General features: G+C 31.8%; 1 protein-coding gene across 1 annotated transcript; it reads right to left on the bottom strand.

Annotated features, from left to right (window-relative positions):
- Positions 1 to 26,391: 26,391 nt before the first annotated feature.
- Positions 26,392 to 68,582, bottom strand: MMP14 (Matrix metalloproteinase-14; the record flags this gene model as incomplete). The annotated part of the gene is made up of 10 exons (XM_051218985.1): positions 26,392 to 26,507; positions 29,245 to 29,538; positions 31,666 to 31,831; positions 39,194 to 39,306; positions 44,357 to 44,419; positions 46,098 to 46,259; positions 47,512 to 47,619; positions 48,942 to 49,132; positions 54,778 to 55,241; positions 68,421 to 68,582. 10 exons carry the CDS (start codon positions 68,580 to 68,582, stop codon positions 26,392 to 26,394), a joined length of 1,839 nt encoding a protein of 612 aa, XP_051069187.1.
- Between the last annotated feature and the right edge of the window lie 3,507 nt (positions 68,583 to 72,089).

The raw sequence follows: 72,089 nt of genomic DNA, 5'->3' as shown, positions 1-72,089 counted from the left end.
CATAAAGCAAATAGAAAAGTGTGAGATAACACTTGGTTAAATGTAAAATTTTTTACTGTTATCTAACAACGGTAACAATAACATTGGTGGCGGAAATTTAAGAAGGAATAAAGTTGGAAACAAAAATATAATTAGAGAACAATAAAGCATATGTGTGAAGTTTCAAATTAAATTCAGGTATCATAGTCACAATGTCATTGTTATCTAAAAAATTTCCAATAACATCTTACAATCCAAATGATCTGTGTTTTCGACAAGTGTTGAAAATGTTATGAACTAAAGTTTGAAGAAAATGAAGTCTAAAGATCCACCCTTTAATCATTACTATTAATAATAGTAATAATAACGTAATTTGAACAAATTAATATGTATTTCTCTTCTTGATATTATTTCTCTGTCTACTCTGAATGATGTGAATTGAATTTCGGGTCAAGGTCTTACTGTCTCAATGTATAGCATAGTCTGTTTACTATTATTATTACTATGTGTTCAAATATTGACTTTTAAGTTTATAAAACATAATAGAAAATTTTATTCTAGACAATAAGATAATCATTAGGATGTAACATAAAGTAATAAGCTATAGAATAAAAAAATCATAACAAAGAAAACTTTATTTGGTGGATAGTTGTTGATGAGTCTGTAACTCGATTTCTGTATCAATAAATTACATAAGGCACAGTATGTATGTGTGTGTGTGCTTATAGTCTTATATATTCCATGTTTTTATAATTGCTAATAAAAATGTCAGTTTATTAACTAAATGGATGCGTATAAAGGTAAAGATTTAATTGAATATGAAACAGACTAAACAAAATTAGAATTGTTTTTGAAGTGTAATTCTAAAGTATTTGATATAGTATTTATGATGTATATGAGTGATTAATTGAAAGTCACTTAAATAAATCAAAATTTTAGTAGAGGAAATCACAAGTGAACAGATGAACTAAGAAAATAGTTACTGATAATTAAATATAGATTTGCATAGTACCGTACAAATACTGTACATCATAGAATCTGAATTAATTTCCTTATGCAAGTGAGATTTTATTAGGAATAAACGTAGTAAGGTTAGTAAATCCTCTCATAGGTTATCATGTATGAGTATAAAAGTTCAGACATCTCTTATCTATATCTATAAAAGGCATTGATTCGGTTAATTTCGTGCATATATAGTATTAAAATATATAAGTATATGTTTATAAGGGTTTGCGTTTCTTCATCATCAATGTTCAGAACTAACTTCTACTCATTCTCTTTTAGGATACTTGCACAGTAAGAATATGCTTTCTAACTACAGGTAAATTCAACTCTGAATACTGACACTTCAAAGCACAGATATTCACGAACAATTAAGTTATTTTTCGGATAAATAAGTTATTGTCCATTTAAATTCCATAACTTGGTGGACACTATGTTGCTATTTTAAGTGTTGTGCACTCTATTTGATTTGGAAATAAACTTTGAGATGCAGGTGTATCCAGAAGAAAATTCCTGAATAGGAGTAAACGAGTGTAATGTCTCTCAATACTAGCTATGATCCAAAAAACAATATGTTAGAATGTATCCAAAAAATAGATTTTAATTTTAAGTAACTAACCTGTTGGTAATTTGATTAAGGATTCAAATATTTTAGAGAGTTGTGTTAAAAATCCAAATCTGTTAGTTGATTGTTATGTTTCATTTTGAGGGTCATCAGCGATAAGTCTTTCTTAGAATTAAATTTAAACCATACAGATTTTGTGTATACCGTTCTGAAATACTGCGTTTTTGAAGTTTCAAACCATTAATACATGGAGACTCTTTGACGCATTCTAATTTCCAACAGTTGTTCACTATATATTAGTTCATTATCTCTGAGACATAACTGTTTTGATAAGTTGATGTTTTCAGACATTGTATTGATTAAACGCTCTTTTCTAACTGGCTCTTATTACGTCCTATTTCGTTGTAGACATATAAAGATTTTTGATACTTGCAAATAGTTTGATTCATAATCATTACCTTCAAAAGAATAGAAAGAGATTACTATAATCATTACTGTCTAGTCTCACAAAGATGTGACGATGACATTATTAAAAACCATGCAAACACATGGACAATCGAATTCCAGTAAAAAAATACTTGGCTGTAGTTTATAATAGTAAAACTTATTAGTTTCAAAGTAGTTCAAATAAGACACAACTATACTGTCAGTTTACATAGTTTCGAGCTGATATTATGTATTTACATGAAATGTGTGCACAATACATTTTTAACTGTGTATTGATTGTGGGATACTTATATTTAGCTCTTTGTGTGGAACTGTGTTGACGTTCAAAATAGGTGACTCATTGCTCCAGAAGCTTTCGGTTAGCAATTTAATTTTACTTAATCTGATGCACAGGTATATAATAATTGATCCAGTAACTAAAAAGTAATGCAGAACATGGCAAACGTCCAGGGAGATGTTAATACCCTTTTATCTGAGCATGAACAGTTCATGACATCAGTGACTTGACTAGTTACAAAATTTCAAACACAGGCTTTTCAACTTCAAAAAATGAAGAGCCAACAATACGGTGGGAAGCATTAGTTCAAAATCTTAAAATCTCTGAAATTCTCTGATATTTTAAACACATTTGAAATTATTGACTGATTGTTCGAAAGACATAATATTGGGGAAGATTTCAGTCTATGTTGAAATATTTTTCCGTGTTGAACTTTTCTTCACAAGCTACTCAGCTATGAGATTCATCTACAGTAACTTTACAACTCAATACCAATCTTTTTTTATTTACTCTAAACTTAATATTGTTTTCCGAAGTTAATATCATTGGCTGATTTAAGTCACAGTTAACACGCGTTTGAAATGTGACAATTAAGGTAAAACTTACAATATATCAAAGAAATTGTCGCATATTTATACATATATACCATTTAACCTATTTCTGGATTAGAATTAAGAATCCGGTAAAGTATAGTTATTAATATTCGTAAGAAACACAGAACTATTGATTATGGAGATGGTATGGAACCCAAACCTTTCATATATTTCAATAACTTAGATAACCTTAAGAACAAACTTAATACTATTAGTGAATCAAACTATAAGTAGTATTTATGAAAGCTCAAAAATATCTCATTCCAAAATTCATATAACTCCCAATATATTATAAATGTTTGTATTTCCATATTATGTAAGAAAAAAGTTTTTATTCTTAGGTTTCTTAAATTTGAATTACTGTTACAACAAATTCAAATTTCTGACGACAACACTCTTCAAATCAATTAAACATTGAAGAAAAAGGTTACATAATAATATGCAAACAGTTCAGGACTCTACTTGAATGAGTTCATAATTTTTAAGCTTGTATAATCAATAAATTTTCTGATTACGTTGTTAACATTATCACCATGGTGGTTTTATGAGAACGTTAAATTTCATAGTTTAAATCACTGACTAATTATAGTTAGTCATTGAAAACTAAGTAGTACTGGACACTTGTTTCGTATGAGAAGCATCAACAATGTTCATCGACAACCCCCTAGAGATAGAACCTAGAACATTCAGGTCTCGTAGCGAACAGCTAACCTTCGATCGATTGATGTTGCATCCAACGTTTTACAGTTCTACATTTAATTTATTCGCGATATTGCTCAACCATCTTCCAGTACCATTCATATTTAACTGTCTCACATCCGAAATGATTGATTGATGAACATGATAACTAATTATCGAGAGGCAATCTTGAAAGTTCTATCAATAAATCATCAACGGTTGAGTTCAACGGCTATTCATTAGTTTCTAACAGTTGTCTAACTGATATCAGTCCATGACCTAAACTATGCAATTAAAAAAATACTATTAAATCATGTAACTAAATTATTCTCTTATAAGTGTTTTTATTTTTATCTATACATGTACCAGTTTTTGTTATGGTTAAAACTAAGCTAGTTATCAACTGAAGTTTTAAAATTAACAAATCTATTCCACATGCCTATGGAATTTAAACCCTTTTATCCGCTTTTATGTAGTCGACATCATATCAATCATAAGTTGTCTATTCCTGTCTATTACTTTATGTGTACTTTTTATTAGCCTGTTATATATATTGTTATCACCAGGTTTTTTCTTTCTTGTTTCTGTTTGCAGTTCGTTTTTTTCTTATCTTCGCATTCTATGGTGTACTGAATATATAAAATAAATTGCTGTTACATAACTTAATGTGGATGAAAAAGAAAAAGAAAAGTATAACCCATGAACATACGATCCCAAAATGTTCACTGATAGTGTACTGTCAATCAACACCTTTAATTTTTAGTTAGCCTGATGGAAATAAACTGCACAGTTTGATAGTAAAAGAAAATAAGAAAAATTCAGATAACCTCTCGTTATATTTATTAATATGAAAAGATATACAAATGTAGAAATGAATAAATTCGAAATCAAAATGCCTAGAAGGAGATGAGTTATTATTTATTCTATTTCATTACTTATTTGCCAATTTCATTTCAAATGATCAGTGACCGGAAACATAACATAAGTAAATAAAGCAGCTTATTCATTGAAACTTATGAATGACTAATTTGATTTTAGCTGAAATAATAAATGTCAGTTGTACAAATGGATTAGTAATGAACTACTTATAATAATAATGACATTAATGAGGAGCCTTGACCAGTGGAATTCGAATTTGTTGAATTTGAGGCATTCGAAGACTGTTGTGTAATATTAAGAATCAATTAGATTTAGAAATGTAAAACATTGGATGCAACATCAATCGATTGAAGGTTAGCTGTTCGCTACGAGACCTGGATGTTCTAGGTTTGATTTCTAAGGGGTTGTCGATGAACATTGTTGATGTTTCACATACTATTCTATATCGAAACAAGTGTCCAGTACTACTTAATTTTCAGTGACTAACTATAATCAGTCAGTGATTTAAATAAAAAATTCAACATTGTCCGTAAATTTACGTAAGATTTTTTGAATAAATAACCTTGTAATTTTGTACTTTTTTAGTGTGTGCTAATTTGTAAAAGGGCGTAAAGTAGACTGTACATCAATGTAACTCAATATATGTGAAGAAAACTTGTTGAAATCATTCCTATAGTAGATTATTCCGAAGGATAAATGAATATGTTGGAAACTAAAGAAGGAGCTAAGAAACACATGGAGACAGACAGTTTTTGGAAGTTGAAAATATTCTTAAGAGATAAAGTAATTTTGTTAAAAACTGAATTGACTGAAATATACATAAAAAAAGTTTGGAGTTCTAACGGAGCAGGGTTATAGATCTATTTCTCAATAAATTTTAGAAATGAGTATTTAAAATAAGATATTCCTTAGCTAAGCATTGAAAACTGGTAAACAAAGTAATTTGTATTTGAGCATGGTACAATACAATAAATTACGTTTTTAACTATTTAGTGGCCGTAACTTTAGAACACACAATCAGTTTGAATACATCATTCTGCTGATTATTTTCAGAGATTTTCAGATGTCAATATTATGTTCACTTCTGATAAGCGATTTCACACTTATACATATGCAAGCGTTCTGGTCCCTTTATGTAGAGGGATATACTCAAAAGTATCGGTGTGGAATCTGCGCGCTTTGCTTATTTCAACCTAATTAAGATATATACTTGCTACCTGTTTAAAAAAACATTAGGATTATTACAAGTTGTGAAAAGCGAAATAAATTATCACATATTCTTCAATCATTTTTGTTATTCATATTTTAATAAATTAAAGGAACAGAAAACATGGTGTATAAAAGCTTAGTATGGAGAGTTTATAAGAATTAAAAAGAACTTAAATGGGGCGTTGAATCCATTGAATTTCGGAAGATTATAACTTTTTAAAACGATATATTTACGAACTACAAACAGTTTGGCCTGTTTTCGGATAACACAAGCAGACTTAAAGGTTGAGAATGTTTTCTGAGTTTTTGCATTATATTATGGCCGATATGGATTAGAAGCCACTAGGTCTTGAATTAATCATAGTTAATTGACAGAGATCTCGTAGAAGTAAAGACTACATTTATTGAAATTAATACGAGAAAAAGATAATCACAGTCCTTTATGATGTCATGTACAAAACGTATTTAAATAATGTATATGAAATCACCTTTCTTGTAACATAAAAGCCGAGATACCGAAAGAATATTCCACTGATTACAAGTACAATTTTCTATTGATTCTAAATTTAATTCTTCTATCAAAGCCTAGAATTGCTGTACGACATGATTTTACTGTCAGTTTTGTCAATTTCTAATTTTAGATAGATTCAGGCTATTCAATCAAAAACCATCAAGTATTCTGACTAATTACAAAGGTTCAAATGTATTGTCATATGGATTATACAATCTGTTAAGAGTATATGGTACATGAATTATAATTAAGGATATCTGTAGCGTACTTTACAGACCTTAGTATTTTATTGAATTTTAGTGAGTAGCTATCTCATCGAAATTGAATGAAAAACTCACACAGATAAGCAAAAATAGTTGTTCTGCCGGTGAAGCTGTCCAATTGATTTGTTTTATAAATGATGATTTATATATCTCTACTGATAGGATTACAGCAATTCAACAATTTAAATGGTGAACAGTTATTATGATACACTATGAAACAATCGTCGTTTCGGTGACAAACCTAAGTAAAGAATAAGTAGATAAACTTCTAATAATGCTTTCACATTACTTACCCTTAAGTATGAATTCTTTCCTACTGAAAGATTTAGTGCACAATCTTGTAATGCCCCTTTTTTTCACTTACAGTGGTAACGTATATTTAATCAATAGTCAGCACTTTTTTAATAAAATGTTGATTATCTTAATAATTATACGATGTAACGATGATCTTTGTAGTTTTAATGAATGATATCTATAAAACAGAAGCCAATTATTTTGAAAAGATGCTTTTATTTTTGGAGTTTGTTGTGTCAGTTCTCGAAACAGCAATCTCTTCTTCTTTTTCTTCAGTTACAAAAGTCAATTCCTAACAAGCTATTCATCTCGTCTTAATCAGCAGGTGTTGTTTACAACTGTTATAGAAATGAAAGTGATATCACTTATTGCGCTTCATTGGACTTGTTGTTCTGCATTATCTTCAATTCTCATTTTGAACGAAAGTAAATAGAACAAGGTATACGTTGAATTAAATACTAACAAAAATATCCAGATGAAGCTATTTGACAGAATACGTTATGCAAAAAGAGAATTACTGAAAGTCACCGAACTGTTCCACTGATAATACTATTCATATATATTTTATGTCCATACTAGGAATTCGGCCACAATATTGTGACTTACAGAAATTGTAAATTCCCACATATCAGTGATGTTGAGTGAAAACTCAAACTGTTTGATCATCAATGTGTTAGTGATCTTCAGCTCTTCATGTTATAAAACACAGTTTATGAATTGACATTCTCTATACTTTATCGAATTATTTTAAAAAATTACTTTTTTACATCTTATGAATTTGTTCTTTTTTGTTAATTTGAATTTTCATATTCCTATTGTAGTGAAAGGGAGAACACAAGTGGGGACAATCGAATGTATTTCAATGCGAAATTACAGAACATCTTAGTAAAATCTGAGAACCATAAAGTAAATACTTAATTTATAAGATGTCAGTCAGTTGTATCAAACTTGAATGTTTCTTTTGCAAATGCCATCTAATCGTCTCAGACGTCACTGTTCCTTCACTTCCACACCAATCATTCTCCGTTCTAGTTCGCTTTTCTTTGATCTTCTTAACCTTCTATCGCCAAACATTTCATTTTCAATTGATGATATATACTACTTATATCTATCGACATCAGTAGCACACACCACATTATCTTTGTTGCACTATTTACTTGTTTAATACTACCGTTTATTATAATATTCTTACGTCTGATCTTCCTCTCTCTTCTCATAAACTATTTGAGGGAGGTTAACACAATTTTTTCTCCAATATTGATAGTATTATTAGTAGTTATTTGCAGAAAAAACAATCTAATCAATTTATATACTTTGATCTAACTTATTTCATTAAAGAAATTTAATTAGTAAATAAGCCAGAATAAACCTACAATAATAAAGACATTCAGACCTTAGTTACAAAGTGTGTACTTACTAAATTAACCTAACCTGAGAGTTTTTTCAGGGGTTCCTAATGAAATTTTATCATATTGAATTTAGATTAATTAGTTAAAACCGACTGATCATTGAATAATGAATAATGTCATGTATATAATGCTTTTCTTAGTTCTGGTCGAATTTCACCCATATCGTTGTATAATATGACTACTGGTCCAATTAACTAAGTGTATAATTATTTCATGAATAGATTGTATTATTTGGCCTTATTAGTATAGAGTATTTTTCTCTCCCTTAAAATGAATACCGGCTAACTGGTCTAGTGGTTAAGTGCTCGCGCGCGAAGCCGGTAGGTCCTGGGTTCGAGCCCCGCGTGGTGCGGGATCGTGGATACTCACTGCCGAGGAGCCCCATACTAGGACGAAACGGCTGTCCAGTGCTTCCAGGTTTTCCATGGTGGTCTAGCTTCAATCGACTCATAATTTCAACCTGTGAAATTTCTAAAACTCTCCACAAAACCCATTCTGACATCTTGAAATATTGAAATTACAAGTTTCAATTAGAAATTATTCTGAAAAGTTAAATTTTTAGGTTTAAATTTGAATGGAACCCAATTAATTACTGTTGAAGCAGGATGTTGCACAACCTATGGATAAGATTTAAGGACAACAATAATAAGCAATGGATCAAAATTAGTTATATATTTTAGATGTGAAAAACTCATAGTAGAGAATAATTGGAAAGAAGAACTTTCTTTAATTCAGTCCTTAGGTAGTTTGGGAAATTTTAATGCTACTCAGGTTGGATGGTTTTGTGAACATAGTGCAATCTGAAACATAAAAGTTTAAAGTTAACTTAATACAAAGAAGAAAAGATAGAAATCAATTTATTCCACATCTTAAGGGTTTGAACAAATGAATATTCCTAACTACTGATTAACTTACATGTAAAATCATTTTGTACTTTGACAAATACAATACTTGTTATTCATTAGCATGAGAGTAGAACTGAAAGATTGACACCTCAAATATTCAGTCAACTGGTACTTACGAAGAGGATTCATGTCCAGTAAATACAAAAAACTTTTAAGTAGATCAGAGAGGGGTTTTGTGGATATTATAGTGATTTTTAATAGATGAATTCATGAGTCAATTAAAGCTAGAACACCATTAAAAACCTGGAAGCACTGGACGGCCATCTCATCCTATTGTGGGACAGTGCGCATCCACGATGCCGCCTCGCAAGATTTGAACCCAGGATCAATCAGTCTCGCGCGTGAGCGCGTAACCACTGGACCACTGAGCCAGCACCCAACAATGTTTATGTCTAACTTCAACCAATCCTTCGATGCACACTGTTGAGAAGTCCTATACTAGGATCAAACGGTCCAGCGCTTCTAGGTTTTCCATGGTGGCCTAGCTTCAATGGACTCATGAATTCAACTGTTAAAAATTTAAATAAACATTTGATGTTTTATTCATGAAGTTTAAACCTTATTTCATCTGAAAAAGTGATTAATTAAAAAGACAGATACTACTTACTGTTTTGATTAATAGTCAAATAAAACTTACTATACAATAAGATTTAGTGGTTTTTATCAATTTTCTACTCACATTACAAATTATAAGAAATTGAGAACACTAAGATATGTTATAACTGATTGATAAACATCTACTAATATCACTAATGGATTCAATTAAATGTTCACTGATAAATTATTTTACTGAGTAATATAATTACAGTAATTATATAATACCATGAACATGGTATGGATGAATGGTTATCTTACCAATAGTCTTCATATGTCACTTTATTATTTCATAGTTGACAAATTAAATTCATGTTGTTTCAATTACGTTTCTGGCTACATGTCAACTATATTCACTGAACGATCGTAAATGCTTATTAACAAACGATGAATGATATTCAGTAAGAAGAAATCCATTAGGAGTTTAGCGAAATTTCTGTAATACAAGATGTAATTTGATATGAAAACAAAAATGAACCTAAATATTTTTTATATTATGGAGAAATATTTGTAAGGTTTTGTATTATCCTGTTATATATATTAGGTACTGTAAATAATCAGGCTCTATCAACAAATGTGCACTGTGTGATTGCTTGAATATTACCACTTAATCACAAGATTCCATTAAAGTTGAATGGCGTTTGGCAGTGGAATCCAGAATGGATGTTTCGCTACATTTGAATCTCATTTGCTGGATATACCAGCATCCAAGTGTTCATATTTGCAATTTAGCCTAAGCTTAGTGCCTTTACCGTAAACTTCAATACGTAATTTACTGGGCTACAGATCTGAGATACCCAATGGCTTGTGTAACTGGTATAAATTAGATTTATAATGGTTTGCACTTTTTCATCGTATATTCATTTGGCTTGTCCACTGCCAGATATCTGTAATGAACAAGGACTTGGTGGCAAAAACCAAATAATTAGTTTATGTGAAATCACATAATCCCTTTGTAAAATCATGCGTTATACACATTAGTTGAATATCTTTCCTGAGTTGTTCTTTACATAGTCCATCATTCTTCCAATCCTATTGTGATTCCGACCACTCTCCGTTTTCCTTTCGGTTCTCTTTATTTCAATCTCTTGCTGGTATTTCGCTTTCGATTAGGTAATTATCACTTAAATGAAATGATTTCAGCTAGTATAATTAATATTTTGTTTTAATGTTCAAGTATACTACTAAAGAAGCACTCCATTTTAAAATGAAGTAACCGATCATTTTTTTCATTATCATTTATAACTAAGATATATTCACTTCAAAACTAACTGTTATATAACTCATCTTGAAGTAAACTATAAAACACAAACAATGATCAATCTTACTATACTGTACTTACTATACTAATTCTTTAGAAGAAAATAACCAAAAAATATTTGACTTAATTTCAAATGATGTGATGCTATCAAATCACTGACATTCAACCACTAAATTAGCAGTAAAACAAATACAACACTGATGACCATGATAATACAGGAAACTAATTTTCACCCTGTTAATAAGAAGATAAGAAAGAAAATTAGATTAAAACAAAAAAGAAAACAACAATTTGAACAAAAACATGATTCAGACTATCAAAATTGACACTTGAATAGAATAGAATCAAAATAAAAACTACAATAATATCAGTATTGAAATTTGTAGAATTTCAGTAGTATTCATGTGCATACTAATAGGATGAAACAGAGTTTGTATATGCATACACAAATACACATGTACTGAAGACTATTTTATAATAAGAATAGATAAAAATAATATGAAATTAAATGACAGATAAAATATATTAATTATATTAGAATTTTGTTCCCTATTACAATTAATATGATAACAGTAGTGGAAAGAATATCCTCTGACTGTTTACTTTGGTTTGTATATATGTATTAAGAAAGGGAATGTTCTGATTGCAGGAGACAAGTGATTTGTAATGCTTTTTTTCCTCTATAATTTTAACCCGTAAAACTTGTTTTAGTTTTAAATATCAGTGACATTTGGGTAGTTCGTTGTGTGTGTGTTTTTTTTAAAAAAGGAAAAAAAAATAAATTTACGTCTCATTATTCGTATTTATTTTGTTTTAAGCATCTGTACTCATTAGGGATAAGAATAAGGTCATTAGAATTCATGATCAAAGTAGAGCCAGTTAAAATGAACTTGATTGCTTACAGTAAATAAGAGGAATTTGTTAAATGTCACAGATTAATCATAAATAAACAATTTATAAGAAAAAGGAAAAATTGGACAACTGTTTCGCTCTATTATAAGACTTTTTAATCGAGATCATTCACGATCCCACCGAGGATATTCAGATTTATCGATTGACCGCGTTGAAGTTGTATAAACAGGCTATTGTGTTTAAATTATAAATTCTAAAATACTTGGAACTTCAGCTTGATATCTGAAGTAAATGAAATTAAACGCCTATATTGCAAATAAGTAAATGACATTAAACTCTATCATAGAATCTGGCTTGTAAATAGATTGGATGGATGCACTCATATTACTACTAGACAAAAGTCAAATTGCACAAATTATTTTCTCAAGTCTGTATATTGTAAGTTATGTTACGATGTAGTTTTGATTGTAATGAACGAAATATCACTCTGTCAGTTAACGAAGCTATCATAGATTTCATTGTTTTATCAACCGATCATATTATTGATGTGAATCTAACCAAGAGAGAAATGTAAGCATAAAAGCAGCTTGAAAATAAACTACCAAATTCCACACAATGAACTTCTAAACACTTTATACTATGAAGCATTTTGATTTTCTTTTTTCCAAGTTTAGTGATGAAAAATACTGTTAATTTCATTTAATATAATCACACTTAATATTAATAATTTCATTTCTTCTTTCTATTATTTCCCATATATTCTATAATGAAATGATGGCGAGACAATAATTTGTGGACGAACCAATTAGGTATAAGATAACGTGTCTCGGAGTTTGGCGCGAAATCCATCCATCCACTTGTCTAAATAGAGTTTCGGCATTATAGCTGATATCGGTTCGTGATGAAACATCTAAATCTAATTCTTAACCTTAATCACCAAACGTAAGTCACAATTCTATTACCTCACACTGGTTTATAAATCTCATTTGGTCCTAATTATTAGGAAGACACTCTCAAGGTTACTTCAGCGTTGCTCAAAGGTCGTCCATAAATTACAGTCTCACTGAAATAATATATGACAATGAGAAATATTTCCTTAAATATTTAAAAAAAATATTGTAAGTCGTTAGTAGATTCATTATTTTTAGTATGTGTTTACATTGATATTTCTAAGAAATAATATTATTCAACACCCACTTATTTTCCATCATCTTGGTAAAATGATACTGTTTTTTATGCAAAGATAAGTAGGCGTGTGTATATATTCATGTGATAAGTTTTAAATAGAACGGAACAGTGGTTTTGAATTAAATTGAAAGTAATTTCCATTAAATTCACTTGTCATATAAATCTTAAAGTTAAACACTAAGAAGTATCTGTGATCAGTTCAAATAGTTTTTAAGTGATCCGAGATCTGACTCCAGTTAGATCATATGAATGATTTCTGTCGATATATATATATATATATATATATCCTCAATCCTCGTATATAATTATAAACTTAAATCACGTTGATGAATAGTGGAATTAAATAAGTGAAATACGAGAATGGATTTCCGATTACATATATTTTGTACACTTATTGATCTGGACAGGCAATCAGAGAAATGAGGCGATGGAGAAGGCACGTAAGCCAACTCCATTTAGTCAAACGTTAATCAATATTTATAGTCACACAAAATTAAGTTACAGATGTGTGATGAGTAAGATGAGAAATGAACACACATATGTTCATATAGAAACAGTCAGCATTGATAAGTAAATAATTAACAAGGTTAAAACGAGACTCAAGAAGTATGAATACATTAACCTGTCCAGAAGCTAGAATAAGCTAATATGGGCTTAACATAGTAACCGACACTACAGTTTGTTTGTTTTCATAGGATTATTTACATTTTCCTAAGATTTAAGATAAAAAAAATAATAACATAATCATTGAAATATTGAATTTAAATGATTCTAATTCAAATTAAATAAGTAAATACTTGAATGTAAATATCAAAGAAAATCTTATTTTCATTTATTTGTCATTAGATGATTTATGTTTGGAATTCATTTGATTTTACTTGATTTTAAGCTTGTTCACATTATATTTATTCAACAATAGAAAACTTTAATATATATATATGAGCGGAATAAACATTAGCATGGTAACAGTGTAATCATAAATTACAATTTTCACAGTTGAAGAAATATCATGTTTATATTTTATAAATAAAAGATTTTTATTGCATCAAACTGAGGTCTATAAATAATTACATGATGATTCTATGATTCTATAACTCGGTGTGAAACACATGTGAACATGGTTAAATTTATTGAATGAAAATAAACAAATCTTTTGTACACATGTTAAACATCTTGAATAATGTCTGTTATAGTTAATAGCAAATATGAAATAAACTCTGTTCATATTATTGTCTTAAATTTACATAATATCTCTTACATATGTGTAAAATGTATAATTTTAAACTTTTATAAGGCAACAAAATATGATATTATGACATTTAAATGGTCATAAAAACCAATCATTGGTTTAAATTCACTTGGTATTGTTTACTTGAATCTTCCCATTGATGGTTAGGACTGTAATTGATCAGTCATTTTGTTCTATGTTGGACTCATCAGCTGAATGTACCTGCATCTCAGAGTAGGTGGTCATTCTTGAATTCGGACCTAGTACCGTTTGTTTCAAAACGCCGTCACGTTATCCACATAGCTACTGAGTTCTGATAGCCACTTGCTTGTGCAATGGGGTGAATTTTAAATCCACTTGGTATTGTTTACTTGAATCTTTCCATTAACGTTTAAGACTGTAATTGATCTATCTCTTATTGGCATATGTGCATACTGTGCGTATTGCCCTAATTCACAAGTATTCTCAACAAAGATGGATAGTGGCTAGTAGTGGAGTCCAGTCAAAGGTTTTTTCTATGAATTTTAATTGTCTAAAGATTATTCTCATATGAAGTAGAAAATTAAATTTTATAAGTTCATGGTGTAAAATTACCATTGATTAGGACTAAGATACAGTTTATATTTCATTATTCATTCAAAGGGAACACTTTTTGGACAATTTTAAAAAGTAATACAGATATACAGTACTAAAACAAGGATATTATACAGTTTGTAACTAAAAAACATCATGCATCGAAAAAATAAATACATTAAGTGGAATGATATCAGAAATGATGGTGGATTAACGCCAAAACTAATGGTTATTGAATATTAGTGTGAACGTAAACAATTATACACAGATGTAAGTAGTTGGCAAGTCCAGGAATCGGACAAAATATGTCATCTAAATTCAAGTAATAATCACTATCCAAAAACACTCAAATGCAAGCACTAATGAAGTATCTGTTTACGACTTCATTATTTAAGCATAGGCTAAACGAATTCGACTTTGAATTCAACAGCACCAAATTCTAAACCTTTACAATTAATGATAAAGATTAAAGACCTTTCTGGTGGATAAACAATAAAAGAATTCATTCTGATAGCTTTGGAGTAGACGGAAACTTAATATTTCACAATGTATGGTTTTAAATTTATCGGTGGTTATACACAATATCCACCACTTAATAATGATTTCAAAAGGTCACTTTTGGAATTTCGTTTTATGTTCAGCACAAATGAATTCCAGCAACTTTTCTGTTAATTATTTTGTCCGTGGAACACACTTGACATTGACACAGAATAACTCTAGACCATAAAATAATCTGAGTAAAACGGGTCTGTACTATAATCTACTGATGTGTCTTAAACTTTCTATGAAACTTGAAAGTCCCTTATAAAATTGAACTTGTATTCGTAATAGGAATTTTTCCAGAAGTATCACATTATGAAGATGTTGATTACTCTGTGATTTTTCAATAGATATCACTTTATATTTAAGATTATCATCAGAAAACAACCTTACTTATTTATCCAAATATTCAACTTGAAAAAAAACTTTATTAACTCTGATTTTTAGTTATTGAAAGTATTTAAGTTTAATTATGAAATCAACAGTCTAGGCATAGTTTATCGTTGATATTACTTGTTTATGCTTTTCTTCTACTTTAAATGTTTTATTCACTGAAAAATCTCTATATTTAACTAACTTTTCTATTGAAATAAGGTACAAATGTTGTTTTCTTAGTAAAATATTCATTTATGATAGATTGTTTTAATAACAATGTAATAGAGAGATATGGTGGAGAAGATTTGTAGCTCAGGTGGATGGTTTTGATGGAGTTTTGTTCTCTGAGCTGGATGGTTTGGTCGTGGAGCTTTCATCGTTCTTCTGAACTTCATCAAAATAGAGAGATTATATATATATGAAATATTATTATTTTATTATTATTTTTGGGTTCTCAGATAACAAACTTATCTTCAATGTAATCCAAATACCCAATGATGTATTTATAAGCAAAATTTGGATGCGTAAATCTACTGTCTCCTATCTCTTGTCTATATGCTTAGTTTCATTTATTTTCATGGACTCGACCATTTTTTTTAAAAAAACAAACGGAAACAATCTTTATCATTTCATAATTACGTGATATTTTGACACACACACAAAAAACTCAACTTAATACAGTAAAACACAATAATAATGGATATATCTGTCAAGAATATTAGAAAAAAGAAACATTTAGCAACTATTTACAAACAGTTAATTCTTCATTGAACTTAATAAATTTTTGAAATTTTATATACCCTACTACCATTTTATGCAAGTTGTCTATTTCTTGTATCTTGACAGAAAAACAAGACGAAAAATTTCCACTCCCCTTTCACATACAATCAAATTTTTTCTCCTGTTTTTATTTTATTTATAATACATGCAATTTTCATATCTCTCAATTCTTTATTTATATAGGTAAATCTGTACTGAAAAGTTGTATGTGTTTCTGATTGTATCCGGCATACAGAGTTTGCAGGAACATTCACACACACTTACACACGTACATACATACATACATACATACATACAAATATACATGGCCCCATAGTGTTTTTCATTTTGTGATTATTTAATTCAATGACTGAAAAGAGATGAATTCAAACAATTTATTAGTTTAATTTAAGATTAAATAAATTTAGGAGTAAAATAGGTAGAATAAACAAATTGAATTGAAACTTCGATGAATCTCTAAATTTGTCATTTTATTGTTGTATGAAGAAAGAAAGAAAGAATAAAAAAACCTAGTTAATTTTATCAACTGAAAATCACTAAGTTAAATGAATGAAACATATTCACTATACAGAACTAAATTTGAAATGAAAATATAAAAAGAATAGAAGGCTAATAATTTAAAAAAGTCATTAGAGTGGGGTCCGTGAAGTCATGGCATTACCCGGTTAACTACTGATAGAACTTCAAGTGTTTTGGCCCGTTTTTAAGGTATATCAATCAATGAGTATTCATGTATCCGTCCCTACGATATTTTATTCTCATTGAAACTCATATTTTCTTTTTTTGTGTGAGACTAATTGAAATTGTGTACAAATTAATCACTGTAACATGTTTATAGCATAAATAAAGTATAATCACTAGAGGATCCTATTGTCTGTCTACACAAGGAGGAGCCTAGAAAGGATAAAGTAAACAATTCTCTCATTCTATTGTTCATTTTAATTTATATTACGTGAGTTATCAAATGAGATTTTTTCTTAGAAAATATCCAATCATTTAATTTGGTTAAGAATATAGTCTAATTCCTTCATTAGTACTCACTATTTAATAGTTGACAAGTGTTGATAAATTTAACGGTGAATGACATTTCTGAATGATTTTAACTTTGAAATCGATGATATAACATGACGGTTCGGAATAAAGCCTAACCGTTGGTACTCAGTCTATTGGAGAATGAGTGGCCTACAAAAGTGATTATGACCAATCGTTTATAAAGTTTATTCATGTTATTTATGCATTGGAATTTTGTACATAAGCATGCAATTTTATTAGATGAAAAACCTATTTTTCTGGCCATCACTCTTTATCAGATTATTACGAGGGATCACATCAATAAATGGGTCAAGTGAGCTACGAAAGTTTAGTCACACCGTATCACTGTACAACGTATATCTACTGAGATTCATCTTCTTTCATTTTAACAACTAAAAATTAGTTAAAGTTAGACATTAACACTGATGAATGCCGGCTCAGTTTTCTAGAGGTTAGGTGTTCTCATGCGAGACCGCAGGTCCTAGGTTCGAGTCTCACACGAGGTGTCGTAGGTGCACACTGATGAGGAGTTCCATACTAGCATGAAACAGTCGTCCAGTGCTTCCAATTTTTCAGTGGTGATCTTGCTTAAATTGACTCGTGAATTCAACTGTGAATGTACTACAATCTCCACGAATCTACAAACTGGAAATTAGTTCATGACTTTGTAAAACCCTAACTTATAATATAGTAATATATGAGATAATAATAATGAACGACACAACTCCACCAATATTCTGAATTGTCGATTGTTCATAAATATAGAAATTAAATTTTTGGCTTTCAGTTAAATGCTTTCAACTAGCAAAGTTTAGGGTATTTATTCTAGATCATTGAAATTTTCATCTATCTACTGTCGACTGAATTGTTGTCATATCCATTCTTCCTAGATTGTCTTTATGCAGACATACTTCACACGTTGTATGAAAGGGGTCGATTTTGGCTAACGATTGAGTTCATTAGACACATTTTGTCATATTTAAGATAGCGCATTCAGCGTTTAAAGTGAAATGTACTATGTTTCAGGTATGGAGTATGTATCAACACTGAGATGCTGATATATGGAACTGGAGTGCCTCAAATATTGTGAAATGCACTTCATAGATCCTAATATTAATTACAATCATTATCTTTCATAAAAAGTATTAATTGTTTGCATTCTTTCCCTTTCTAATAAAGTAATAGTAGTAAGTTTACATCACAAATATTTATTAAGGAAGTGTTACTCTACAAAGACCAATTTTTCATATATGGCTCCAAATACTTTAATTTTAGAAAAAATTCTTAATTAAATCATTTTCATCTCAGTAAATTTTTAACTAACATTTTAATATAGAAAGTAATTAAACAAAAAAAGGGGGGGTGGCAGTTAACAGATTAGTTAGGGATTTTCATAAGTGATTTAATGAAATTAAATTTGATTGACCATTCATGTCGCCATTAATATTGCCGACAAATTTCAAGGATTTTACTTTAGTAACTAAGTCAATGATTATTGTCTAGCAATTATCATTTAACTCATAAATGGTATATTCATCTAATTCTATTTACTTAATTATAGAATTATCTTATAAACAGAAAATCAGATGCATAATAAATTCTCTCATACTTTATTATTTACATTCTTATTATGTGTACATATATAATCAAAGAAAAAAATAAAATATTTATTTTAAAACTTCACCTTGAATTTATTTATTATTTCTGCTTTTATTCCTTCCTCCTTTCTTTCTTTTTTCTTTCTTTCTTTACTTATTGATTACTATTCATATACTCAGACAATTTATTTATTTTCAGTGATATATTGTTTCCAAGTGTTTAAGAACATAAAATAATGAAAACTAGAATATAAAATATGAAAAGAGATGGTTCAAAGTTATGTTTCCTGAATTCATTTGATGTTCTTAAGTTTATTATTCATATATGGTAATATGATAATAATATAATGCCCCCAAATGCCCTAGTACGGCCAAGAGTGGGGAGAGTCCGTACTCCCTCTCGAAATGCTCTCACATAACCACGCGTATATAGCCTCTGACAGGGAAGTCCTACTCACTGCCTACTTGTGGCAGGGGTGTTGTTTACGAAAATGGGAGGACAAAAAGCGAATGTCCGGCGCTTTAACCGGATTTCGAACCGATGGTGCACTTGGGCTCCAGTATCCTGTGGGAACAAATGGCGTATGAACCAATCGTTGGTCACCGGCTTCCATGGGACTGCATCTCCTTACGATGCTCCACTGCCTTGTGGATCAGACCTTCAGGTCGAAGGCTCGGGGTGTGGCCCCCTAAGAAAACCACCTGTTTCGGTCTGGGCAGCCGGGCAGTATCACAGCCCTCACACATTTCGAATGAGATTTGTGTGGTGCATATGTATTTGTTGCCTCCTTATAACAATATCTATGTGTTAAAATAAATAAATAAATAATATAATAAAACAGAATATTAATGTAAATATCTCATAAATATTAGTCATTTAAATCTTTCTAATGATAGTTAAGATTTCAATTGATCAGTTAATTTTGGTGGTTATACATTATGATTTACTATCCATTTTCATTTTTGCTTAAAGAATAAATGAATATAATTTGGTGTTGATTTCAATGTAATCATAATAGGATCCTATATAAACTGAATAATTATAGAAAGTTAATAAAATTCATAATAGAATCGAAGGGAAACTTAGAATTTTATTCTTTTGAATTATTTCTGAAATAAGGATTAGATAGTTATTTATAAATATCGATATATTCAAAGTCAATCTGGAATGTGTAGTATGTGAATTTCAAAATTTGGGTTCCATTGAGTATAAAGAGAAATTCAAACCAATCTTCAACCTCGAGGCCTAGACCTATATGTATAGAGAACACAATAGGTGATAAATTGAAAACAGTCGATGGACACTTATGGAGAATAATTGGCTATTAAGTTCATCCAGAGTAACCGAAAACCAAAACATAAAATTGGAAGCATCTGAACAACTTCAGAAAGATTTCGTTCATAGATATTTGGTTCAAAATGGATACAGCAAGTGAAACCACGAGAAACTAACTGTCGGTATTCCTGATAAGAATATTTTATTCATCATAGCACTGGATTTCTTCCAGTTAGCACATCATTCTGAGCAGTGTAATGGATAAATTGGCTCTTTAAGCCACCTTACTGAGTATTTATTAGTTTACTTACTTCAGTAAAACACGTTTCAGTTGCCATATAAGTTTATTTTCTAGGCGTTTTCTAGAGGGCTACTATCTAAAAGGAGTGTGAATCACCCAGCAACTCAGTTATCGAACATATGTTCAACTTTAGTCACGTAAAGCCGCCGGAAACTTCCTTCAGGATAACTGGATCAATGCTGACGCTACATACAATTTACTAATTCAAACCTGATATCAATATTCAAAAGATCCATAACCAAACTGTCATTCTGATATGCTCCTAGGACACTTAGTTTTACAAGTAGTTATTGTCACTTGTTCTTCAATTTCTTTATATTTAAGTGTACAGATAGCTTTCAAACTGAAATACATTATTTTCACATTATCATTACTTTGAATAGTATTACGTAACTTGTACTCTATACTTGGATATGTAAAAAATATTAAATATTAATACAATTGTACAAATTTAATGATTAGTATTTTCAAAATGAAAGTTCTTATCACTGAACTATCTTCTTTTACAAATGAATATTTGTAACCACTTGTATATCAGAAAATTGTCTATATTAACCGCAATATTTTATAAGCTTTACATGTTATTAGAAATGATCTCAGTAATTCAATTTCTTTCTATTAGGAATTATTTCGGAAGCATCATCGATAAGCAAAGAGAATCAATGCAGGCGAGGATTGGCAAAGTAAGGACTGCATCCCTACAATTGAAAAACATATGGAACTCAAAACAATTGTCAATCAATATCAAATTCAGAATCTTCAATACCAACATCAAGACAGTTCTACTGTACGGATCTGAAACTTGGAGAACGACTACAACCATCATGAAGAAGATACATGTATTTATAAATAGTTGTCTATGCAAGATACTCAACATCCATTGGCCCGATGCCATCAGCAACAGACTACTATGAGAGAGAATAAACCAGCTTACAACTGCAGAGGAAATTAGGAAAAGACGATGGACGTACTTTGGAAATACATTGAGGAACTCATCAAAATTCATCACGAGGCAAGTTCTAACTTGAAACCCTGAAGGGAAACAGAAAATAGGAAAGCCAAAGAACACATTACGTCGGGAAATAGAAGCAGATATGAAAAGGATGAATGACAACTGGAAAGAGTTGGAAAGAATTGCCGAGGACAGAGTTGGATGGAGAGTGCTGGTGGATGGCTTAGGCTCCTCCACGAGGAGTAACAGGCGTAAGTAAGTAAGTAATAATTTCCCATGAAAAAAATTTATACAGTTATAAGTACAAATTGAATGATTTTAAATAAGCATAATTAGCTTCTGTAATTCTTATTAAATATTTAACAATTCAATTGCTTATATTTCAAAATTTTCAAGTCATAAGGTAAGAATATTTTCAAATTTTAGGGAAAACAAAAAATTGTAAAAGGTGACTGATCGTAGTAATACTTTAAGGCATTCAGCTATCTATTACCAACCAATTAAAAAAGGCACGGAGATGCATATCAAACATACAAGCATGCCTTTGAACAACTCAGTCTGAAAGGTGGTCATCATCCGCTTTTCTTCATTTTGTGAGATAAAGTTAATTCGGTATTTTTGATGTAAATCCTACGGAAGATTGTCCTGGAAGTCAATAAGTATTTAAGACGTATTTTGTTTTTCAATGTATTTCGAAAACATTTTATCAATTTTGAACTAAAATGATGAGATTCATGTTGAAATGCAGTACCATTATGGCTTACAACATATAGACTAAGAATTGAAAAACCCCTTATTGTTAAGTGTCAAAGAGTTGATTATGCCATCAGAAGCATATAAAAGAAATGAAAGTATACCCTTGGAAATAATCACAACATGTAATATAGATTGGAAGACAGAACAAAACTCTGTCAACCGAAGATATTAACGACTAATAAAAATAAGTCAAGCACAATGTTTTGGAACTAGGTAGATGATTCAAAAATAGCACACAGATTCACCAAATATATGCCAAAAAGACCATATAATAAATTAAGGGAAAAACTACTATCTCAAGCACAAAGATCGAGCTGAAATGTCAAATTAATGAGTAAGTAATTTGTTGGTACGAAAAAACTTCATACGTTTCTGTTCTCAGGACATAAAATTGGTCGGATACATTGAGGCTACTGTGTGACAAAAAGTAGTATAGCACAACACATAAAAATGGCAAAAAGTGCAGATACGGAGAGAAAAACTGATGGTGATGCTATTATGAAGACTGTTTGCTCTAATGAAATGGTTGGATCGTCATTTTATTGCAAACAATTTAAATTGGATGAATCGGAAGTGAGAATGTCTTAAGGAGTTTAAATAATCAAAGTAGCTTATGTTAGCGTTTTGAAACAAGTAACAAGTGCGACTGAATTGAACATTTATTTATAATTATCATACAACACTGTATTATAGACATATTTTCCTACTGAGATCCCTCAGGGGAATAAATTCATGTTATTATTAGTCGTTTAATGTATAAGAAATGATGGGCCTTAATATATCGATCTAGATATACATCATTTATCTTGATTTTTGTATGATTTTAAGAATGTACTTTTAAATTTGAATTTAAGATACATTAAATGACCATGAGACTGCACAGTTTTTACGTTTCTCAGGTTTTGATGCTAATCAAACTTTGTCCGTTACTTTCGCAATTCAATCGTTTACATTAGTGATATGAGCGTCAATATTTATTGGTTTAAGACTGTTATTAGAAAGCCTCAGAGCGACCTACTTGAACATCCGGGCTACCTGTTCCTGTCATCTAGATATTTCAACAAGTTATGCAGTTTTGTTAGTTTTAATACATCATCATGGCTATTATTCGCATAATATATTCAGGTGCGTTTATGAAAAGTGTACAACATTTCGTTGTACAAGTTACAAAAAGCCGAATCAGAGATATCGTGGTTGCTGACAATATGCAGCGAAAAGAATGTACATTATTTAGGTGTCGAATGACTGGACTGCTAACTTCTAACTAGTGATCACTCAATATTGATCATCGACCAAGAAGTAAGAAACGGATAGCAATCAAGTGACTGGTAAATATATATATGACCCATTTCTGTTTGCAAACAATATCACCATTTAAAATGACACCGGTGTGACTGTCAAAAAACAATACTTCTCAAGGTTGGACGTATACCTCAGTGATAGGTTTCAGAAGTTAAGACACTAATCTTATGTATTTTCCAGGTTTATTTCGAACAGTTTGATAAACATCATAAACTTTTCGTCACTTAAATACCGACATAAAAGCAGTTGCTTTTTTTATGACAATTGTTCGAATTGAAGTTAAAAATGTGAACCATTCGACGTTGGCCCAGTTGTCTAAATGATCAAGCACTCCACGAGGTTTGATTTTCAATAGATTCATAGATGTGCACAGCTGCGAAGTCCCATACTAGGGGGAAACAACTGACCAGTAATTCATGGTTTTCAGTGATTGTCAAACTAATATCAGGAGTGATATAAGCTATACAATGTAAAATATCCACGTTAAGATGATATGGTTTATTTGGTAATTACATTGAGTGATCGAAATTGGAATATCTAAATCTTTCGATACCATCCAGATGAACAGTTTCTGAAACTGTTCAAAACATATAATATATTATTGTGTAATTTTAAATCGGTTTACAACACACAATGATTTTCTCTGGATAACCAGTGAAAACAGAAAAGTATTGATATTATTGCGAAATCATTTGGATTTCAACCTATATATGTAACCAGCATGACACCATTATGTGATTAACGAGCTGGAAATAACACAAGATTAACTGAAATTCTCAGGCTACTAGTTGTCGTGTACAACTCTCACAATTCCTTAATATAAAGTCAGGGAAATCTTAACCACAGGCTAAGGCAAAATACTTATCATTCACTGTTTACTTATACGATGATGACGCTGGTGATAAGCAAGACCAAGTAAAAGCTTAGTTTAGAGTTGGTTCCCTTGAAAAACCTCCAGGTTGTATGCCTAAAAATCTATCAGTTGAGCTATGGGAGTTAATCAGTTAAAAACAGTTTGATAAAGTACTCCAACTAATAAAATATAATAATTTGGTGATTTTTCTGCACACTTCAATTTTGCCGTTAACGACATCCACAAAAGAAATGACTTTCTGAAGCGTACTTGTATTTTCGAATACGTATTAGAAAACTTTATAATTGTTAAATATTCATTTACAAGTTTTATACAATGAATTTACTGCATTCCCTCATACTTGATGTACTAAATGACCACTGTCTGTTGTGCATATGTATGAGTTCGTGTGCATATACACCTGTATATAACTTTTTATGTAAGTCTTGAACCTAAAGCCTTCTTGTTCGTTCGCGATATAAATAATAATAATAATGACGGTAACGCTAACAACAGATTTTATATAGAATAGGTGGAATGTGGACGCGCGTTTTGTCCTATGCTCACCCAAGTGTATCTTCTTCCAATAGTCGATTCCCGTCCAAAATATGGACATAACATACGTTCTGAATTCCACTTTTAGTCACATTCCATCTGTTTTATGTAAACTTGTGAAAAAATGGCTATGTAAAAGTAATCTGTAAAGAACACACATATGACAACGGATACTGATCAAAATTTAGTCAACAATATCAATCATAGAATAATTCAAACCATTACAAGATTAAATTCATAACAATTAGAATCGCTCGTTATATTCACAGTTGTAATAGTTTGATAGTTATGATATTATTAACAACAGTAATAACTACAAATCGTATGGTTACTTTCAAGGTAATTAGTATTATAACTGCTTTAATTTTCCAGAATGTTCACGAATGAAAGTCCTCAAAACAAGAAAAAAATGACTAAGGAATTAAAGAAAATATTGAAAATTAAAAAAAAAACGAACAGAAAAAGACATTTCACAGGTTCATATGTAAAGATAGGTAGATGTGTTAAAGAGAAGTTGATTGAAATTTTCTAGTCAAACTATTTAAAATCTACCTCATCAAGGAAATCTTTTATTATATGAAGAATAATAAATAAAATTGAGAGGGGCGAAACCATAATTTATGGACCAACCAATCAGGTGTAATATAACAGGTTTTGGATTTTGGCGCAAAATTCATTCATCTATTTCTCTGGATAGAGTTTTGGCATTATAGCTAATGTCAGTTCGTGATGAAAACCTTAAATCTAATTCCTAACGTTAACCATCAACTGTAAATCATAATTCGAATTCCTCACACTAATTTATAACCCTCATTTGGTTCTAGTTATCAGTTGGACACTCTCAAGGTCAGTCTAGCGTCAGTCAAAGGTCGTCCATAAATTATAGTCTCACCTTGAAAGGTAATCCAATTCACAAAAGAGGCATGTCAAGTTAATTATGAATACAATAACTTACAAAGCATATATATATGTATATGTATATGTATATGGAATTCTTGCTAGTTTTCCTTTTTACTTATGATTCAGATGTTTCTCTTCATAGTTTTGGTAATTATTGATGTAAAAGTGATAACCTTTTTTCATTTTCTCATGTAGGGTATACATAAATTCTTATATTTCTAAAAAAAGTGATATAAAGTTTTAAGTTAATTTGAATAAACTAGGATTTATTACACAGTTTCTGTTCAAAATTGACATATAAACATATAAAATTAATGAGTAAAAACAATTGATTGAAATTCAAAATGAACTTTAGTTTTAATATTGCTAATGGTTTGTAATGATGTAATGTTTTCTCCTTCTTCTTCTTCTTCTTCTTCTTCTTCTTCTTCTTCTTCTTCTGTTTCAATTCAGTTATTTCTTAATCATTTCATACAACCAAGTATACCTAATGAGGCTTGTTTTGGATATCCAGGACGTGTACGCATTGCTATATTATCGAATACATAGTAGTTTGTACCTTCAAAAAATAAAGTTTCATCTATTTTTTTTAAAAAAAAACAAAGAAAAGAGATATTTATTCAATTTTATGAAGTACAGAAAAAATAAAGTCAATTAAATTATTTTACAGATTGAAATCATGAGTCAATTGAAGCTAGACCACCATGGAAAACCTGGGAGCACTTGACGGCCGTTTCGTCCTCGTATGGGACTCCTCAGCAGTGCGCATCCACGATCCTGCACCCCGCGAGGTTCGAACCCAGGACCTATCGGTCTCGCACCAGGCGCTTACCCAACTAGACCACTGAGCCAGCATCCAACGGTGTTAATGTCTAACTTCAACTAATCCACGAAGTTGCGCCACCGTATACCATTGTCTTCAGTGAGTTACTATCTCACAACAGACCTGGTTGAACTCCACTGGTAACGACTTCTCACTAGAACTCCAGGAGTATCTCTTGAAGTCAGTCACTAGTGAGCAAATGATTATTATCAGAAGGGGTGCTTCCAGGTTTTCCATAGTGGTCTGACTTCAATTGACTCATGATTTCAATCTGTGAAATTTCTAAAATCTCCACAAACCCCTTCTGATAAATTATTTTACTTCAAATAAACTGAATTTACTTTAATAACCATAAGTTACCTGGGGAATTCATATCAATAATTCATATCAGTAATTACGAATTAAGCTACAAAAAAGGTTAAATTCATGTTAGCTTACGTGAAATATAGTTTCCAACTAAATTAAAGTTAAGCTAGTGCTTCTACATGTGTTAATAAATTACTATCTGGACCATGTATGGTACTTCATTATTGGTCAGACATTCAGTATCTGAGTTATTTACCTAGTGATTTATTGAGTCTAGTTTGTCGATTCAATGCTAAGTTGTATTATTAGATATCACACGCAGAATCGGAAAAAAATCATATGTGTATAAGTAATAACTGATAAATAAACACATAGCATAGAATGCTAAAGAAATCTTTTATTCAAGGTAAAAGAATACGAATACTCAGTCTGCTAGGAATTATAGGGAAAAATGTAACCTTCAATTTCTATCTTTAATTCGTTCATGATTTCTTAACTAATAGCTTACTGAACTTTAATGTGTTGTTTTCTTTCAAGTCTTCACATAGCGAAAGAAACTCATTGTGTCATCAAAGAAGTTTAAAGATAATTCAACAAGATGTTTGGCTGAATAATATTAGAAAAAATTTAATTTCTACTATGATGTTCAACTGAAGTGAACTACCGGTTTGTTATTATTTAATCATATAACAATTAATTAATTTATTATTTACAGAATAAATTATCCTTTAGTCACATTTAATCTCTAAGAGACTTTGTTATGTTTACAGAATAATAACATAGACATTATTGGTTTAGTTTTGTAACTTTAATTCAGTATTATTGCTACTAATGACTTTGTAAAGCAATTAAATAAAGGGAGACGATAATGGTATCTACTAACTGATGAGTAGATCTGAATATTAATACCGTTAATACCGTTCACTTTATGATAGTATACTAACTAATTATTTAATCATATTAAGATTAATATTTGATAAATAATCGATTGACTAATAAACCATAGATTTCATCAAACTCAATCAATATTAGATAGATATGAATTAAATAATTACAGATCACCTCTAAGAGTTAGTTTACAGTAAGCATACAGATCTCACAGTGATAAGATATTAGTTCAGACCAATATGAGTATAACTTTAAAATAATAAAATCTATTTACACATAAATATGTAATTGGATTTTAAATATGAAACAATATCAGGTAGGTTGAGATGCAAATCCCTCTGTGCTATTCATTTGTATAATATCTGGATATAACAATTGGTGGATTGAATAAAATTAAAATTAGGTTTGGTCATTTAACAAAGTGTATCCATCTCAACGAACGGTTATTTAGTTTTATAATAAATCGTAAGTTTACTAGATTGTGAAATGTCTAATTTTGAACTCACTTATCACTTACGAAGAAATTAATATTAAAATTCGAGTGATTGATCGCTGGGTAGTGAGTGATTCCATGTTTTTTTAGTCATTTAATGTTGGAAAAATTCTACTCATCAAGTTACAGCGTAAGCACTAGTTTAAGTGACTCGATTTGTGCGCACATAACAACTGAACTCTTGTTTGTTTCTTCAAAAATTAGACTTGGGACGGCCCATTTTTAGGCACTGAGTTATAACCTTGAACAGAGGTTTTAGACAATCATATACTGAATTACTATAATTTGTTAAGTATCAAACAAAACGCTCAAGCGAAAAGTGGCTTGGAATTAAAAACCGTACTACTGGTCAGGATTTCAGTAGCTCATGAAAATGAAATAAATTTGATGAGCGAATCGCCACCTGGTGATCTACAGTAAATGGTGGCTGATGACTATTAACTCTATTTAATTAAGTTCATCAACCACTTTCACTGAATAGCATTTATTTCATCTACTCTTGTACTACAGGACGGATAAACGATCGTTTGAAGAATCAGATGTCAAATACAAATTAATGTAGAGTCTACAAAATCAGTAGTGTACACTATATCTAAAACAATAAAATGGTACATCGGAGTATAAATATGTTTACGATAAGACCAGCAGGACGGAATGAAAGAAAAAGTATACAGTTACCTGCAGTTGACTGTTACTGGTCATTTTCTGCTCATTAAAAAATTTTATAATCTTTTAGAAGGAAATAATTATTATCGCTAAGAGATATCTAATCACAATAAGGAATAAATATGTGAACAAATAAATTACCATTGAGACCGGTAAATGCAGCTTGTGTAGGAACAGGAACTCCCTGCCATGTATCTTCTATCAGACGAGGATAGTCCGGACTATTAATTACTTTGCCAAATGGACCAGAATTCTCATCCAAGCGCCAGTAATATTTTCCAGCGAAGATATAAATTGCTTGATTTTCTCCCCATAAAAATACACTGTCTACACGTTCCAGGTACGATGGAAGTCCAAGATTAGTTAGAGGTAATCCATCACTTGGAAATCCAGGTTTCATTCTCATATTATCCAGAAGTAGCCAGAATTTTTTATCTGCAATCAATGTTGGATTAAAAAAAGCAAATAAAATCAAGTTAGTTTTATGAAAGTTATAATTAAATAAGTCTAGATTTTCTGTACACAATTCAACACTTTGTTTGTTTGTTTTGATGAGCTCCAAGTTTCAACTAGTATTCTTGTTCTAAGTTTTAGTTACAATATTATGAGTACAGTTAATTGTAGCAATAGCTGAGATGTTCAATTAGAATTTACTCATCTTTACAATGTTTTAATGAACAAAAAGTGTTTTCTGACTATTAAAGCGTTGAACTAACAAAAGCTCTACATAACCTATGTATTCAATCAAATAACTGGAACAACTCTTTGGTACTAACAATACTTAAAATATCTTTGGAATTTTACTAATCTATATTACTTTCAAATAATTGGTTTAGCACCTATGTTTTCTTAAGCATACTTTTGCTATTCAAAAGATAACAAATAAAGTTCATTGTGAAACGATTTGAGCAAATGAAATTCCATGTAAATAATCCAATGACTGAATCTTTCAAATCAACCTCTGTTTTATCCCGATAAGGATAATGAATGGTAATTTTCGGGATCCATTTATGGACCAATACTATGAGTATATTTTTATCGTATAATTGTTATGTAACTAAACTATTCATATTCATGTCTCTCTTATTGTGAGCTTTATTTTGACCTATGAACTATTATTATACGATTTACCATTCATGAATTATTCCCTGTCTGTCGATCGCTACCTCCCTCATTCACAGCCAAAGCTGGCTAATTGTTGTTCAAATGTTGCTTCATATTTTATTGGTACGTTGTGGTCGGTTTGGTTGGTATATAAACTCAGTATGCTTGAAATATAATGATTCATATCTCAAAGGCTGAGACTTGTGTTTCTGGACTCAACTGGCTGGGCTAGACAGGGAAGCGGGACCAATCGGAACTCTAGGCCATTCTTACGTGTTTACGCGTCTTTGGTCCGATCGACAATACGCTGCCGTCTAATCTGCAGTCACGAGTTATAACAACCTCTATCTGGGTTAATTCAACTACTTATGTACGAAACATTTGATTATCGAGTACTTTAAAAAAGATAAATGACAGTGGGGATTTAATGGTCGGTTATATCTACCAAGTAGAGTTACGGATACTAAAAAGGTGATTTAATGAAATCTAATTTTTAGGAATTATAATCAAACTTTTGATGATCAGTTAGTTGAATGCTTCATCGCATATTTGGATCTTGTTTCTTCTATCAATCTAAACTCTGAATCATATCACAACATATGAATCTTCTAGTTTAGGCTAAGATAATATAATCAGTTACTTTTCATTCTCCATGCTTTTTTGATTCAGAACTCAAGGAGAAGATTAGATATGGTAGCCGGTATGATAAAGTTTAAACAGTAATATTATTTTCGTTCACATGATAAATTGATTAAAGTTAGTTCACAATGTTTGGAGTTTCTTCTCTTTTTCACAGATTCATCAAACAAAAAGTACTTTTCACTATATGAAAGAAATGTATCTAGTACACAAAAATATTATCAGATTAAATCGAATATTTGTGATGACAACATTATCTAAAAAGTAAATGATATCACCAATAAATATTGAGCTAATTGATATCAGTTTCAAATGTTCAATAATAAAATCACTTTACAAACTGATAAGTCTTCTAATTGAACTCTAGATTCGGTTCATAAGCTCTTCTAGTAACCCTCAGGCTATATCTACACAGCAACACGAGAGAAAAGGCGCGAAATATGGAAGAAACGCTTTACTCCAAAAGGTCCGTTTATGTACAGAAAATCTGTGGCTTTTATAGTGTTTTAGATGGCCTTGAGTTTCTGGGAAATTCTGGAACGCTACTAAACACAGTAGCAGTATAGTTGACCACATAATCAGAAACGCGACATGTGACTTTTCACTTTCTAGATGATTCTGAAAACACTTCTACTGAGTGATGATAAGATGCTTCTTAATGTTTTCAGAGCCTTTTTGGCTTTTTTTTCGAGGAGTTTTCTGAATTTCCCCAACACAAACGATTTTAGATTTCTAGGTTTGTTGAAAAGTAAATAAAAAAATACTAAGTCATACAATTTGACTAAAACCAGTTGTTCAATGAAAACAGTTAAAAATTACCTCGAAAAATATAAATAGCTGCATCATGGCGTTCAATACCAGCATTAATGTAATCAACGTATTTAGGTAATGCAGGCCAGTAATAAGTTATTTTTGCTGGACCGTCACGAAATTGATAGGTAATCCATGTTGTTACAGTTTTTGACCATGTTACTCGCCATTGCCACTTTAAGATTAAGAAAAATGAAATGATATTTAGCATTACTTAGAATTAATTTGTATAAATGTTTTCTGCTTATTCATCATAATTTTTGTTGATAAAATTTTGTATCATAGTCTTTGATTTTAATAAACTGTCCAGGAGAGTATGCTTGGCTTATATGTACCTGGACTGAACATTTAATACAATGTTAACTTTCGTACTTTTACGCGTTATCTATGTCGTCATTCTTATCTATGAATTTGTGAGCTGTTAGTGCATTAAATGAAACCATAAGGTTTAAAGTCTCTTCTTTCATATTTAACTTTTAAAATGATTCTAGAAGTAACAGTGAACTTGTAGCGTCACCCTGAATTGATAAAACTTATGATGATTTTCATGTGTATTGAGTTGACTGGTTCGAGTATTAGTCAGTAGTTGTTAATTCCAAACAAATCGCTTTACACTAACTTCAAAACGAGGAAGTTATTATTACACTTGTATATATAACATGACACTTCACATAATGATGTTCCCAAGAACGATGATGAAAGCTTTGCAAACAAAACATCCATTTCACAGAATATAACACAAATTAAAGTATTCGGCTGAGCTAAATATATTCAAAATAGAGTGTCCTATTAATTATAGGCATAATTCATTGTTCTTGAAACATTTATAGTTAGTTAGATATGATTTATATTGACTATTGTCATCTTTTGGCAAATCTGATTTTTTACATCTTTATGTGACTGCTTGAATTATTTACTAAAGTAGTGTTTTAAAAAAATAACATTATACATAGTCCAGATGATTTAAAATGTTCTTATCTAATTAAACCACTACATATTCATTTGTAGTGTCAGTTGCTATGTTAAGCCCATATTAGCTTATTCTAGCTTCCGAACAGGCTAATGTATTCATTCTTCGTGAGTCCCGTTTTAAACTTGTTAATTATTCACTTATCAATGCTGACTGTTTTTATATGAACATATGTGTGTTCATTTCTCATCATACTCATCACGTATCTGTAAGTTAATTTTGTGTGACTATAAATATTGGAGTTGGCTTACATGCCTTCTCCATCGCGCGTCATTTCGCTCCACTCAATTCTCGTCGCTTCCTTCGCCTCATTCCTCAGATTGCCTGCCCAGATCAATAAGTGTACAAAATATATGTAATCGGAAATCCATTCTCGTATTTCACTTATTTAATTCCATTATTCATCAACGCGATTTAAGTTGATGAAATATACGAGGATAGGTGACATATATATTTCGATAGCAATCATTCAATAGCGATCAACATATAATCTAATTGGAGTCAGATTACGGACCACTAAACATTTTTCATAGTTGTTCAGATTTTCGTAAAGGAAATTCTTTTGGAATTAACTATCAATTGTTATTCTATATTCAGATCATTTTGTGTTTGTTTTATATTTCCTTGGTTTTGTATGATATATTTTTACTCTATACTTACTGTTCGCTGATTGTCTAATATTCTCAAAGTCACTTAAAATTCGTTCAAAGGTCGTCCATAAATTAGAATCTCGCCTAATATTCTTTTTTATCCTGACTTATGTAACGCATAAACTTAAGAAAAAAATGACCCATAATGTCATTGAATGAGAAAAGGAGAATTCAGTCTTCAGTAATAAGGACAGGAGGTCTGTCGACCTATATTAATCCTTGCAGTTTGTAATACTGTGGAGGTCCAATCTCGTTTTGAATATATTAACAGAACGTGCTGATATTACGTGTTCCGGTAGGGAATTCCAGTAATTCAATACTCGGTGCGAGAAACGGAACTCCAGACGTAAACGGTTTGATCTCGGTTTTTGAACTTTCTTCGAATGTCCTCTCAAATGATCGGTTCTCGACGGAAGCAAAAGATAAGACATGTTAATACCAAGGTCATCGTTCAGTATACGATAAGCCAATATTAGATCACCCCGTACTCTACGGTAAGATAACGGAAATAAGTTAAGGTGTCTCAGTCTGTCTTCATAAGATAGGCCAGCTAGACCTTGTACCATCTTAGTAGCTCGTCGTTGGACTCTTTCTAGCATATCTGCTTCATATTTGAAACAAGGACTCGCTGCTTGAATCCCGTATTCTAAATGTGGTCGCACATAAATCGGGTATAGTAATCCAAACATTTCATCATCTAAATACTGAAAAGACCTACGAATTGACCATAATACCCTATAGCCTTTTGCAGCAGCAGCCTTACAGTGACTAGTCGTTTTGAGATCATTGCTTAATATAACTCCTAAGTCTTTATAGTTTCTTGCTTTGGGTAGCACGAATCCACGTAGTGTATAGTCATGCGATTCATCAGAGTTATTTAACTGCATCACTACACTCTTATTAGGATTTACTTCTAGTGACCACCTGTCTAACCATGCCACCAATGAGCTAAGACCGTCCTGTAATACTATTCTATCCGACATACTATGTATGGGTCTCCAAATCTTTATGTCATCAGCGAAGAGTAGAACGGATGATTTTGCTACAGTTGGCAATTCATTTACATAACGTAAAAAGAGAAGAGGACCTAGGATTGTGCCTTGGGGAACCCCACTTTTTACAGGTACCCACGAGGAGAGAGCCCCATTAACCCTTACCCTTTGTCTCCTGTCATGGAGAAAGTTACTTATCCAATCGGCGACTGTGTTATGGATTCCAAAACGTTCCAGTTTGAATTTAAGACCAGAGTGTGAAACCTTATCAAAGGCTTTACTTAGATCTATGAAAATTACATCCACAGGAGCATTCCAATCCTTTGCCGCAGCCCAATCTTCTCGTGCAATGAGAAGATTTGTCAAGCAAGATAGGCCTTTCCGAAAACCATGTTGTTCCCTGGAGAAAAGATTTTGCCCTTCAACATAGTTTATAACAGCTATCCGAATGATTTTCTCCATCAGTTTCACAACTGCACTAGTTAAGCTAACGGGTCTATAGTTACTAACTAAATCCCTACTCCCAGCCTTATACACCGGACTTATTATGGCGTCTTTCCAGTCTCTAGGAAGTCTGGACTGTCTCAGAGACATGTCGAATAGTATCGCTAATGGTTCAGCAATTTCATCTGATATGGCTTTCATAATCCTAGGATAAATATCATCGGGACCACTGGACTTATCAGGTTTGAGATGCTGAAGTAGCCTTAAAACAGTATCTTTCTCAATGACTACAGGATCCATCAGCGAGCCGTCACGGTCACGATGAATCATTGGTCGTTCCTCATTACCGATAGAAAACACTTTACTAAAATATTCCGATAAAGCTTCAGCTTTTTCGGCATCATTCTCTGTTAAGATTAACGGATTGTCTCGTATCGAAAGTGATGGAATTCCATCGCTTTTCTTAGTTCGCCTTTTTATATACGAGAATAACCGTTTCGGACTATATCTAGAATCCCTAACCAATTGTTTTTCGTATAAATGTCTAGTCTTGCTTATTAACGCTTTACAGGCATTCCTAATCTTACAATAACTGGATCTGTATTGTTCTAAGCCAGTAGAGATGAACATATTCCAGTGATTCTTCCTTTTTCTAAGGAGTTTCCTGACCGTTTTAGTTATCCATGGTGGACTATTATTCGGTCTTCGCGGTACCAGGTATGGTATGAACGGGGACGTAACTAGTCTAAATTTACCTTTAAATACAGACCATGCTTCTTCAACCGATATGCTAGTATCTACTAACCAATCTGTCTTAGCAGCGCATTCCTGAATGGCTGATATGTTAGCTTTCCATACATTTGGGCGCGGTGTAACCTGATCGTATAACATCTCCCTAGTTCTAAACGCGAATGACAAAACAGCGTGATCGCTGTTTACTAACGATGGAAGAATATTTAAGTCGACAATATCCTCAGTCTCATGAGTGATTACCAAGTCCAGCAGAGAAGAACCCTGGTTAACACCAAAACGTGTGGGTTGGGATACATGCTGCACTAGTGCATGCTCCATTATTGTTATCAGTAACCTACTATCAAAGGAGTTTATAGATCCTTCTGTGGTCATATCAGTCCAACTAATATCAGGTGCGTTAAAGTCTCCTATTATCAAGCACCTGGTATTATCACTCCAAAGATGAATGTGCTCTAAAACAAAGTCATCAGCTAAGCAGATTGGGCTCCGATAGATGACACCTAGCATAAATGTACTACATCCTATTGCCAACTTACAGCTAATGACTTCACAAGTGCCGCTATCATGGGATTCGCTAGTAGAGGAGCGGATATTTATGCCATTGGCTATATATAACAGGACGCCGCCTCCTTTTCTACATCTATGCCTATCACTCCTGATGCAATGGTATCAGGATAATTCTGGAGTAATGTCTAAGTCATGGACTAACCAAGTTTCTGTCACTGCTACTATGAGTGGCTTTAACCTGTCTACTAGTGCTTCTAGTTCATAGAACTTATTTCGTAAACTACGAGCGTTGGCATATAAAACTCCTAAGTAGAACAGCCTATCCACACAGGCCTTGGTAGCATTCGCTTCCAAGACCTGACTATCCGAAAACCCACTGGTCGGAGATTTTCCTCGCCGTTTTGCCGACGGGTTTCAAGTTCAGTTAGTGCTTTCTTCCTTTTTATTCTATCTTCGAGAGACATGTCAGGTCTAACTCGGATGTCAGAATTGTCGTGACAACGAGCGCTACTTAACAAGAGATCCCGTTGCTTCTCCGATCCTAGGATTACCTTAAGGAGTCTGCATGGACGGGGTTCAACATTGTCCTCGGTCCTCTTGCCTATTCTTACCAATTTTTTGACCTGAACTCCTTTGGAGTTATCTGGTAAAATACTACGAATGTATTCTCCTAGCTTTTCTAAGTCATGCGCGTGTCTAATTTTCGGATCAGGGTCGTTTGACTCCCGCAATTTGCTCACAATAATATTCGATGTTATTAGATTTTTCTTCTCAGTCACGCCAGGATGGGTTTCACTCTTACCTTCAGATTTTGGTAGTGCAATTTGTGGCTCACAATTTGGGTCCACCAGTGAGTTACTAACTACCTGTGTACTGCTTACAGCTTTTTTCTTTTCGTTTCGTTTCCTACGTACCGTAGTCCATTTTTCATCCCTCATAACACTGGGACTATTTGGAACGGTGACTGTTTTATCCAGATCTTTGGTTCCCATTAAAGGTGCATTATTAACAATGTCAGTACCAGGTGGTACTACTCCCCCTGTTAATGTCAACGAAGATTCCACTTTTACGTCAGTCAGAGTCGGTTGTTTGAGGCGTCGCGTAACAGCAGGTACTACACTGACACATTCGTCGCTGTCAGTGCCCGTGTTGTCGGCGCATATGCCATCCTTCTTTTTACAGGCCAAAGCCAACAGGCTCATAGCCTCCTGTATTAGTAATGCCTTGTTGGCACAGCAAAACATGCAAAGCCAATGTGAGTTAGGCTTCGAGCATCTTTTGTATGGGGTGGGACTTAAGCGGGTGCACATTTTGTGGAACCACTTATGGCATTCGTCACACTGCATCCCCTCTTCCACAGGGAACAAACAGTTTGGTTGCCCACATTTGTGAGTCTTACCAACCATTGTAATTCGATTTAAAAGGTTTAAAAACAAAAAATGATAACAATGTGAACACAAGTGTTAGTCAAGGACTAAAACCAGGTACTCAGGACAAAATGTAGCAAAAAATTTCAAACTTTAACCAAAGAACTCTTAGTTAAAGTCGACCAAGAATGCTTTTTAGTGCAATAAGTACCAAAAGCAAGTATAATCACCACAAGTACAAAATTCACTGCCCTTTTTGAAATTAGCGCGCACAAGATTCAGTGAAGAGAATTTTCTTTTCGACGAAATCATTTAATTAAACTGTACATTCATATATATATTTATATGGAAAATATATGTCGATAGGAGGATAGAAAAGATTGCATCATAAAATGGATTCAAGACTAAATAACAAATGAGGTTACGTACTTATCAGGGGGTAAGGAAGAAAATTACTAGTTCTATACATGAGTATTTAATTTATTGTGGACACATCGCTCCAAAAGATTCTTCTTTTAAAGTGATCTACAGAGTCAAAGGAACTGGATCAAAGGGGTATCGAATCAATATTTTATGCACTGCTGAGGCACTGGCAATTCACGAACTCAAGCCTGAACTTTGCGTACAGAAACAATCCGTCCAACCTCTCATCATTCGTTGGCCCTAATTCCCTTGATAGGTATCATTATATGTGAAAATTATATCCGAAATAATCTCAGCGATTGAAATTTAAATAATTCCAACGTTTCGTCCAGCTAACTTGTCTGGACTTCTTCAGGGTAATAATCAAAGTCATCGAAGAAATATATGGCTTGATAGGTATGTTTCTGGGGCTTATTTTTGCATGTCTTTTTGCACTTTTATTTGATTATTATTGAATTTTTTAAATTACTGTTTTGTATTTTAAACTTTGGTCAATTATTATTATTACCCTTATACAATTTTTTATGATTATTATTCAGTTTATTATCATGACCTTTTTGTTTGTCGTTTTTCATCATATCTGTCAATTGGACTATTAGCTGACTCATAAACTACTTTCTTCCTTACCCCTTGTTTAGTACGTACATCATTTGTTATTTAGTCTCAAATCCATTTTTGTGATGTAGTCTTTTCTATCCTCCTATACATACATATTTTCCAGATAACTCTATATACGAATGTACAGTAAATGATTCCGTCGAAAAGAAAATTTCCTTTATTGGATTCTCTTTTTCTTAAGAAAAAAAAGATTTCACAAGTTGAAATCATGAGCCAATTGAAGCTAGACCACCATGGGAAACCTGGAAGCACTGGACGGCCGTTTCGTCCTAGTATGGGACTCCTCAGCAGTGCGTTCATGATTTCAACTTGTGAAATTTCTAAAAATCTCCACAAAACCCATTCTGATAATAATAATCACCTGCTCACTTCAGGAGACACTTCTGGAGTTCTAGTGAGAAGTCGTTACCAGTGGAGTTCAACCAGGTCTGTTGTGAGATAGGAGCTCACTGAAGACAATGGTGTACGGTGGTGCAACTTCGTGGATTGGTTGAAGTTAGACATTAACACCGTTGGATGCCGGCTCAGTGGTTTAAAGGTTAAGTACTCGCGCGCGAAGCCAGTAGGTCCTGGGTTCGAATCCCGCGGGGGCGGGTGCGTGGATGCACACTGCTGAGGAATCCCGTACTAGGACGAAACGGCCGTCCAGTGCTTCCAGGTTTTCCATGGTGGTCTAGCTTCAATTGGCTCATGATTTCAACTTGTGAAATTTCTAAAAATCTCCACAAAACCCATTCTGATAAAAAAAGATTATCAATAGTATTGTAGTTTTTGAAAAGACTTTTTTTAAAATGAAACTTGAACTAAACTTACTTCTCCTTTAAAAACATACAATTCTAAATTACGAATTTTAATAATTGCATCAACACTGATATTACAAAAATCGAAAACATTCTCACGTTTTGGAGCTTCTGTAGTTACAGGTGCTAAGTAAATTATAAAAAGAAATTAAGAAAATCATTTTTAGTTCATATGTATACATAATATCTTTTCATAGGATAAATAATAGTGTATGTAAGATGATTAACCATCATTCCTAGATATCAGAAAGGGTTTTTGTGGATATTGGTGGTCTAGCTTCAATTGACCCATGATCTCAAATATTGAAATTACTATAATGTCTGCAAAAACCCCTTCTGATATTAATCGACATATGCTCACTAGTGACTGACTTCAAGACGTATTTCCTGGAGTTCTAATAAGAAGCACTGATCAGTGGAGTTTAACCTGGTCTGTTGTGAGATATCAACTCACTGAAGACAATGGTGTACGGTGGCTCAACTTCGTGGATTGGTTGAAGTTAGACATTAACACCAATGGATGCCGGCTCAGTGGTCTAGTTGGTTAGGCTCCTGGCGCGAGATTGATAGGTCCTGGATTGCAATCTCGCGAGGCGGGATCGTAGAGGAGTCCCATAATAGGACGAAACGGTCGTCCAGTGCTTCCAGGTTTTCCTTGATGGTCTAGCTTCAATTGATTCATGATCTCAACTATCGGAATTCCTAGATATGTTGAGTAAAAGTTCCTAGAACAACGAAATAGTTACTGTAAAATGGATTTAATATAATTTACTATTTTAAAAAAGTGTGCTATTATTTATATTGCATAGTGTTTCATCTAACTAGTGATAGGTTAAAAATTGGTACAATGAATACTATAATTCCTAAACGGCCATTAGCTTTTTCTTTATCAGTGTCATTTTTGTGGGTTTCATAACACTACAGTGAATAAGTTTAACACTAATATGAACAGAGTAGACTGAAACATATAACGAAGATTATATTAACATATCATCGGTATCTTAAGTTTCCCGTAAGGCCATTTGTAGACGTCAACGTTTATATTAGTGATGAACAAGGTCTGTTCTTCTCTTTGATTTATTCTTAGCACTAACGTATAATATTGAACCATGAGTCAAACTTTGTTATTATCTCAAAATAGTTTTATAAAGTATAAATAATTATTTATCTTCTGTCGGTAAATTATGAACAATTACTTTTAAATTCCTAAGAAACACAATATCAATGTGATAGAAATGGAATAATGAAGGCAAGGGAAAAGAGCTAACTACAGCCAATCCCAATATATGATAGATATGTAGTAATGTGAGCATTGATTTTTTATTTGGACTTGAACTTTCTATTAGTTAATTATTTTTGGAACAGATCACTTCAGCAGCAAGCTTAGGATATTAGTATTCCGAACATTTCTAATTAGATGTGACAGTAAAATGATTTATCTCTTCACAGTCTTATACACATGAAATAAATAATTGTGATCATCAAATTTGGTTTCTTAATGTGAAGTTACTTTCGAGTATAGCCAAAAGATCATATTCATTGAAAAAAAAGCAGCAGTGTAAAAATAAGGCTTATTCACTTCATGTATAATGCATTAGAAAGAAAGAATGGGTATGATTTGGAGTAAATTTGGTGTAAAAAACCCAATAAGATCACATAAAAATACAGATGAAATAAAAGAATTTGTAATTCAACCAAAATACAAGCTTCCCCAATACAGCTTTGTTGTCAATAACAAACACAAAGACGAAAACAACAAAGGTTTTCGAACTTTCGCTCTCACATAATTACAACACTCTTCCCTTAATTCTTATGTAACTGTTAGCGAGATTTGACTTCTTATTAAAATTTTACTGATTTTCATTATGATATTTTATGTGATCTGCCTGTTACTTCTCGTGTAGGGGCAGAGGCCACCCACTAGCATTCTCCACCCAATTTTGCCCTGGGTAATCATTTCCAGCTTTTTCCAATCGCTATTTATCCTTTTCATGTCTGCTTTCAATTTTCGACACATTGTGTTCTTTGGGTTTGCTCTTTTCCATCTCCTTTTAGGATTCCAAGTTAGAGCTTGCATTGTGATTAAGTTTGATGGTTTCCTCAATGTATATCTTATCAACTTGCAGCTTCTTTTTCTGATTTCCTTATCAGGAATCTGGTTTATTCTGTCCCACGGTAGGCTGTTTCTGATGGTATCCGACCAACAAACAGTGAGTATCTTACGTAGACTATTGTTTATAAATACTAGTACTGTTTTAATGATGGTTGTGGTAGTTTACCAAGTTTCAGATCCGTATAGTAGAACTGTCTTGAAGTTGTGACTTTGATATTGACTAACGGTTGTTTGAAGCTCCATATGTTCTTCAGTTGTAGGAATGCAGCCCTTACTTTGCCAGTCCTCGCCTTTACGTCTGCATCAGATCCTCCTTGCTTATCGATGATGCTACACAGATACGTGAAACTTTCTAGAGTTGCTCCATCAAATGTGATTCGGTTGGTAGTCTCCGTGTTGCATTTGAGGATCTTGCTTTTTCCCTTGTGTATGTAGAGGCCTACTGATGAAGAGGCTCCTGTTAGAGTGGCTTTATTGACCTGCTTTCGTTCGTGTGTATGAGATAGAAAGGCTGGGTCTAGTTGCATGCAGATTGTCCATTGTTTCCCATGCTTCCCGTTAGATAAGAGGATTTTTATAACCCAGTCAATGTACAGTGATGAGTTCAATTCAGTTGATTGTTCAACGATGATCCTTAGTGTTGCAAATTTGGCCTGTGCACGACCAGTCCTTACGGAATCTGATCCGTTGATCCCGAATTTGAACGTTTATTGAATCTTTTATCAGTTTCAGCAACACTGTTGAAAACTTTTCCTTGTACCGGTAGTAGTGTGATGCCTCTTTAGTTCTCACATTTGCTCAGATCTCCTTCCCTTGGTATCTTGATGAAGTATCCTTCTTTCCAGTCTGTCAGTGACAGTCTCATTCCTCTCAAATCTTCCCGGATAGAATATTGAGCATCTTTGCAGTTGCTTCTGTGTCTGACTTTAGCGCTCCTGCTGGTATACTGTCAGGTCCTGTTGCTTTCTTACAGGTCCTTTCCTTGACACTTCGCTATGATCGATTTCAGCCTCTCATAGAACTGATCTTTATTGTTGTCGTTGCCATCATTGGTGGGTGTATAACGTTGGATATCGTTCATTGTAATTCCCTTCTCCTTTGTTTAGGAGGATGCTTCGATGATTCAGGATCCATGAGATTGCCATCCTATAAGGGCAGTTAGTGCTTCTTTGGACAGCATCAGAGCGACCCCTAAGTGTGTGGAGCATTTGCTTCTTCGTGACCGCAGTACAGTAGCATCTCTACTGAATTTACCCTTTTCTGTCCAGCTTGTGTTTATTTGATTTCACTGATCCCAAGAACCGCCAAACTGTATCCCCTCATTCCCGCAGCTATTTAGTTGGTCCTCCCGGTCTCCCACATTGTTTGGACATTCCATGTACCTATATTATTTGCTGCACTGATTATTAGAAGGGGAATCGGCCTCATGATTTCCGAAGAATCTCGGCTTTCACGATGAGGCGTTATAATTCTTCCTTCAACTTTTTGGTCAGAGTTTAAATAATTTAATTTGTTTATTCTGGTCTGTTTTTTTCTACGGAATGAGGTTACCGACCTCCATTCCCAACTCCCTTTTATCCGGGCTTGGGGCCGGCAGTAACTCTAGAATAGCTACAGGTAGAGTTTCTACCCTACTAGCTTTTGTAAAATTTTTAAATAGGGATTTTTCGATGAAGTTATTAGTCACAAACCCAATGTTCAAGTAATATGTTACATCAAGTATTTTCAGTCGTTTTCCCTTTGATTCAGTGAATAAGTACTAGATACTGAAGTGTAATTCTTGTTAAAGAATCCACTTCCCATATCTACAATTAGGAACAATTGTCTCTTGTGAAAATATTAGGATAAACCTTATTACTTCAACATGGAAAATGTGACCGATAATCCCAGTAGAATTTTCCCTCCATATCTTATAATAAACAAAATTTCAAATGACAACTTTATAAATAGGTAAAACTATTATATCTACATTAAGATAGCTGAATAAATATACCATGAACATCGAATTAAAATCTTATCCTTAATGTGTTTATGACACTGTATGAATGATTTTCATTTCTACTTCTTTCATATTTATCATCAAATGATAAATGCAATGATACAATTCAATCAAATAATTATGTTAAATCACACTTCTTCAATAAAACATAACATAAATATGAATCATTTCTGTCATAAAGATCTAGAATAATCAAATCAACAACACAATGTCAGCTATGAAAATGAAAGTGTGTTTATTTCATGAATTTTAATGTTACTACTTTAAAATTAAATGTTACCTGTAATTTGAACACTTCCCCAATTATAATTTTAAAAAATTATCGAATATCAAGCAACCTAATAATTGTTTTAATTTGTGCACTAGTTTGATGGATATTTCAATGCATTAAAGATTGCATGAGACAGAATTAGTTCTTGTACTTTGTTAGGAAAATGATCTTTTATAGAATGATTGTCATATCTAGAGGTTAGATTCTTATTATACCGTGTACAACCTAAGCATTCGAAAGCTGGAATTCTCCAAGTCGTAAATGAGAAGATAGAAGATAGGTGAAAGGAATGCTATTCCAAACAGTGTCAAACATGGTACAAAACTATCTAGTATTTATAATGTTTTAGTAAAAACGAAATCATTATTATAGTCATCCAATCCAACTACAGGGGTTTTAAGCATGTGTCCAATAGGTAGGATACACGTACAGACTCTAGAATATTACTCCTAAAGATGATTGGATGGAATATCTTCGGCTCTTTCTGAGCTTCTTAGAGCCGTCCTCATAATGATATTTTCACTTGAATCAGATTATGATATTAATGTATAGTTAAAAAAGCAAAGAATATTAAAGTTTGACTACTGAACATGTTATTGAAAATTCCGATTGCCAATTTTTATAATGATAGCATCAATTTAATGTACACTTACAAATGACTATTTGAAACCATACTGGAAACTTACGATTATATATGGTTTCGAATTTATAAGATACCGAATTTGCGAACATTAATGACTACTTAATTATATATGAGTAGTTCAGATTTTTATCTGAAAGAAAATGAACTTACGTGGTGGGGGTATATCAGGCAAACTTGGTTCAGGTGGTATAAATTTACCCGGTTTAGCAGCACCTTAAATAAAACAGAAACGGGGTGAAAAATTATAAATAATTAAATACATTTCAGATTGTATACGTGGATATAATTTAGATTAGACATATTGTGTCTAGACATGAATAAGTTCAAATAAAATTGTTGATGGAATAAATATTTTTACATGTACACATTAGACTAAACTATTTTAGGAAATATAATTTAAATAGTAGTAAACAGTGATAAAACAATTTAAATGTGAAAAGTTACTACATAGTAATTTATAAAAATTCATATACAAATAAGTAAATACATTGATGTTTACATACAAAAAGATATTGTGACAAGATAGTGGAATTTCATAACATTCATAAAATAAAAGGATAGACAGACAGAATAGTGCATTACCTAAAGTTGCCAAGTTCTTCATCAAGGTATATAAGTTCAACAAAAATTTGGAAGTACTTGAAATAAACAAGAAGAGAATGGGTCAACAAGGGAAATGTTGCTGGGCCATAAATTATTTAAGATTTTGAAGATAAAAGTAAACGTACCTGAGCTATTCTGACAAATGTTGCGTCAAATAACTTAATGGATATATATATATATATATATATATATATACGATGCAGTGTTCCATATGTGTTAAGGTTGGTCAATCTTTATCCAGTGAAACCGGTTGGCTTTCTAAAAATGTTTTCCGTTTCGCAAGTCTCATAAACTCATCGTATGGGTGCTGTTTTATGGGAAAATTGTTAACCTCAGGTCTTGACACACAGGCGCCGCAAAACAGGTAAGTATGACCTACATGCACACCGGCAACGCACAAGTTTTCACCCATAAATTCCAGAGCATACATATAGGTATATTCACCCACATGGGAGCGTGGATAGTCACTGGTACCTTTGAACATATTTGCTACAGCTGACTGTCACCTATGCATTACATGTAAATGACTGGTACGAAGGCTTTCACCTCTGAGCTTCTTGACATACCCATAAGCATAGGCCATTTTCAAGGAAGGATGATGGTCACCTCTCTTCAGTAATTTCTACCATGTTTTCTTATAACGATTATATGATGATGAATAAATCGCATCATGTAACACAAACTGACTGAATGATTCATGTTGATTAGTTAAAAATCTAAATGAACTGTTAAATAAGATTAGTTCATCTATAGAACAGTACGAGTGAAAAATTAGAAGGAAAGTTTTATATCATGTGTATTAGCAAACTAAACTGTCAAAATATAAACTGTTCACAACGCAAGTCTTTATACAGTGAATCTGATTGGAAGTCTAGTACAAAAATATGTACTGAGTGACTGATTTGTATAAATTAAGACTAAAATCCATTCGCTAATGACCCATCAACTCAATGAACAAGGAAATAATTTGACATTTGAAGCACTTGAGTCCTAGTCATTAGGTTACAAGTCCAAATCTCCTTTCAACCTCTTTGATTTCGGTAGCCGGTTGGTAACACTGGCCCTCATATAAAACGTATAGTTGAAAATTAAGCACATATGCTTGTACTTAAAAATGAGTTATATATTTATCCACATATATTTATACCGTACATGTAAATTTAAGTACATTATTAAAACTACCTTACCAGTAATTTTTTTTATATCATACAGTAGTTTTTAGTTTACTAACTAAATGTTTTAATTTCAATCGAATAAAAGATATCATTTGTTTGAATGGTATGCTCACCATAAATTTGTTGTATTCCAGCGATATCATCTGGATCCAACTTAACTTTTTCCCATGTTCTTGTGTAGTAAGGATACATAATGGCAGTTGGTACAGATGAATGACCTAATCCTAAACTGTGCCCTAATTCATGAGCTGCGACGGAAATCAAATTTCTATGTGCTGTAAAGAAACAATATGAAAACACAAAATGAAATTTATAAAATCTTGAAATGTGTTAGAAAGTTGGAGGTAGTCGACAGGATACATTATACCTAGGTTTCATATTATTTAACACTCGTAAACAAGACATACAAAAAACTTGAGGGAACAGGTGCTCACTGTAGGATTTGATCCCACATCACCTACCCTCACGGTCTGAGAAGTTATCACTTAGATATTCAGAGTGAGACTGATCTCTTGTAAGACCGAGATTTTTACAACTGACTGATCATTAATTTAGTGACCAACGTCATACATTTATAATTCTTCTTTTTAGTTCCAATATCAAACACTCATTCACTGAATGAAAGGGAAAACGGTTGAAAATACTTAATGTAACATATTACTTGTACATCGGATATATGATTAAAAACTTCATTGGAAAATCCCCATTTAATAATTTTACAATGGCTAGTAAGGTAAAGTCAGATTCCTTTACAATACTCTTTTTCAACGCTAATATATAAGTATTTAACATTACTAATAAAATCAGTAACAGTCATATCCTCATGTGTTAGATAATATTACTACGAATTCAAAAAAATGTTACAAAGATAATTAGAAGATTTGCTAAACATGACATTGGTTGGTACTCAATGGTTAATCAAATAATTCTCAGTTCTGATAGACTAGAGATACTTATTTCTTTTATATTTTAAGTGATCTTGAGATTTTATGCGGGTGCCGCGTTTGTTATCTGGTGAGTAAGTGTGAAAAACGCTCAGGATATAATTGTAACTCAGTAATTTTGCTTGAAAGCAACTAGAAGTTATTTTTCTCATTTTTATTCATATTATTTACTAGCTGAAATCCCTCTATCGATAGTTTCCATAAAATTTCAGTGCAAAATAAAAGCTATCTTCTCATTAACTAACGAATACTGTGGACTAATTGAATTTATACTTATACACCATAAGACTTCTGCTCAGTGATCTGGGCGTCAAGCATTTGCACAAGCAACCGAAGGTCCTAAGTTTGAGTCTTGGCGATTGGGTAGTGAGTGTGTAATGTTGAGTAGTTCTGCACTAGAACGAAGTACCCATTCAATGCTTCCAGGTTTCCATTGGTTATAGAGATCTTGATCGATTCGTGATTTCACTGAAGTTCAACAACCTTCATAAACAAATACTGACTGTTCAATAACCCTAAATTGACATAACTATAGCTATATTTAAAAATTTAACTTGTAAAAAAATATAGAAATAAATATTACTTTTATGTGGTCCATCATTCCAGATTTCATCATCGTCAAAATGTGCATCACCAGAAAATGAATATACATTATCCGGTGTTGGATAGTAAGCATGTGCTAGTACTCCACCTATGTAATGAAAAAGAGATTAGAAAAAATGTGGCAAACATTTGATTATTGCGTAATGAAAACAAAAATTATACAAAAATCTTGTTCAATATAATTGGCAAAGGTAGTTTTTAACGTTTTTAATATCCCTTTAGTGTACTGTATCCAACTATGAGTAAATATTTCGCTAACTTAGTGAGTGCTGCATAGCCCAGTGGAAGTTTCAGCAAATTTTCCGTCCTTAGAGTTTGAAGATATCCTTAGCTGTTTACTAAAAACATATTCAGTGTAAATTAGATAGGTAGTAGGTAAGCCCCATATGGTAGAGTGTAACTTTAATCAAAGATTTCATTTACAAACCCTAATGTTTACTACCTTTGTGTTCTTAACCAGAAATTTCAATCAGCTATAACGACTGACTGAAACTAGCTGGATATTTCTGATGAAGAACACAAAGGTAGTAAACATTAGAGTTTGTGAATGAAATCTTTAATTAAAGTTACACTCTACCATATGGAGCTTACCTACTTAATGGACAAAAATTCGATTGAAAATGATGCATAACATAACATAGTAAATATTTAAAATGATTAGTAACGGTAATAGTGATTAAGAAGTATCAGATGGAAATACTATTCATATTTATACATTAGAAATATATTCAATGTGAGATTCCATTTTTAATCGATCAATGTTGTTATTTCTACAATATCATTATGAATATCAGTATCAGTCCTATATTGTAGCTGACTGACTGATTATCATTGAATAGCCAAAAATACACAGTGTAATAAACTTTTTAAAAAAGTTACGTAACTATTATTTGGACAAATGGAACTGTTCACAATCTAATTATATTATGGTGAAGTTGAAAATCCTTTTTTTTAATATGTCATTTTTTATACCTTCAGTAAGTCAATCATCATTATTATAGAGTTAAAATCGGCCCCAGTTTCTATACTACATTAATACGAAGAAATGAGTATAAAAAAGTGAATGACAAAAGTGATCCAAATCATTTAATAGGAATGATCATGAGAATACTGTTCAAAATGACAGGATGGAAAAGTATGCGTGAAGAAGTACAGGAATACAAGATCAAAAGGAAGGTAAGCAGTGAAACATATGTGGTATTGTGAACGGTTCTGAGCCTTGTCACATAAAATCTTAAACTATAGACAGCGGATATCGCAAGTATCATAAATTATAAAGTTATCGAGAATTTAACATTCAGTGTTGAACAACATCACAAGATTGTCGAGTTTTACTCATTTAAGTATATTTTACCAAGTTCCAGTCAATATATATAATTAAAATACACATATATTAATGGAATTACTAACCTGCTCCATCAAATGGTATAGAATCTCCATGTTTGCCAGCTCCAAATCGTATCACAATATCAGCTGGTTTATAATAATCTTTTTCTTCCACAAAATCTAAATTAACCACTCTTGACCATAAATTGAATGTATGCTGAAATACTGCATGTGCACGTACCCTTGATAAAGAATGTGATGGATAACTTTGAATTCTAGAAGAATAAAACCAAAGACAATGAACAAGAGTGAAGTGAAGGGCGAATAACATCCGTTAACATAACAAAATTTTAATTATATTATTTAACTGCATAAAACATGCTATAAGAAAAGGTTAGTTTAAATGTGTTCATGTCTATACACGGTAGTGATTCATAGCTGAATTCTAAATGGAAATATGCCAGACATAAAATTTAACAACTATAAACTATAAAGATAAACTTTTGAAAAATCCTTGTTAATTCAGATATCAAGCTAGTAACCTCAGTAGTTCTACTGAAGGTTTCTAGTCGGGTTACATTTCGTAAACACTCATAGTCATTGATAGCTTGTAGTATAGTACTCCCTAAAGAAAATTAGGGCATAGTTCCTGCAATCTTACACTTTAAATTTCTGGCCAGATACTATATCTATACTCACAGTTTACATACTCGGAAGAAAAAAACTGTGATTTCAATTTTGTAAGCCAGAAAATAATTTACCCATTACTGGTGAATATAAACTCTGAGATGCAAGTACATCCAGCTGATAAGTCCCAATCAAGACAAAATACGCGTCCTAGATTCCACTGCTGGCCACCATCGATATCCGCCTAAAAATGCTCGTGACTTACTAGCAATATTGAGGCGATTCGCACTAGGTGCACATATGCCAAAAAGAGACTGATCAATCGCAGTCCTAAAAATTAATGGGGAAACTCAAACAACCAATATATATAAATTTCAATAGTTGAGATCATGAGTAAATTGAAGCTAGACCATCATGGAAAACCTGGAAGCACTGGACGCCCGTTACGTCCTATCGTGGGACTCTTTAGCAGTCCATATCCACGATATATATGAATTAAAAAAATTACCCATTACTAGTTTTATTAAATTATGAGTAGTCCCAAAATATTATTTGTAAATTGTTCCAACGTTTGGTCTTATGAGTATAGAAAGAAAGGAATTCTTTGATCAAGTATGGTTTTCATAAGATATGAATGATTGGTTGAAGTTAAACGTTAACACCTTTGGATGCCAGCTCACTTGTCTTAAGGTTAAGCGTTCGCGCATGGGCTCGAATCTCGTGGGGCGGGATTGTGGATACGCACTGCCGAGGATTTCCATACTAGGATAAAACAGCCGTCCAGTGCTTCCAGGTTTTCCATGGTGGTCTAGCTATAATTGACTCACGAATTCAATTATTAAATGAGTTATATTGAACTTATATTAGATTAAATAATAATTTAAAATTTGTATTATATTTCTTGTTAGTAAATATATTTTGATTTTTTTTCTTACTCTCACTAACACAATCATGATCTATTTAATAATCCAAGATTTCTAGAGAATGTTGAAATCAATTAATAACGTATTCAAAATAATCTTAATTCTTAATTAATTTGATGGTTTATTTCTTGAACAATCTAAAATGTCTGTGTACATGAAAACATTTAAACATCTTATAAACAAAAATAATATATCTGTAATATCCCAATGAGTAGAAAAATTATATATTCTGATGTTTCGTGACTTAGTGTAAGTCACTTCTTCAGAGAATAAATAACCGAATTCAACATATTATTAACATAGATAAATACTGTAAATTGGTTATTTTATTAATACATTTACCATAGTAGTTAGTAAGTTTGTAAAGAAAAAAAACAAAGTAGTTTACAAAATTATGCATAGAAAGGGAATAAATAGAATAGAGAAATAAAGACTGAATACATTAACTGTGTTATTTGATTTTGTTTGATTGACCTCCGGAAGTATAAGTGACTTTATATATACATATATCACATTTATTTCTCGTGATGATGAATAAATATCAAGCCAAAGGATGTACTATTAAACATATGTAATTCAAAACATAATTATGCAAATAACTTGAACTTTAAGTGTAAATTTTTTATGCATTAAAATGCACAAATAATAATGTATAATGTTAGGCATAGAATCAGTTCAAATATACTGGAAATGACTAGTTAAAATGTTATTCTACATTGAATCAGTAATCAATGACATAAAATGATGAATGTCAATCATTTGATCTCAAAGAAACCAACAACAACTTCAAAATAAGTAGTAAGTAAGAGTTCATGTTTATTTATTAGTGAAATACATTGTGAAAAAAAAACAAAACAAAAACAAAACAGCTGAGAGATTATAATTTAAGTAAATAAAACTCAAGGTTGAATATTTCCCTAATGTTTGATTGAACAATGTGGATTTTTGGTAAAGTTGAATTCTTTAAAGTAGATAATTTAATTGGGAAGTTTTAGTTAGTTTCAGATAGAAGTGAGCTATGACATACGTTTCCAAATGACAATGATTTGAACCGATTCTTGCCAATACTTGTTCTACCACTGTTTGCACATTTATTTTGGTTTTCACCTTCAAATTGAGTCTTGGCCTCATAGTTATGTATTATTGGTTGATAAATTAGATCCACGCCGATATGTTTATTGTTTACTGACTAACATAAATAGCAAACTTTTTAAAATACTCGGGACTTATTTGTCTTGCTACTGAACACTTGTCGAAGTACATTGATATAAGCGAAGATATATCGTGGCGCTTGACAGCTAACTAATGTTGATGAAGACGACGATGAGTAAGGAAACTACTCTGTTCAATGTAATGTTTTTTTGCATTTCGGAGAGTTTTTTCTATGATGATAGTTGGCTCATCTTCTTTTGTTTTTCCTTTCAGTATGTTCAAGTTTGATTTAAGTTATATTGCTGGTTTATGAGCTATGTCACTTTCTAACGGTTTCAATAATACAGTTATTTCCGATATCTCTTCCATACATTGTAGAATAATCCGTTTACTGGTTTCCATAACTGAGTTTTCCACTGGGGATATATAAATATATATAATTATATATTCATATATAAGACATATATATCATCAGTTCATTAAACCAGATGTAATATGTCTTTCAATAAGAACTATATACGTAAGTAATGTGAACTTCGAACTAAATAAAAAAAGCTATTTTTGGTTGTTCAAGAGCTACTTTTGTTAACTATAACCGAATACCATTAAAAAATGAATGCACTGTTTCTTAGTATATATAGATAAAAAAACAGTGCATCTTGAACTCTAATGTGAATATTAGGAAGTTATCATTTTCTAGACATCTTGGTGGCCTACAAAAATGAGCACTCCATATAGACTTTAAAAGTGCTCTTGATTCAAAATAATATTGAATAAATGGTATTTACCTTGAAATACATCATGGTATATAACTAGACCAACCCAGAATAAACGGCCACTAAATTTTACCGATATAAATTTCTCGACTTCAATTGGATTGGGATTGAGAAAGGTTCTTTATATAAGTATTAAAATATTATAGATGAGTAATTATTGAAAGTTCTGGTTTATGAATTCAAAGACTGTCTATCTAGTTAATTTCTTATATAAAGCCAATATTATTCCTTTTTTATTCAATATTTTGTAATAGTAATATGACTAAGAATTAGGAAATACAAGTAACTACTAGCAATGAATATTGGATTTTTACAAATGATTAGTCACTGAGTGGTGACCAATATCACGTTTGTCAGGTCTTTCTTAGTAAAGATCGAATTCTGTCGACCAAGTTGCAATGTGACCACTAGTCTAAGTGACTCGACACTGCATGAACTATGTTGAGAAGTAAGGTGAAGTTTGAAGGTAGTCGACAGAAAACCCTGGACCTCAGTTTCATGCTATTTGGGACTAGTCAGCGAGATGTACCCGGTGGTTTTGATCCCGTGTCACCCAATTACTGGATTAGTTCAGTAGTGACTTCTCTGGATATGAGACACCTCATAAAACAGATTAGAATACCATGAGAAGCATTATTTTTCTTAAAAGACCACTAATACATTTTTTGACTAGTGCCAATCACTACAAAAATTAGGTGCCCACGACTTCATTTTGATTACGTGTACAAAATAATCTATAATATTCCATCACTTTTTCATCATAATTATGTTTGACCTTTGGATCGGTACAAAATTAGAAATAATTTAAGGTTCAAAATCGATTTCAGTTGTGATTATATATTTAGTTCTGGTAAATTTTAAGACATTTAAAACATTTATGTGCCAAATTATTATTTACAGAATAAAATCCACGTTGTGGTGTTGTTATGAACATACAAAATCATTGTTTTTACTTGTAATCATTAAAACTACATCCTGTATGAAAATCTGACGCTAGTAATATTCAGTTTGGTTGTTTTGTTTTTAACTAAGAAACTTCACACCGAACGTTTAAAACAGTCAAATAAAACTGATATATATTCAATTTAGGTTACTAATAATCATATGGGTTATATTTATTTCAACATGTTTGTCTTACGTCGAAAAAATGGAAGAAAATATTTTTTAGTAGTATATACTAATAAATATGTTACGAATACTATTTTGTAATATAAATTCTTCTCTTTCGAAAAGTGTTGTAAAATTAAGAAGATTTAAATGTGCTTTACATCATAATATGTTAGAATAATGAAACGGCCGTCCAGTGCTCCCAGGTTTTCCATAGTGGTCTAGCTTCAATTGACTTATGATTTCAACCAGTGAAATTTCTAAAAATCTCCACAAAACCCTTTCTGAAAATAATCATCTGCTCACTAGTGACTGACTTCAAGAGATACTCCTGGAGTTCTAGTGAGAAGCCGTTACCAGTGGAGTTCAAACAGGTCTGTTGTGAGATATCAACTCACTGAAGACAATGGTGTACGGTGGCTCAACTTCGTGGATTGGTTGAAGTTAGACATTAACACCGTTGGATGCTGGCTCAGTGGTCTGGTTGGTTAGGCGCCTGGCGCGAAACCAGTAGGTCTGGGTTCGAATCTCACGGGGTGCGGGATCGTGGATGCGCGCTGCTGGGGAGTCCCGTACTAGGATGAAACAGCCGTTCAGTGCTTTCAGGTTTTCCATGGTGGTCTAGCTTCAGTTGACTCATAATTTCAACCTGTGAAATTTCTAAAAATCTCCACAAAACCGCTTCTGGCAATAATATTAGTCAATGGTAGCTTCGTTTTCTGTAGATACGTTCTGCGATACAGTGGAAATAGTTTAGAGCTGGAAGTTATTTATAAACAGTATAAAAATTATCATATCATATCGTTCCGCAGATAAATGAGCTTTTTAACAAAAAATCTTTATTTAAATGTAAATAATGAATAAAACTGAAACATATGTTATATTATGAATAGATTGGTAACGTCGGTCTGGGGGATTTATGGAGATTATTGAGTGTCACTGAGATCGCTAACTGACCTAAGTTTTCAAAAGTTATCTAAGTTAGAACAGTTTGTCATTTCAGTGAGAAAAGTAATAACTATAAAAGAAGATTATCATGAATAAATTGGAAATGAAATCTGTTTACAATTTAAATTAACTAAACTGGTTTATAGCATAAGTTGCAACAAGTCATTTATCTACAAATTTCGAGCTTAAATCTAACTACTACTTATGTCCTGTTATGTAGATATGGTTTTCATTTTAACTTTAGTTCACCAATTATTTAGACTTATGTCTAAGATATATATAAATTTGTAAGTTAAACTTGATTAAAGCGAAAATAATTCAAGGGAAAGGAAATTATACCCTTATTAAAAACAAAAAAAAACACAACTAAAAATACATTTCACACACTGCCAGGTTAATTGTTTCTTTGTCCATTTCATTTTTTCATCACCAATTAAATAACGTTTTTGTCTTTTTAATAATCTTTCATTGTGATTATTATTATTAGCATTTTGTACAGTTAATGAATAATTATGATTAAAATGGAATGTACTGCCAAATTTTAATTTGGATAATAATGTTGATGATTGTTTCAAATTAATTTGTTGATCTGGATTGCCACAACGTGGTGAAATTAATAGATTTTTTGTAGCTTCATCTAATTTACCTGTAATAGGTAGATTATAGTGTCTTTGAAATTTTCTAACTGCATTATTAAATTCTTTCGGTGGATTAGTTAATGATAATTTATCTGGATAAAGAAATTTAGATTCATATGGATTTCGATCTGGTGGTATAGGGTTACCATTATTATGATTATTATTATGGGTTTTGGAATAGTCATCCATGTACCCGTATCGATATAGCAAATTCTAGTTTAAGAAAAAAACAGAAAAAAACATAGTTGAAAAAGTTACAGTTATATATACATATATATAAACATTTCAATTCACAGAAGAAACTCGACCTTATTCACAAAACCACCATTCGAGTATTCGTTAAGAAACAAAAAAAGGTAACATACAAGTGCATTTCTCGCTTTTCAAATTTTTTTTCAACAATACTTAATTGACTTCACTTGGCGATGTTTTACTTGTAACTTCCCATTGTTATTTAGGACTGCAATTGATCAGTCTCATGTTGGCATATGTGCATCCTGTGCGGATTGCCTCGATATAGCCTTAAGTCACAAGCTTTTTAAGCAAAGATGAGACTGATCAATTGTAGTCCTAAATCACAATGGGAAGATAAAAAACAACAACACCAAGTGAATTTAACTTCACCCCATTGCACAAACAGGTGGCTAACAGGTCTCAGTAGCTAAGTGGATAACGCGATGGCGTTTAAAGCGAACGGTACTGGGTTCGAGGCCCAGGGTGAACATCAACTCTGGGACGATGGTACACGCAGATGACGATCCCTAAATAGGACAGAACGTGCGTTCTAGATTCCACTGCTAGTTGCTATCCATCTGTGCTTAAAAAAGTACTTAATTGGCGTTTAATCGTCCTTGAAACTCTATTAGCAATTCGTTTGTCAGAATTAAAGCGAATTTCTAGTAAATAAGATTTTCTAACATGGTGTAAACATATCACAGGGCATTAATTAATTCGTCGTGTTAATCTTTTATTATTTATTAACCTAATGTCATTAATATGCTAAATTGGTTAAATGTTTGGTTTACAAACGACAATTTTGATTTTCTAATATATTTACTTAATTGGGAAGTGGTTGTGTTTCATTCAGTTTTGTCTAGTTGGAAATAGGTTTCATGAAAAAGTTATCACTTTTATCGATTTAAGGAATCAAGTATTTTATCAAATCAATTGAAACTTCAGAAAATTATTTTGTTATATATAGTGAATTATTTTTTAATGAATGCTCATTACAGTCACTGAGTATGTCAAAACATTCATAGTTGTCTTCAGTAGTATACGAGAAATAGTTAGATTTTTTAATGTCAACCAGTTAGATTCAAATGATAGAGTTTACATCGAATGAAACTGTTTACAATAAACATATGCAAGTTTCTTTTGGTCAAGTGATATACGGATTTCGAGAAAGTAATTAATACTAATGAAAGACTGTTTTCTTCAACTCAACTGAATAAATTTCTTTCTTATTGGTGACTTTACTTGGATACTGAGCTTGATTGCCATTATACGATCGATAGATATGTTCTTACTGGGATTAGTATAATTCCTGTTTATTGTTTGTTGTAATTGGATATCAGAAAATTATATTTTAACTAGAAATACAAAATTATTTTGTCACCAGGCGATGTAGACTAAAGAATGAATGATCTGTTTAAAACCCACACATCAGGAAACATATAAAACTTCAAGCTTATGAACATACTAATCAACTTTATTGTTAAAAGAATAGACAAGCTATACAAAATGTACTCAAGTTAAAAGATACACATGTAAATAACTTTCATCTATATTAATAATGAGTAGTAATTATAACATGATTGAAAACGAACTCATGTTTATCTAGTTTTCATTATCGATTTGGTTTATATTCATGTTCGAGATTTGTTATATATATATATATATATATACCGGCATGTTGTGTATTAAATTAAATACTGACATACACTTCCTGCAACTTCCATTTCACATTATTATTAGTCTCAGTGAAATATCAACAATGAAATTACTTGTACTTTTCACTAAACCCATCTCAACAACAACAACTTATGATCAAGATCCAAATCTGATATTTACTGTAGTTAAATATGCACAATTAAACAATATTTTCATTTATTGGAATGACAAATATATATATATATATATATATATATATATATATATATCATTTTATTTTGATCAGCCTGTATAAAATATTTGATTACCCGTAGCTAACAATAAACAATATTTATTCTATCATGATACATGTAAATATGACATAATATTTAATTTACAAGTTACAGACGATAGTCTAGAATAGAATAAAATTTTGATTATAATAAAAAAGTTATTTTGTCTAGTTAATCAATTGGTTATTCTTGCGCTTATAAAATAAATGAAGAGAAACTAAGTTTATGACATAAACAAAAGGCATCATTACATAAGTATTGGTAATAAACGTGTTGAATTTAGAAACAATTCTTTTTTTCCAGTAAACAATATCGCTCAATTGAATTATTTTCTGGTTAGTGTTTTTTACCGAGTTAGATTTCTACAGGATGGGGTCACTAATCCCATGCTCGATCATCCTCCTTTATCCGGGGTTGGGATCGACAGTGTTTATTAACAGTTGTCTACGCAAAATACTTCGAATCCGTTGACCAGACACTATCAGCAACAGCCTACTGTGGGAGAGAACAAATCACATTTCAGCGGAGGAAGAAATCAGGAAGAAGAGCTGGAAGTGGATAGGACACACAGTGAAGAAAGCACACAACTGCAAGCACTCACTTGAAATCCTCAACGCAAAAGAACACATTACGTCAAGAAATGGAGACAGGCATGAGAAGAATGAACAACAATTGGATAGAACTAGAAAGGAATGGATTGGAGAGAGCTGATCGGCAGCCTATTTTCAATTGGGAGTAACAGGCGTAAGTAAGTAATAACACTAAAACATCCATACATTGAACCATATAACTTCAAGTTTTTAGAGTATTCTCAAACACCATCGTGAATATATTAGTCTTTAAACTAATGAATCCAATCTTAATTATCAACATTTACAACATTAAGTAAACAGTAACATAATATTGCTTGTTTTATGAGCTTTACAGCCATTATACTTTACTCGAATAAATCAAGAAACATTGAGCTGTTAATCCGAAACTTCAATTAGATATCCGGTAAATAATTCGGGAAAAAGTAATGATGAGGCAACATATGTAGAAACTTAAGTAAAAGATGCATTCTAAGTTGTTTTTTTTAACCAGTAGCCTGTCAATATCAAATTAAAGCAGCGTGGGTAATTTTTTTGTAATCAGGAAATGGCTTTATATATTAGATTACTTTGATAATAATTAATATTGAAAGTTGTTATCAGTGAACAAATCATTTGATATACAAAAATAACGAACAATTATATCGTTTACATTTTTGATTTTGTAAAAAGTACACTTTAGCCAAGATCATTGAAGCTAAAAATGAAGATGACCAAAGATTATAAGTTTCAACTCAGAATGGAACAATGTTTTGACCTTCAATTGTTCATCTTCAACCAGTGTAATTTAGAAAAACCAAATTTGAAGTGTAATTTAAAAAAAAATTTTATTAAAATAAAATTTCTATATTAATTACTTTAAGAGTTTACTTAAAAATACAACCAAGTAAACATTCTTTCAGTGAAAGTATTTTATCCCACTTTTATGAAAAATGTGATGAAAATAAACAGGATTGCTGGTGGTTTGGATTCCAAGCCGTATCTGATCAAATATGGAGTTGTATAACCAGTATTATAAATGTCCTAAAGATAATCCAAATTGACATAAGCCGCTCTAGCTTTTTTTACACATAGATTGATGTCATCTGATACACCACTCATATCGTTAACAAAACTCCCCAGATATACGAATTTTCTGACCATTTCCAGTAGTTCACCATGAGGAGTGGGTGTTACCTGAGACCCTTGCTAGTCTTATAGAAGTCATTTGAATTTTAACAGTGAAGTTTTTGCGGACACACCAGGGTATGCCCAGAATCCATATAGAAATTCAAACAAGTAATACAGTCTAATACGTATCAAGTCCAGGGATAGATGGTTACAATATCATCAACTTGAATACAGACACCTAAATGACTAAGGTGGACGAGGTTCGCTTTTTTCTTGGAACTCTTATATAACCTCGGGTTTATAGTTACTGTCTAGGAAGTCCTCATTGAGAGAGGAAAAGTAGATGCTCGGAGCTTAAACCGAGCTGGTGGATACTAGATTGTTATTTTGGTCACCAAACACCATAGAGTCGCATCTCGTGACGTTATGGATTAGATCCTTCAGTGAAAGTTTCGAGGAGCAGTCTTCTAAGTAAACTACCTATATCTCCATGGTCAAACGGAAATTATCCGAGACCAAACAAACATAGGTTAAAGAATAACTATGAAGGAAATTTTCTACTCATTTCACCTCACTACCCATTCAAAAGATATTTCTAATCGAATTATCATAAACGAACTTATATTACATCAAGTTTCTATTCCGTTTAATTTCCATTGTGTTTTTTCACTGTTCAGTTCATTCAGTAGCTCATATCTATTAAAACTTTGAAATTTATCGCTATTCACTTAAAGTATGTAATAAATTGTCGGATCATTTAGGCCTTGGAATTCTTTCCGACTAATCTAGAATAAGTGTGTTTAAACATGATATATTTGTGATTGTAAGCATTTGGATAATACCATACGTTGTCATTATGGATTTTAACACTAAATACAATCCTGATAGATTATTGTTATAAATAAATGAGAGTATTAATATAGAAAATGGGAAACAATCCTACCACTTTTTGACAATGAATATAAAAATATATAGTTACTTTCATATTTACAATAGTATTTCAAACATGTTGGTACATTTTCCCATTGATCAAATTCCATTTTTACTTAATTTCTTGATGATTTAAATTTGAAGTTCTGTTTTTTTAATTCAAATTATGTGATCAAGTAAGGAATAACAAAAGTAATAGTTTAACTTGTCCAATACCATGGAAATAGTTCGATAACGATAAGACTCATTTTGATACATTAATAAAGAAATTCCATTCATTAACTGCTTACGAATTCGCATATGTTAGTTTAAGCTGTTCTATGAAGGCTTTGTCTATTAATAAATTTTGACAGTTGGATTCATGAGTTGATCTAAGCTAAATCACCACTGGAAACCTGGAAGAACTGAGTGGCTTTTTCGTCCTAGTATGGGACTCCTTATCAGTACGCGTCCACAATCTCGTAAGCGGGACTCGAATACAGGGCCCTCAGTCTCAAGCGCGAACGCCTAACCCCTGACTTCAATCGATCCATGACCCTGCGCAACATTTCATCCATTATCTGAAGTGAATAACTGTCTCCACCCGACATGGATTCGTGTGCTGTTACGGGTATGAGGGCTGATATCACTTCCCGGCTGCCCACAGCGTGGAAGGGTTTTTCTTGAGGAACCTGAAAAAGAAGTCGGATTAGTGTTGGTCTTAACGACCTGGGAGCGTGACCGAAGAGCCCAAAGGACAACTGCTTGAGGCCGGTCGCGCACGGCCTTTTCGTGGAAGGTTTTTAATGTGTTAGCTCCGTTCTTCAAAGGGCCTTACCGCCGGAGACAGAAATCCGTGAGGTTAGGTAAGGTGTGACATTTTTGGGGTCGACCTTTTCTAACCCCACCCATACTTGTGGGAAAGCAACATCGCTGCAGATGCTGGTTGTCCAAGGGAAACACCTTACTGCTGTCACACCCCTCTACAGTCAGCAGTACGACTTCGCCCTTAGACCTTGAGTTGCTGCTTTTAGTCTTACCGTTCTCCAATCGACCTGCCTGGCATGGTAGAACCTACAGGAACATATGTTCCAGCCAATATAGCTCGGTTGGGTCATCACGATAGGCAAGCCCGACCACCGCGTCAAGGTAGCAGCTTCGGTCGGGATTAAACCCCACTGGTCACAGCACGATATTGAAGGTCCTGGGTTCGAGTCCAACATGCGGAATCGTGGATGCGCACCTCTAAAGATTCCCATACTAGGACGAAGATGCCATCCAGCGCTTCCAGATTTTCAATGATGTTTTACTTTAGATCGACTCATGAATCCAACTATTAGAATTAATATAATCTCTACAAATCCCTATTCTGGTATTAATGAATTGTATAGATAAATTTTTTCTTATCTTCGTAGAACAACCCGGTTTTAAATTGTTATCAGACTGACTATTTGTCATCAATACAATTATCCTTTTTTTAGTCCATTAAAATTTTCACACATTTCGAGACAAATGTGGATGGATTTGTGATTGTCGAATAATTTCATTTCATTTTTTTTCAATAGAAATTCAGATGAAACAACTGTCAAATATCCAGGTACTTCGTTAGAAATCAGTATAGCTAAATTAATGGATAAAAGTATGGTATGATAAGTCAATAAAACGACGGTTTAAGAAATTCAATGCCATTTGCAACTAAGATTTGTGGTTCGATCTCTGTATATGGAAGTATATAAACAAGTGGAATCTAATTACTATTAAGGGTTAGGATAGAAGCTGAAGAGATAGGTTGTAAATTCTATCGATTTTGTCTAATTATAATCCCCGGTTTGTAAATATTGGTCCGTTGTCAATTGATCAGTTTCCATCAGTATCAAGCATGGGACTAACATCGAGGCGAAGTTAGCAAGATGGATGACAAAACATTCAAAATAATTATGGCAGTAATAGTAAGAAAGACTGAGCATAGGAAATGTGATTTGAGAAGAAACACAGACTTAAAACCTAGAAGAAAATAAAAAGTCAATTCATCTGCGTCGCTGCGAAACCTGGTCCACGATTTGACATAAGGTTTAAACACTGAAAGCTTCATTATGTAATTTGAAGAACGGTGTAGGTGACCCTGAAATAACACATCGTGTATTAGAATCATCAACATTAGTAAGATGTGTCCAAGAAGATAAAGATAAAAGAGTGTGGATCACGAAAATAGAATAAATATAAGGAAACAAAGAAGGAATTTGATTGTAAACGTGATAAGCTCGAGTGCTGTAAGAGGTACGTGTGGGTTGTTATTCGTCGACATGTTAGATTAAAAGTCAAAAGATTTTACTAGTACATCCCTTATTAAGAATATATATATATAATGATAGAACGTTGTATAAAAATATCGATATACTGTGACTTGATAACTAATACAAAAGTTTGTGATCTGATTAACGGATTTTGGAATGTCACATGCATGAAAAGTGTGAAGTAACCTAAGGTTATTTATAACTGATAACTCTACATGGTTATTAAACAGGATAATCAGTGTTTAACCGTATTATTTCTTTAAACAGAACGATATATTTTATTCATCCATGAAGCAACATTTCATTATAAAGGGTTATTATTCATGTGTAGGCATTGAAAACCAATGTCGAATTAAAATTATATTCTCATGATAATTTATAATCAAATAAACGGGTTCATATATAAGAATCTGATAAAAGATAGTGAATTTATATTCAACTGTGTGTTCTGTAATGTCGGTAACTTATATATGATGCATTAAAATCCTCATCTGACTTCGTTGATGAGCTACGAACTACTGGTTCCTGACATTCTTGAACGGGAACAGTTAAACAGTTCCAAAACCAGTGCAGGACAGATGTTTAGTGATTCTCTAACTAGTATTAGTTCTTAACAAAAATTACCTTCAAATTACTCTTTTATAATTATTGATAATTTTTATGTTAACCAACTGTATTCACTTATGTGTCATAAAATATATTTGCTTTTTAAGATGTGAGTCAGCATGATAAATGCAAATAACCAAATATGGTCAACCACCTACATCCTTAAAAAAGTATAATCATAAAAATTAAAAGTATTCTATCTATAGATTTGGCGGATTTGTTAACTACGTAATTTATGGTTATTTTACTGAGAAGGAAATGGTGAGGATACATATATATATCAAATGACAAATAAACCAAGAATTTTTATTTTGTTTTGCATATCTATGTTGGGAATTTCGACCAAAAATCGAGTGTATAAAGATTCCGTTATGAAATCGTTCATTACCTTTAAGATCACATTATAACAAACTAAAGGTATATTTTGTTTCAGAAAAATAACTATAAAGAGGTTGTAGAGATTCATTCAATATTCAATAATCTCTACAAGTCCCCTACACGATAAACATTGAGTACTCACTGGTGACCAAACTCGAGAGAAAATTCCCATAGTTCTAGTAGAGATCAACCCTGCCCGGTATGAGGAATGTATTCAATGAACACAACGGAAGATATTTGCACACTCTAGTAAAGCGACTGAAGCTAGACTTATAAACCGCAGAGCACTGGACCAGTGGTCTAGAGGTTGTGCATTTGTATGCAAGACCGAAGGTTCTGAATTTAATCACTGAGGGAGTTATAAATGTGTACTGCAGACTAGTCCTACATAAGGACATTCTTGAACATTACTGACTATATGTCATGGATGGATTAAATCCGGTGGAATCATAAGGCCATCAGCTATTGAGTTGAGTCATGTCCAAAGGTGCGGACGTTTTCGATAACATTTTTGATGGATTTATGACTTATATTCAGACATTCATTTTTTTATCCATACTACTTGCATTCTTTGATTTGATTTTACATGAAAATTTATCACTACAACTGAATGTACAGTTTTGGTTATCACACGAATTTCCCTTCTTACAATATTGACAGGAAGTACTAACTTTAGTTTCTACTGATTAGTGTTAGATATTATGCTGATTATAACATAATTAATTTGGTTACAAACTAACAAAGATCATATTAGAGTATCTTGATTTAACCAATAGAATCTGTTGTACTTATTTTCAATAAGTAATATATCGCAAATAACACGAATTCTGATGCATAAAATCAACTGAAATAATGGTTCAGGACTTTTAAAGAAATATTAACGTTTTTGTAGAACAAAGACTAAACAATGCAGAGAAAAATAGGGGAAATTAGTGGAGGTAGAAAAAAATTAGAAATAAATTTGTAGATTTAGTAGTGAGACCTATTGTGGAAATTATTATTTTACTACTTACAAGTAGTATTATAACATGTAGTTAATGGAGCAGACAATAAGAACTAGGGAAATAAAAGAAGCTACTGATCAGTGGATAACTGTTTCTTTCCATTCTTGAATTAGTTTCAAGTCTACATGTTTGATTATAAGTGACATCAAACCAAAGACAACTCAAAATCAAATTATGAAGTTATAAAAATTGCAGACACAAAGGATAATATAAAAAAGGCAATTTTCCTGAGCACAAAGTTGAATACGTTCCACCACATCAATTTAAATTATTTATTATGGTAAATTACACCTGTCAACCATTTTAGAATTTCGGTACTACCTGTACTCATCACCTGTGTCGTTGCAACCAAATAAAAAGTAATGAGGAACAATTTAATTGTTTTGTATTATATCACTGAAATCTACCGTTACGCTTTTAAACACACTAAATAAAATCCCAGTTTTGTCTTAAATTGTTAAAATGAACAGTGTAATTTACTAACAGCTTAGATACTTAACTGCATGTAACATTAAGTAAAATAAAAGAAAGAAATTACTTGTAAACAATGCGGATTCTAGCAATTCCATGATACAAATTGAACAATGCGATAAAAATTTTTGTCATGGTATTCAGCAAACTCATCACATTCTATTTATTTTATTGAGTAAATTTAATCAATACAGCATATATATCATACATTGGAAGAGATCAGTATGATGTTACGTAATTCATTGATTGTATCATTTACTTTAGGACACTAGAATCAAATCAATTGAATTCATAAATTGCATAGAATTTACATTGAAATTGTAAACAGGACAAATTGATTCATATTCACTATCATTAAATTCATAACCAGAGGTTCCTACAACCCACTTATAAATATTTAACGATAATAATAATGTCATTTATGGTTGAATGTTAAAGCATTCAATAAACAACTAATAATAAATACAATAGATTAATTAATTAACTGAAGTTCTACATGGAATAATTTATGTCGGTTACAAAATTTCAACTCTCTTTTTGAAGACTATAATCTATGCAATTCTTCAATGAACTAGTTAATTCCATCTATTGATTAAAAATTGATTACTTTTTTCCCGTAAAAGAAAAATAAATTTGAATTATCAAATAATAAGGGTATTTGTATCAACCAACCCGACTGTTCTTTATATTACTCAAATAATAAAATATCTTAGTGAATAGATTAACTTAGAGGGAGAGAAAAAAAACGCATGACGAAGGGAGTTATCATGTTACCATAACAACACATGCAAATATTAAAAAAACAGTATATTGAAACAAATCTATGATAATGGTAAAAATAATGACTCATAATAACTGTGCATCCAATCCAACTTGGTCTTTATTAAATATTCCAATGTTTCTAAGTGTAAACAAACACTGTATTTCATGAAATAGGTGTAAAGTGGAAGCTAACATCAGTTGAGTTCTGTACTAAATTTATTTAGGAACAAAAATTCAATCTAAAATTAGTCAGATAACATTAAAGAAATTAGAATATGGTATTACTAGACGATTTAACACATGTGATAGTCTTGTAGGGGTTGGTATTATGTTAAGCCCACATAGGTTATTCTAGCCTCTGTACAGACCGATCTACTCATTCTTCTCAAGTCACATTTTTACCCTATCACTTATTCGGTTATTAATTCCGATTGCTTTTTTATATGATCGTATGTGTGCTAATTACTTACTCAATTCATCATCTGTCTGCAACTTATTTTTGTTAAACTATAGATATCGAGTTACGCTTGAATAAAAGAGTCGGCCACACGCCGTCTCCATTGTGCGTCATTTTGTTTTGTTTTGCTCTCTCCTCTTCACTACCTTTACTTTGTTTCCCTAATTGTATGTCGAGATCAACGATTGTGTGAAATATACGTGTTCGAAATTTATTCTCGTATTTGACTTATTTATTTCCGTTATTCACTAACGCGAGTTAAGTCGATGATTATAGACGAGAGCAGCCGGGATGTATATTACGATGACAATCAGCATACGATCTAACTGGAATCAGATACAAGGCCGCTGAAGTATTGTTCTATTTGTAATAATCCTTATTCAGTGAGGCACTGAATACACTTAGTTTATTCATAATTAGCTATGCATGTCACTCTTTCATATTTTTTAAACTTTAATTAAGTATTTTTTAAAATTAGGTTCTCAATTGATTAGAATATTAGAGTCTGTAACAAAAGCATCTACGAACATTATCCTGCATGGCTTTGTACGAGTATTTGTAAAACAATCAGTAGTTTTATGCCGGAACATCTTAACTTTGATCACAAAACCCTAGCAGACATTTCCTTCAAAATCGTCAATCCAGTCAAACGGTTTGGTTCCATAAGGAAAGTATAAATCAATAACTTGTGGATTTGATCTCATTTTATAATTTTCTTTAAATCCCTCATCGTAAAACAACTTGAAGTGATTTTTTTATAATGATATTCTGCAATAGACTGCTTTATTTAGTGAAATATAAATGTGATTATCTATATATGAAATCTTTATTAGTTGTGTATTTCACATTGATATGATCGGTGAGTTATAAATTGACCTGACTAATTTTATGTTTATAAATGTAACTGGATATTAGGATAAAGCATCTAATTAACGTTTGAATAAGGAGTCATGAATAATGAAGTTCAAATATTTTGAGGAGTGGGAAAGTGAGCATCAAAAGTAAGGATTAGTCGTAGTAGCATAACACGAATTGATTCTAGATGGAAACGTAGATCGTTAGAATTCAACTTAATGGTCTGAAGATATCATGGTCAATAAGAGACATGTATTTCCTTGACTTTGATTACTTATCCAGTTTTAAGAAGTCCAATGCTTAAGAGTTAAAAAACAATTGAAAATTTAATTAATATTCACAAAATAAAATGAAAAGAATACTATCATGTTTTAATTAACTTACTGGGAATTAATTAAAATTTTACAGTGCATATAAATACCGTTAACAAATCCAAACTACTTAATAGTAGTTTAATACAGCTTATGTACATATAACGTGAAATAGAAAGATAGACAGACAATATTACTTAATGTACAACGGTGAACATCACGTTAAATAAGGATGAAAAATATTTTTTTCAATTCATTCACTATTCATATCATACAATAGTTGTTTAACAAGGATTTTACATCGGTCAAAAAATATCAACCACAGAGTATTGAGTTCTATTGTTATCCAAGTTTTCCTCCCATGTGAATTAACAGAGAAGTGAATGTCAGTGTTCTTTATGATAGTTATTTATTCCAATTTGAAGTCAAATGCTTGGAAATCTTATTTCAATATATATGCTTGCATGTGTTTAACTATGATTAAACGTAAATCACACTCATAGACATGTAGGATAGATAGATCGTGGCTACCAATGGGATCTAGTATGGGCTTTTCATTTTATTTAAAACTCGTCAGCTGTATTGACGTGGATACCAACAATAACCTAAACCCTTACTAATAATGCGTTATATTGAAATAATTTTATTCAAAGATGAAAAATCGATTAATTTCACTAAGTAAAACATATTGTATGACAAAAGTCCTGGATTATACTCAGTCAGTATTTGTTTTTACAACATAACAATTTAATATGAGGTACCTTTACAGCATGACTAGTAATATAGGCTTAAGATATTTTTTACATTTGTAAAATCAGTGAAATTTATTTGAACTACACTCCGGATATTTTCATGCTACGACTTTTCAGTATGTTAGCAACATGCTATTTATTTATACCCTTCAGTTATTAGACACTTTTTAATATTTTAGGGTGGATAAAATTGTTATGAGTCATACAATCAGTAGAAATCATAATAACTAAGTAAACAAATTCAATTAAATTTCTAATGAAAATTCAAAGTCAATTGTATAAATTAACATTGTTACCATTTATTACATGGAGGAAAAATAGTCATCTGAAACGAATTTCTCTACGCAATCTTTCATTCAAACAAGTTTCTTTAAATAATATATTGATCGCTTTTTCTACATAAATAGTTAATAACTGATGAATCTATATAGAAATGTTTGTAAAACATATTTCATCTAGCTAAACTAAATCAAACTCAAGTAAATTAAATTAGACATATAAAACGTATGGAAATAACTTGCATATTATAAGGAATTAACAAATTTTTTTTCATCTTTTATCAGTATAACTCCATACTATACTTAAAGTATCCTGTAAATATAAGTCTATATAAAAAGTATACCAACATCAACAGATATAAGGATAATATAAATTAAGACCTAGTTAAATCTTACAGGAAAAAAACAACGGGATCATGTTATAAATTATATGATTATTTAAACATAACTTACCGCTGCTTCATTGATTTGTAGAAATTCACCAAATTGATAAGGTATAGAATAAACTAGATTATTAGTAAATAACCAGATACTAATAAATATCCATATAGTACCAATATATAAATGTAAAATACAAAAATATATCCTGAATTGTTTTTCAATAAACCTGAGCATTATAAATATAATAAGAAATACATCCACAATATTGTTCTTTTTTCTTTTTTTTTGTTCAATGCATTTTCGATGAATAATATAATGAAATTTTTGTATATCTAGTTTACTATTATTCGATTCATTTCATATAAGTTATATATTAAAAATTAATTTGCCTATATACTAACAACACAAGGCTTAACACGTGTTCTCTTCATTATATTCAATAATAACTAAAGCCAACATTTAATATTTGATTGGTTAAAATTTAAAAAGTATGCGTTGAACATATCTTACTTATGATTGGTTGAATTATTTGATTCAGAAAAAATATATTTCTACCGGCAAAGGTCAGACTGTTTGTATTTTGATTTATAAAGTTGGTTTTTTTTCCGGCGAATAGTTTAGTTTTCGCGGGGGGGGATATGTCTGGTAAATGTGAAAAGTTATTATGTTGAATTTTTATCATTATTTTAGTATCGATGACTTAGGTATCATTTTGAGGTATTATTTGTTTCTATTCTATCTATCTATTTTTGTTTTTGAAATTATGGAATATACATTACATAAATGTTAATTGCCAAATTTCTGTATTGTTCTTCCTTAAAAAAAAGAGTGATTGATTTTCTTGTATCGAATGCATATTTTCGTTTTATAAAAAAAAGTCTTTTGATAGAAAGTAACGAAGAAATATGTTTGTCACTACACAATGTACTTTGTATTACTTCAGGTTTAATTGGAAATTTAGAATGATAGAAATGACTAGATAGAATTAAATACATGTAGGGAAATATTTCGTTCACTTACTAGATAAAGAGATGAACGTTTAATTAAATATAATGCCCGTTGCATACTTGCTAACACAGAAGTTGATCAATGCTCTTAGAAAAGAACCATATGAAAGCAAATACTTGGTCTGTATTTTTTAAATATTAAAATACTAATAAGTATGAATTATTAATTGGATTAACATACACACAGCCTTCATAACCGACTACATCAATTTTTATCAACGGAATGACTACAACAGTGCAATTTCCCATAAATGCGTTGTAATCAGAGAAAAAATATTTTCCATCAGTAAACGTGTAAGATTTGCATTTACGAAGTAGGATCTGAATTCTGACACTTGTTTAGAAATGCAAATTGACCGTAGAAAGTAAATATTATGGATATAAACATTTTTCAGACTACGAAAGTTGATTTCTCAAAATGATGAATAGAATTCAATTAATATTGCATAGTTGAAGTGTTTAGTCAAGGTGTTGTTAGCCTAAAAGTCTATTAGTTTCATTTGTAAATAACCAATAGTTTCCCTAATGTCAAAAGAAACTTAAAATAACCAGTAAATTAAACTATGTTTAAAATGCTTTTAAACGTTTAAAACTGTGGAAACCCATTCTTCAGCTCTGAAATCTAAATATTATATTGTTGAGTAAATTCTTGCTGGTCCGTCTCAATACTTTAGATGGAGAAATGAACATAATCAAATTACTCAAAAGTGATTACACAGGTAACTCAATATGACACCAAACAAGTGTAAATCTGATTCGAACAAATGATTTCTACCATTGAATTCCTAAGGGGACTTCATAATCTATCAGAATTTTACAACAAATTTGTGAACAAGTTAGTAGTGAATCGTTTTACATATTTGTTTTAGACATTTCTACATATTTGTTTCTCCTCTCATTTTAAAAACCTTTAGATCATGTTCAAACAAGCAAAATATTTCTTTTTGTATCTATATGATATCAATTTCTAGAAGAAGTGATAAACATATCATATCATAACAAGAACGTTATGAATTTACGCCTACTGAAAATCTTGGCTAGCTAGTGAGACGGACTGGTTAGATTTCTAATTATGAGTGGAATTGTGAAAACAAATCAAATAACTTAAAAGTCCTTCATAGGCTTTTATCAATTGATTGGACAGTTTATTAAAACTTCCTGATAATCTGAATTGTCTATTTACTCAAATACTAGATACTGGTGTAATGAGAAACGCCAATATCGATTCACTTGTTAATTTTAGCAGAGGTCACTTGACTAGTAGCTGAATGAAAAGGCATAGATATGCTTTGTTATTAACTCTTTTTGATTGTTTAAGCGAGACACTCAATATATAAATCCGCTACGTTTTGAAAATTTATCAGCAGAAAAGTTAGAAGTATTACAAAAGGTTTATCAGTTTTTCCGTAAATGGCTAATAACTGTTTTGATAATGTAATGAGTAAGAGATGTTAGGTAATTCACCAAATGCGATCTGGCTTCCTGATCATTCTTGGACAGTAATACTAAGTACAAACAAATGTGTATAGACTTACTTTATAACATAGAATTGACAGGGAATGCTCCTGAATGTTTGAATGTACACTGAATATCGCAATTCTTTTAATAGCAAAATTATTAATGAATATAGTAAAACATACAATACCGACGGCATTGGGCGACCAATCAAAATTAGGCTAGATGATGTGCATATTTAAAACGCTGTTGTGGTTAGCTTGCTGCTGGAACTCACGATTTTCATCATATTACGTATTTTGAAAGGATTGGGTAGTAATTCTGGTGTTGAGTGAACTGTTAAGGTCAGTATTTCAGTGTTAGTAGCTAGGGCTAAGAAGCTTTGAGGCTAGGATCTACGGTTTAGGGGTTACGGTCTGAGAGTTTTAAGGTTAGGAGCTAGGTTTTAGAAGAGAGAGGATTAGAATAGTGTCTGTCTGGATTATAGTACTATGATTTACAGTCTAAATTATTGATATTTAGCACCAAAAAGTTTACTACCGGTGCTAAAACTCCTAATCCCCTGTAATTTTGTTATTTTCCCACATTTTAAAGCTATTCCACAGTATATTTTTAAAGCATTTAAACCGTAACAAATGCAAAAGTCTATCATCATTTTTACACATCCAACGTTGTTTTATTCAATATTATGCCTTATTTTGACCTCTGTAACACAATAATTATGGACTTATAACTGTAGAGCCTGATGACGAAGTTATTGACAACAGTTAACCTTAATATTACAATAAAACGAAGGATGTCACAGTTCAACGTTCAGTTTATAAGAAAGACACATGGAACGGGATTTATCTGAATTTCAATAACGTTCTTCCAATCGGTTGCAAAAAGGCGCTTGTTAAAACACTCTTTCACAGAATAGAAAGAACATGTACTGCCGATACACTAGAAGAGGAGGTAATGAATGTTAAAAGATGTTTAAAAAATAACGGATACCCACTGAAATTTATTGAGAAATATGGAAAACGTAAGGATAAAAAGCCCAAAGAAACTACAAGTAGAAAACCTATTTCTATTCAACTTAAATCCAAAGGTGATGATGTCACAGGGTCAATCAATATGAGACTAAAACCTTCATTGACAACAACTTATCCTGCAGGTAAACTGATTGTCTTGTCCAAAACAACATGTTCTTTAACACAATCAAAGGTTGATAGGTATCCCTTTCATGTTACCACCAAATGTGTATACATATTTACATGTATCTGCCAAAGCAGTTACA

This window comes from Schistosoma haematobium, chromosome 3 (genome assembly GCF_000699445.3).
Source record: "Schistosoma haematobium chromosome 3, whole genome shotgun sequence".
Taxonomy (NCBI): Eukaryota; Metazoa; Platyhelminthes; class Trematoda; order Strigeidida; family Schistosomatidae; genus Schistosoma; species Schistosoma haematobium.
Note: the sequence above shows the minus strand (reverse complement) of the source record. Positions and strands in the feature narration are given on the sequence as shown.